The sequence below is a fragment of the Bidens hawaiensis genome, unplaced genomic scaffold (assembly GCF_021521415.1).
Source record: "Bidens hawaiensis isolate Kalapana, Puna unplaced genomic scaffold, B.hawaiensis_p1.1 tig00009196_1, whole genome shotgun sequence".
Lineage (NCBI taxonomy): Eukaryota > Viridiplantae > Streptophyta > Magnoliopsida > Asterales > Asteraceae > Bidens > Bidens hawaiensis.
Genome location: NW_027491680.1, coordinates 830,313 through 901,469, shown reverse-complemented (window position 1 = coordinate 901,469; position 71,157 = coordinate 830,313). Strand labels below are relative to the sequence as shown.

Below are 71,157 nucleotides of genomic sequence, written 5' to 3'. Positions count from 1 at the left end.
AAGTGAGGCTGAATGGGGTTTCTCCCGTACTGGCCTTCTTCAGCGTTCTGTTTGCCCAAAGGACGTGTGGAAGCTCGTCCACCTAGCCGGATCTGTGTTCCAAGAGTCTTTTCTTGATGCCTTCGACGATGCTCTTGTTTGCTCTTTCCACCTCACCATTACCTTGCGGGTGTGCCACTGAGGTAAAGGTGTGGGTGATTTGAAGTTCTTTCAGCCACTGTTGTAGCTTCTTGTCAGCAAAGTTGGTGCCGTTATCGCTCACCAAATTCTGTGGAAGTCCAAAACGACAAATAATAAATTCCCAAATAAATTTTTTGATATGTTTCGCGGTTGTTTGGGCTAAAGGTTTTGCTTCTATCCACTTGGTGAAGTAGTCGATGGCTACCACTAGGAACTGAACATTTCCTGCTGCTGTAGGAAATGGGCCTGTCACATCGATGGCCCACTTCTGAAATGGCCATGAAGAAGTGACTGGAACAAGTTCATTCTTCGGGCGGTGCGTGTTGGGTGCGTAAAGCTTGCAAGACCTGCATTTTCTGATGTATGCCAGCGCATCCGTATGCATCCCCGGCCAAAAGTATCCCGCGTTGTTTAGCTTAGCTACAACAGCGCGGGGACCTGCGTGTACTCCACAGATGCCTTCGTGTACTTCCCTTAGGAGGTAGTCAGCATCTTGGTTGTCCACGCATCTTAAGAGTGGGCCAAGAAAGTTACGTCTGTAAAGGATGTCATCTATCAGTTGATAATTCAATGCTTTACAGCGTAGTTTTCTTGCCTGTGTCTTGGATTCCGGTAGTGTACCTGCCGCAAGGTATTTTATTATTGGTGTCATCCACGTTTCCGTGCTGGTTTGGATGACACAAATTTCCTTATGCGGGACGGATGGTGTCTCGAGGAGTTCAATGCGGATATCCTTTCCTAAGTGGGTGAAGGCTAATGATGCAAGCTTGCTTAACGCATCCGCAGATTTGTTTTCACTTCGCTTGACGTGTATGACTTTGCAGTCATTGAAATCGCGCATAAGGGATTTTGCTTGTGCGAGGTATAGGGCCATTGTGTCGTTCACGGCCGTGTACGTCCCGTTGATTTGATTGGCTACTAACATGGAATCCACGTGGGCTTCCAAGTTTTTCACTCCCATCTTACGCGCAATTCTCAGCCCAGCCAGGAATGCCTCATACTCGGCTTCGTTATTCGTACTTGGAAAATCCAGTCGAATAGCGTAAGTGTATTCTTGGCCCGCTGTGTTGGTTAGCTTTAGCCCTGCGCCTGAACCCTCGTTATTGGCTGCCCCGTCAGTGTAGAGTCGCCAGACATCATTGATGTCTTGTGCTGGAGAGGGTTGAGCCTCTTCCTGGCACTCTTTTTCCCGTGATGCAGGCACTTCTGTAATAAAGTCGGCCAGAACCTGGCCTTTTATGGCTGGTCTTGGCCTATACTTTATCGCGTACTCTCCCAACTCAATTGCCCATTTGGCTAGGCGTCCCGATAACTCGGGTTTGCCTAGAACGTTTGCAAGTTTGAAGTTGGAGAGAATGGTGATTGGGTGACCCTGGAAATATCGTCTTAACCTGCGTGAAGCGTGTATAAGTGCTAAGACTAATTTTTCGAGGGTAGAGTACCGGGTTTCTACGTCTGTTAGGATACGGCTGACATAATAGATTGGCATCTGGATGCCTTTTCGCTCTACTAGCAGGACTGTCCCGGTTGCTCTATCAGTTGCGGAAAGGTATAGGATTAACTCCTCTCCCGCTTCTGGTGCTGTGAGTGTTGGGAGTTCGATCAAGCGTGACCGAATCTCCTGAAAAGCTGCTTCCGCTTCTGGTGTCCAGCGGAAGTGCGTTTTCTTCAAACAGTTTCTCAACGTTGACACGAAGGGAAACGACTTATCCGCGTGGTTTGCCAAAAAGCGATTAAGTGCCACTAGTCGTCCATTCAGTGTCTGAGCCTGTTTGATGGTAGTAGGTGATTCCATTTTGATAATGGCTTCGACCTTTTCAGGGTTCGCTCTGAAGCCATCTTTAGTGACGATGACCCCCAAGAACTTCCCTTCTTCCATTCCAAAGGCACACTTGCTCGGGTTGAGCTTCATGTTTATCTTCCTGAGCGTGTTGAAAGTTCCTTCGATGTCTTTCAACATCGCTTCTGGGTCAGGGCTTTTGATGACCAAGTCATCCATGTAGACCTCCAAGTTCCTCCCAATTTGGGAATGAAACTCTTTGTCCATCAGGCGTTGGTATGTGGACCCGGCATTCTTAAGTCCGAATGGCATCATTTGATAACAAAATGTGCCATCGGGCGTCCGAAAAGCGGTTTTGTCCTGATCATCAACGGCCATGTGGATTTGATGGTACCCCTTATACGCGTCCAGGAAGCATTTAAGGCGGAATGGTGCCAACGAATCCACCTTAAGATCAATTTCAGGTAACGGATAACAATCTTTGGGGCATGCTTTGTTCAAATCTTTGAAATCTATGCACATGCGCCATTGTTTGTCATTCTTCGGTACCATAACGGGATTTGCAACCCAAGTTTGATATCTACTAACGCGTAAGATGCCTGCGTCAAGAAGTTCCTTGACTTGGGTTCTACATGCGTTAGTTTGTTCTGGCCCCATTACTCTGCGCTTTTGTACGACCGGTGTGACAGCCGGATCGCATTTGAGCTTATGCTCTGCCTTACTCCGGGGTACACCAGTCATGTCAGCTGGTGTCCACGCGAAGATGTCGGCGTTCCTTTGTAATAAGCGCTTAAGTAAGGTGCGTGTAGGATCAACAATTGTTGGGCCAATGGTTACGGCCTGGTCAGGGTACTTGCCATTGAAGGCCCATCTTTCTGGTTCGGTGATGGTTGGTTTAGCCATCTTTGGTTTGTGTTTAGATGAGACAGATGCGATGCATACCTGGGGAATGCCGGTGATCATCGCTACACCCTCAGCTGTTGGCCATCCCATCATGCCGTGGACTGAGGATACCACGGCGTTGAATCTTGCCATCCCGTCTCTCCCGAAGAGAATGTCGTACGTGTGGTGTGGCTTCCTCATCACGACAAAGTCCACATCTTCTGTGCGGGAGTGTTTTCCATCTGTAAGAGTGACGGGGAAAGATAGGATACCCAGGGAGGTGCTTGTGCTGCCATCAAACCCTTCCATCGAGGCGCAGATCGTTTCCAGGCGCTCCTTGTCTTCGTCATCTAGCTTGTCGAAGAACTGCCTGTACATCACCGTTGACGAGGCGCCGTTGTCAGCAAGAGTGCGAGAAGTGATGTAGTGCCCCAGCTGGCTTTTTATGACGATAGGGCCTTCTCTGCTGGGTCCTCCTGGCACTCGCGGGAAGCGCACCTCAGCTTCCTTCCACGCGCATGGTTCTGGCGTTCGCCTTTTTCTTCCTCTGATGTTGCCATGAACCATGTTGATGCTGATGTCAACGGGCTTTCGTCCGTTGCCCCGGTACCGGTTGTCGTTCCGTCCTCCCTTCTTGATTGATGCCACCAGGTGTGCCAATCTTCTATCCTTGACGAATGCTTCAACAATATCTTTCAAGGATGTACACTCTTCCGTACCATGACCTTTTGTCCCGTGGAAGTCACAGGATTTGCTCTGATCCGCATTAGGTCGGTGCCGGATCACTGGAGCTTTTGGCCACGGTAGCTTTTCAGTGGCAAATATCTCCGTGACGCTTTTGGTGAGTGGCGTCCACCGGTGCTTTTGGCTTGAAGGGTGTGTGTGATTTCTTCCGCCAACAAGAGGGCGAGAGCTGGATGAGGTGTCAAAGTTTACCCTTGACTGCCAGATACCTAGCTTCCTTTTTTTGTTCTGCCGGGCGATCCGGACATTGTTCTCTCTTGTCCTCTGCGTGTAGAGGTGTGTACTCTGGGGGAGGTCCCTTCCCAGTTGCTTCTCTGTCTCGGCAAAGCGCTTGGCCGCCGTCATGATGGCATCCCATGTTAATGGCATGCCATCCTTACCCGTCAATGTGCGGATAAGCTCCGGGTATTCGGCGCCTTGGATGAAAGCGGCGCGAACAAGATCTTCACTTACGTTGCCGAGACTTAGCTTTTTGGAGTTGAAGCGGGTGATGAAGTCTAATAAAGATTCATCCTCCTCTCTAACGCAGTTGAGGATTGTCCACTGTTCCTCGGTGTATTTCCTCTGTTGGCTGAAGTGCTGGCTGAACTTGTTCTGAAAGTCCGCCCAGTCATATATGTGGTGGACCGGTAAACGATCGAACCATGCCCTGGCCGCTCCAACCAGAGTCATCTGGAACATATAACACCACGTGGGTTCCGTCCAGTTACTGACGGTTGCCCCCGCAATGAATCTGTTCAAGTGGTCGTCTGGGTCGGATAGACCATCATAAGTGCCAATGTTAGACATTTGTTTGGCACTTCTCGGGGCGATTGCTTCCGCAATGTCCCTTGCAAACTTTGACTTTCCTGCATTTGTAGCAGTTGGCCTAAAGGTTTTTGAGAAGTCACGCGGGTTTCTCTCCGCATTTGTTGGTTTAAAAGCTTCCCCAAAATTCCTTTTTGGCTGGAAGTCCGTTTCCTTACGCTTCCCTTTCGCCTTATGGCGAGGGTTTGCGTCGGTGTCAGATTCTTCTCTCTCCTCGTCTGAGTACTCGCACTCGCTGTTCATATTGAGCTGTTGGCGAGTACTGCCGAATTCGTCAGCCTGTTGAACTGAACGTAAGCATTCATCCAATTCAGCTTGGAATTCTCTTTGACGTGCTTCGGCCCACGCCTTCACTTGATCTAGTGTTTGGCGAGGGGCCCTCGTTCGTTTTTCCAACTGGGCATCAATGAACCCCAGTGGAATATTTACTGCACTTGCCCCCGCTTGGGTAGTCGGGGTAGTGTTCGTAAGATTTGTACAACCGCCGGTGTTCCCCCCAGTTGCTGGGGTTGTGGTTACCGGGGTTTCTTGGTCGGTTACTGGCCTTGGGACCGGAGTAACGTTAACCATTTCTTCAGAAATTTTGAAAAAACTAAAATAGTTCTAGCTTTTATGCACGGATGGCGCCAATGAAGAAACACTAAGTGAACCCACCGGCAGATTATAGATAATCTGGGGGTTAAGTAATGTTTCCCACGAATGAGGTCCAGCAGAGAAGGTTGTTCTTCAGGGGACCTGCAAAACAGACACCGTAAGCTCGTCACTGAGAAGGGGGGGTTCCTCCTTGTGACCACCCTCCGGCGTGAGAATCAGACTAGATTGCTCTGAATATAAGTGTATATTAAGAGATTGCTAGATAAGATTGAGATAACAGATGATGTCCTTACCATTCCAAGGTGTTGGAGTATTTATAGCCGAAGGTAGGTTTCCAAGCAGGTACAGCCGGCTGAATAGTATTCCTGTTCTACCAACAGTGGACGTACGCACAGGCCATGCTGGTTGGTGGATAGGTTACGGCCAACAGTAATAAGGTCGGCTGTATACTGTTCCTTTACTGCCGGCTACGCACTGTTCCATCAACTGTAGGCTGCGCACGTCCCCTCGTAAGGGTTGGTGAGTAGGCAGCGGCTAATAGTGACAAACAGTACTAGAGGGTGCTCCTCCTCGTATTGTTGTCGGTGAGCTGTCACCCTGTGATTAGTTCATGGGCTGCTCTGGTCAAATTGTCTGTTCCGCCCATACCTTAGTAGGTATACTACGAAAAGACCTTCCAGAAGCATACGGACTGGCTCATTTAGGCGGGAGTATTCCCGCCTTGCTCATTCCTTCATGTGACTACTGAAGTAACGAATGCCTTGTGCGTGTAGCCTTGCTGTTAGTGCGGGTAGCCTTCCCTGATGGTTTGTATCCGCAACTGCGGGAACAGGCGGGGTACTTCACCATTGGGAGGCTTTCCCTGCGGGTACAGCTGGCGTACTGCGCGTAAGGTTCTTTGAGCATGGTGGGTCCTGCTGGAGCAGTTGGTCATTGCGCAGACGTCCCTGTTCAAGGTGAGTCTTGCGGGTCCAACTGGGCTCTGCTGGGACCTACCTCTTCAGTATCATAGTGGTAAAAGTGGAGGTGATGGAGTGAACACAATTAGAATGGTAAGGTGACGAGAAGGGGAGGGGTGAAGGGGTTACACTGAAAGAAAGATCAAACAAGGTGTATGGTATGGATCTAATTAGAGGTGCACAAATCGGTTTTTTTTAAAAAAACCGGTTCGGTTAATAACCGGACCGGTTTTTCTTGGCCTGAAAAAAAACCGGTTTTTAAATAACCGGACCGGTTTATTAACCGGTTTTTTTGGTGCAAAACTCGGACCGGTCTAACCGGTTAGGACCGGTTTAGAAACCGGTTAGAACCGGTTAATAACCGGTTTTTTTTAATTAACCGGTTTTTTTTTAAAAATAACCGGTTAATAACCGGTTTTTTTCATAATAACCGGTTTTAAAATTAACCGGTTTTTTTCCATAACCGGTTCAGTAACCGGTTTTTTCTCTAGAACTTGTAACCGATATACGAACCGGCGGTTACTAAACCGGTCAAACCGGTTTTTAAATAAACGGTTTTTGTAAAAACCGGTTTTCGGTTTAAACCGTTGAACCAGTTCACCAACCGGTTTTTTTGCCCATCTCTAGATCTAATGCTGAAAAGTTCATAAAACATTGTATGATTGTACTTAGTCCAGTATGTAATTGTTAAAAAGGACATAGTAGTGACTAGTGAGATGCAGTCGAGCCTACTTCATCTTGCCACTCAAATAGGAAGGATCGGCATGATGGTTGGCCGATCCATCCATAACAAACTAGGGACCCACATATAACAAATTAACCAATTGATAACAACCAACAGTTTATGGTCCATATAGGGACCGTTTGCCATGCCACCATAATTTCTACGATATACACATACTACCCATGGTATATAGATACAATCATCTTCTTAATGGTCATTATTACACGAATCCGATCGTACACCTATATTGATTCTTACGCCGGAGTTTGGTCAAACATAGGACTCTATCTATAGAAAGGCTAACCCGTGATATTGTGTGAAGGAACCGATTAGCAATACTAGCTCATTAGTTATTGAAGATCAATTTTAATCAACAATTGGGGATTTCTTGAAGTCCCAAAGAGTGAACATAGAAAAATTGACTAGAAAGGTATATAAAAATTTAGTTAAGGCTATCAATATTAAGATCCTGTAAACAGTGGCGGAGCTATAAATTTTTCTCTACGGGTTTGGAATTTTTCAATGCTCGATTTTTTTTGACATCATAATTTTTTTGGCCTAGACGGGTCGGGTCGGTTAGTCGGTCAGATAAATTATATTCAGTATCACTATCATAATAACAAATATAGTCATATCAAATACAAAGGACATTACTTATTATTATTGTTCCCAACGCGTCTGCATCTTTTGAAAACAGTTTATAACATCTTTAATTGCAACTTTCGAAAAAAAAAATTAATATAACAAATGCAAGCATCATTCATATATTTGATTGTAGGCTTGAAGGTTTGAAACAATCAAAGATAGAGTTGGTCGGCCATTGTTGTTTTCTGACTGAAATCTGAAGGTGATGCGAATGGCGAAGATTCGATAACGAGTAGATGACGTCTGGACTCTAGTCAATAGAAACATAAATTTATCAGTTGTTTTTTATGTATTTTTTATTTAGGTATTATGTTAAATTAAAAATGTTAATTGGGTTGGGCTTAGTCACCCATTCTATGAATACTTTTGGGCTTTTTAAAAAAATATATATGTGTTATTATTGGCATGTTTATCATTCTTGTTAGTAATTTTGATAATTCTTTTGAAGCTTTTTGTTGTTTATAAAAAATATTCATTACTAATAAAAATTAAGTAATTTTTTTCATAATCTATAAGTTCGAATGTTTTCATAATTCATATACGTGTTATCATTTTTGTCATGTTTTTAAACATGACAATAGTGATAACCAACTTGCTGGTGCTATTAGATTTCTTTTTATAAGTGTCTGTTGTTATTTTTTGTTCGTATTACCTGATTTCCGATTATAAGACGTTATAAGTCTTTGTTGATTTACATTTTGTTGTTATTATAAGGTTTTTTCTTTTGTTTTAAGTATATGTTGTTATTTTATTGTTGATTCCGATTATTTTGTTTTTATTATTAGGTTATTTTCTTTGTTATTATGAAACATTAGCTATATATATATATTGGCATTGTTGTTGATATTATTTCCTATGTTCACATTTTTAGTAGATTGGTATTGTTTCATACATTTTCATGTTGAAATTAGTTTGTACTAAACCATCCTCGTTTATGTAGTAGCAAATCTTGTTATTAAGCGAAGATTAAACCGAGTCTAATGCATAGCGTAAACTAACATGGCCCAACAAAAACAGAGTTAGAACTTGTTCTCTTGTCTTTCTTTATATATTTTCCTTTTCAAAGTAAAAAGATATTTATTTAGTCTACAAGTGTGTAATTTATTTTGGGGGAGCATTTATGATGCCAGATTTACACACAGTCATGAGCATGGGTGATTATGGAGTAAAGACCCGGATATGGCAAAGCTGACGGTCCAGTCCAAGGTTCGACCTGCACCTGCACCACTCTTTCTTCAAATACAAACCGAACATGTTTAGTCTAAAGGTTTATTTTTGTTTATATAAATGTATATGTAATTGTAGTTAGATTGAAGAAGGATTCATGTCATATATGGCATATGAGAATTTACACGAATCATTTGTATATGTAAGCATGCGATGATAGTCGCTCTACGACCTGTGACATATAATTGACATTAAAATGTTAAATATGTGATGATCGTTGCTCTACGACCTCACATGACACATCGCTACTTCACGCAAACACACAAATAGGTGACATACGAGGTGCACTAATTAAAAACACTTCAATGCGTATGGGAACAGACCACATACACATCATAGTACGTAATTTTGTAATTAGCCTCGATTTAAATATCATAAATTCAGAATCAACTACCTCGTCCAACATTGTAGCTTTCGTTGTTTGTAGTGCCAACTACCTACTTCACTAAGTGCATATATGTAATAATTTATGCCATTGAATTGATAGGCACATATTATTTACTGCTTCCACACTATATATTAAAAATATAAATAATAATAAGACCAAAGGTGCCTCACTGCCTCGTAGTCACTTTCTTATATTATGTGTGTGCATATGCGTATATCAAATTTCAAAATGAGCAAAATTCTCTAAGAGACTAAGAGTGCACGTTGTGGGCGGTAACACTGACCACATGGCTACCGGCATGGCAAGGCTTATGTAGAGTTTGGGGCGGTAATCATGGGTGCAAATGGTTACCGATGGAATGCTTGCAGGACCCGGGCGGGGGGGGGGGGTGGGGGCAAAGGGTGTTGTCGACATGGAGCTGAGGTGGATGCTATACTACCCTGGGCGGTAACCACAACATGTGGTCTAACCCTTACATGTAACAAGCCGTGAGAATGATCTCATATAAAACCTTGTCCTTGTGACGGTTATGAATACACCAGCAAAGTCTTTTTTTAGTCTATTCTATAACACACGAAAGATCTTAAAATCGTAACAAGTAACAAATTTTAATAATTTATCATAGACGGAATTTGAGTGATATGGAAGGACTATGGCACTATGCATGTACTCACGGCTTGCGCACGTGGTCGGGATCCTAGAGTTGTGGTTTTCCTTTAGGCTATCCGCTATGGGGCGCGGATGGTGGCTTTTTTGGGGCGCGGTGGGCGGCAAACACCACAGAGGGGCGCCGTTGAAGGCTGGGCGGCGAGGGTGGGTTCGTTTGAACGGTCGGCGTGGTTGAAGCCCCACTCTCTCACACACATACATACATATGCATATATATATATATATATAGGGGCGTCTTTGGGCATTGAACCATAGTGGGGCGCTTTTGGTTGGAGCTTCGATGCTCGCGGTGCTTACGTGGCGCTGACGTGTCACGGTAGAGGGGCTTTGAAGCCCCTCACCATAGAGGATAGCCTTATAATGGAAATGGTCACAAAATGTCATATTAGGTTAGGAAAATGTCACTCTTTGTTTTGACTTTAATTTGTTGTTAGTAGGTATATTAAATCTTAACTTTGGAAAACGTCCCAAGAAGGGTTCGTAATCAGTTTTTGTTGTAATTTTTTTAGTCTTATGAAAGCACTGATGTGAATAAGTTTACACTTATTTGATTTTGTTTGGATGAAAACATGCAAATTTGAAGATTCGATCACCAAGAACGGAGCTTCGCCTAGCCTATGGTTATACAACCCCCTGCAACACCAGGGGTCGAAAATACTAGTTAAAACAAAAGCTTAACTTATAAACTGTAACTCTGTAGCTCTGTCAAAAAAGGAAAACAAAAGCTGCCCCTTGCTAATTAAAATTCTCTCTCCCACACTAATATACAAAAACAAAAAGGAATCAAGCAGAACAAACCGAATCATAGATCTTTTATGTATGTAATCAGGGCCGTCTCGTGGGTAAGCTAAATGAGGCAATGACTTTAGGCCTTCAGATTTATAGGGCCTCCATTTTAAATAAGAGTTATATATTATGAGATTTGAAAGTAGAGTTCTTTTAGAATTAGTAAATCAATGATAAGCCACAAGCTAAGTATGATTGCTCTCTAGCGCTATATACATAAAGGAAAGAAAATAAAAGGTCCTAACATTTTAGTTAATTTTAGGCCTCCGAGGACGTTGAGCCGGCCCTGTATGTAATACTACTTACATATTTTATATGGTGAAGTTACTTAACAGTAAAACTAGCATTCATGGCGGTCACATTACGGACAATTTGAAAATGAAGAAATGGTAGAATTTTCAGTAATAGTCAATAGGCGGTGACGGCAAGTGATCGTAGAAATCAGCTTAAACTCAAAAAGCGGTGACGGCAAGTGATCGTAGAAATCAACTTAAACTCCTTTTTGTGGGATAAAAATCGAGAGTAAGTGAGCAAAGTTAAATTAGAAAAAGCAACCATGTGTTATTGGCCGTTCCAAAAAGAAAAAAAAACTACCATATAAATTAAAGTAATATAAATAATAATGACGTGATATGTTATAGAGTGATCCAATGCATGTGTTGTTACGAATAAGTCAAAACATACTGGTCGTTAAATACGAAACCCCACTTGTTACGTTGTTAAGTCACATACAAACACTACCTAACATAACCCTTTTGTGGTTTTTGACATGGGAGATACAAACTTCAAAGAAAAGGAAAATATTAAAAATCGATACTGGTAGATTAACATATCACCTCGTCCACTCTTAAAACTTGGGCAATAAGTAGAAATCGAATCTGATGATCAATCATACCGACCCATCTTACTATCATAACACTTTCGGAACCTTTAACAAACGTACTTTCGTTTAACTATTTTAGAAAACTTAGGTCTTGTTAATCAAAGGGGGTGTTTGGGATTTCTTATTTTACCACCTTATAACTTTTTAATAAGTTTATAAGTTACAAAAGTGTAACTTATTAACTTTACTCTCTCACATCAAAAGCAATTTCAAATACATTATTCTTTCTCAAAAAGTTAATAAGGTGTAGTGGTAAACAATTTGGGTTTTTCATTGGAGACCTAAGTTCAAATCTCACTAACAATACTTTGGAGGGGACATGAGTTGCTTAATGAAGGAATACTGAGATATTTGTGATATCCAGTTCGATCCTCAGGGCACCCGAATTTAACCACCAGTGGCCCTTCGAATGGGTGAATTTCCTCGGAACTGAATATAACTGGGAGGCGCTTAGGGCTCCGTGCGGCTGGGTTGGATCAGCTGGCGGTGACATTTTGCCATTGGGTCACCCCGTATGAAATACTTAATCAATTCTGTTTGTTGGCCGTTAAAAAAAAAATCATTACAATAAATTATATTTAAATTAATATCCATATTAATTTATGTAAGCTACATTGAATGTAAATTTATGCTAGATTATCACGGGTCAACAATTAATAATTTGATTTATTAAAATTAATTCAGCAGAATTTTAAAGGAAAAGAATTGTGAACTCTTATGAACGTTCTTTGACTTGACCAAATATTTAATTAAGTCAATACGGAATGAAATCATTGCTTACATTAAAACAACGTCATTTAGTATTTTTCGTCAAAATTTAGAAAATATGATTTTTTTAATTCAGTCTAAACCTTAAAAATTAAACTTTAAAAACGCATGTCCATGGAACCCAATCCCGGCATGAGAGGGTACTATGATACACCTACATTAGATGCCTTCGTGATTCTTATTAAACATTTTAGTTATTTAATATAGGTTAAACAAATTGAAATGCCACTCTCCTTAAACAAGCTTACGCATCGATTCATGTTGGTCATGGGAACTATAACTTAAATTTCGGTTTTAAAATTTCATAACTTATCAGTTTTTATTATAAATGTTTCAGTTAAAATATTTATTTAAAAATATGATTCGACTAATTCGATTAAGTGACAACTTTATGAAAAATAAAAATTAAACACCTTTTATGTTTTGCAAAATAATTCAGGGGTATAAATGTTTACAAGAATAGAAAAAACATACATTAAACTACTTTAGGGTGCGTTTGGTTCACAAAATATTTTGGAATTAGGATTTGCATAGAAATTTGAATTTGTTGGTCTAATACGATACGATGACTCGGTTGTTTATGCATATCAAAATTGAAAACTAAATCACTTGTGTTTATTTAAAACTTGGTACCGATTTCACATAGAGGACCTCTTATGATGCATACGGTACTGGTACCCACTAAGCTTCAAAATGATGTTAATTGAAAGTTTTACCCCATTGTTCCTTCACAGTTCACATGTGTGTATAACCCTCAGTTTGCTTCTTAAACATAGCCGCCTCCTCCAACCCCACCATTCTTAAGTCTTTGAACCATTTAGACCTTTACCTTTTTTTCGAATAGTGACTTTCACAGTTAAGTTATCTCACTACACGAACACGTTGCGCCCCGCCACCCCACTCAGGCCAACTATGTTGACATGATCGGGATCCACGCTAGCATCCGAGTTTGGCTTGGCGTTCCCGGTAAAACCCAGTTGGCTCACTCCGCCCGAAGACATGACATGTTTTAATGCTCTGGTAAAATCCGGTCGAAATTAGGGATCCCGGGACATCCGAGTCATCCATCATATTCCTAGCCATTGGGGCAAGCCTGCTGGTTAATTCAGACCTTCACCTAATTTAACAACTAAGAATTTATCACTTCATGAATATATTTATTTATATTTGAAAGTAAAGGGTAAAAAGTATAGAATGATAATAATATTATTTTAACAACCATATGTATGCATATGCATATGCATATGCATATGCATCTAGAAAGAATTGTGAATTTAGACAAAACCCAAAACAGCTTTCAACTTTTAACGGCAACATTTTTCAACAACCGCCAACAGTTGATCATTATAGTCAGTCAGAGTTTCCCAAATTTAATTCAATTCAATTCAATCCATTCATCTCCATTCTCCAATCCAATCCACTGGTAATTCAATCACTCAATTCTCTATCTATCTATCGATTCGATGATGATGATGTTTAATTCAACTAATTACGCTTGTTCAATTGAAGCTTTGATTCTCGTTCATGATCATGTACTTTGTTGCGGTAGTTTTAGTTTTATCTCATAAATTAGGGCTTCGTTTGATTAATCAGTTCATGCGTTGACTGCATTTAGTTTTTGTTGGCTGCTGAACTTGTTTCTGGTTATGTAACCTAATCGAAAGCAACAAATTGATCGAAACATTAGGTATATCGAATTCGTGTAGAGCAAGAGAGCTTGACTTTTGATGTTTATGACTAAAAGTTGACTTAAGGTTATGCGTCATTGAATTTTTAAGATAAAATGATATTTAGATTTAGTTTATGATAGGTTAATAAGCATAAGGTGTTTCTGATCAATTTCTATTGAATTCTTATCTGTTTTTAATGCTGGATTGACTATTCATGCTTAATACTAAGTTGACTTATATTATGCTTGTTGAAATTTTAAGTTAAAATGATATCTAGATTGAGCTGCAGGATAGATTAATATACTTAAAAGTAGTGTGTGATCAGTTTGTTATATTGAACCCTTGTCATTTGTTAATCTGGAATGATCAATGCTGTTTAAGACTAAGTTGACTTACATTACGCGTTCTTGAAGATTTAAGATAAAATGATATCTGAACTGAGTTTTATGATGGATTAATAAACTTAAAGTTGACTGTGATCAGTTTGTTGTGTTGAATTCTTGTCATTTGTTAATCTGGAATGATCAATGCTGTTTAAGACTAAGTTGACTTACATTACGCGTCCTTGAAGATTTAAGATAAAATGATATTTAGGTTGAATTTCATGATCGGTGTTTGTGATCCACTTGTAGTAAATCCATATCGTTTTTTAATCTGGAATGACTATTGATGTTTAAGACTAAGTTGACTTACATTTGCGTGCTTGAAATTTTAAGATAAAATGATATCAGGATTGAGTTTTATGATAGATTAATAAACTTAAAGTTGTTTGTGATCAATTTGTATTAAATCCTTATCATTTGTGAATGGATGTTTAAGACTAAGTTAACTTACATTATGCATTCTTTATTTATTTTTAAGATGAAATCATATCTAGATTGTATATTATGATATATTAATAAACATAAATTAGGCTTTTGAGAATTGGGACATGGTATGATGAATATGATCATATAATCCATTTGTTTGCAGGGTTTGCTAGCTGAAAATTTGGGATGATATAAAGATTAGGGTTTGCAAGACTACAATCATTTACAAAGTGTTTATGTTATAATGTACTTTAGGGGTTGGACCACACTAATAGGTGATATGGGATACGCTTTAAGTAGATTAGAAATCGACCCCGATTATTCTGATAGTGAATCTTCACCCGTTGGAGATGATAATGGCAGTCACCAATCTTCATCACAGGCTGATGTGGACCCTGAAGTTGCTCAATTAACAAAGCTGAGGTCAGCACCGCATGATAGATTGAAACGGGTTCTTCCACGAAGGGAGGAGCTTAACGTTTCCCCTGTGAAAATGTTAGCGCGTCGAGAAGCGAATTATTCGGGTCGAGGGAGGTTTTCTTCAGCTGATCAATGCCATATGCTTAATAAGTATTTGCCTGTTAAAGGTCCTTCTATTGTTGACCAGTTGACCACCCGAGCTTATGTCTCACAGTTTTCAAATGACGGTTCCCTTTTCGTTGCTGCATTTCAGGTATTCTTGTTAACCTCATTAAAGTTTATTGTATGCTTGTAAACGAACCGAACTAACACAAAATGAGCATATTCATGTTTGTTCGTTTAAAAGCGAACAAATGATCTGACACGAACAGCTAACGGACGGGGTTTTCTTGTTTGTGATCGTTCATTTAAGAAAATGGATGTGTTCATGTTCATTTATGTTTGTTGATTAATAGTATAAATGACCAAGAGAAGCTCCTAATTGTTTCAGAGCAACACCCTTCACGGACTTAAATGAACATAAAGAACGAAAATAACTGAACACAGATGGACAGATATAAACGAATGTACCTGAGCAAACACCAATTAAAATAAACGTGAATATCAATCTGTTGGGCCTTAAAAATGAATAAAACTTGACTAAATTGTAATGGGTGGTGATTTTAGTTTAATAAACATTATGAATAAAACTAGACTAAATTGTAATTGGTGATATTTTAGTTTAGGTAATAAACAAAATGAATAAAACTAGACTAGATTGTAATTGGTGGTATTTTTGTTTAATAAACAAAATGAATAAAACTAGATTACATTGTAATGGGTGATATTTTAGTTTAATAAAAATAGACAAAATTTTAATGGGCCTAAAAGTTTAAATGTGTACATAAACAATCAAACTTAAATAAGCGAACGTAAATACGGAAACGAACATGTATAAACGAGCGAACACAAACAAACATTTACGAACATAAATGAACTAACGGAACATGTGTTCATGTTCATGCATTCAACTAAATGAACAAAAACTTATGTTTATGTTCGTTCGTTTATTTTTATGTGTATATAAAATTTATATAAGTAACCAGTCAAACGATTACAATAAAGTGGCAGGTAAATGGGCAACAAGCTGCACCGCAATCCTTTTGAATAGCAAACCCGATTCTACTAACAAAATTTTGGGTTCATTGGACGTGTAGTTCGTGTACAGGCATATGTTCTAAACTGGTAAAATTTGTACTTTTTAACAGGGAAGCCACATTAAAGTATATAATACTGAAATGGGGTGGAAACTTCACAAGAATATTGTTGCTGAAAGCTTGAGATGGACAGTTACGGACACATCTCTTTCTCCAGATAAACGTTTCTTGGTGAGTTTCTTTTCCTTTTTTTTCTTTTTTAATTTTGTTCTTAAAAGTGATTCACATCCAATTCAAGCAGTAAAGTGAAGTGTTTTATCATATTGTCTCTTGCAGATTTATTCAACTATGTCTCCTATTGTCAACATTGTTAATATTGGATCTGCTGGAACAGATTCTCATGCAAATGTCACGGTATGAATGAATGTTGTTTCTATTTAGGAGCGTGTTCGTTTGTTTCACTTTAACAATGGGCCTAACAAATTTGAGTGAATATACTAACGAACATAAATGAACGAACTTAAGCAACCCATAGAAATGAGCACAAACGAACGAGCATACATGACATAAATGAATGAGCGAGATATGTGTTCATGCTCGTTCGTTTAACTAAATGAACAAAAAGTTTTGTTATGTTCGTCTGTTTATTAAATAAACAAACATAAACTGATGAAAGAACTTCCCGCCAAACGGTTCATTGAACATTCAGTTTGTTTACAGAATCCTGTTCTAAAACAGACTTCTCTTCTCTTCAGTATGCTATCAAGTATCAATAATAGTTTGTTAAGTTTTAGTATGCTGCACTTTATAATTTTATAACTTGTCTGATTCAGTTTTTTCTGTGTAAAAATAGTGTTTGATTATATACAATAATTGTGATTTGCAACTTCACAGGAGGTACATGAAGGGCTAGAATTTTCTGCTGATGATGAAGCAGGATATTCATTTGGAATTTTTTCTGTAAAATTTTCTAATGATGGTAAAGAACTTGTAGCTGGAAGTAGTGATGATTCAATTTATGTTTATGATATTGAAGCAAACAAACTTTCCCTTCGAATTCAAGCGCATACGGTAATGATTCAAATGTTACAAATGTTATTTTGATTAAAATAACTTATTGCAGTATGTTGTTACTTTATGCAGTCAGATGTAAACAGTGTGTGCTTTGCTGATGAAGCCAGCAATTTAATATATTCTGGGAGTGATGATAATCTCTGTAAGGTAAATCTTTATATTGTTTTTATCCAAATTTAACATATCTATATTTAATAACAAAGCACTTTTGCGTTTAGACTTCTTTTTTTAAAGAGTATAATCTGTGTTTTTGTTCATTTAATCTTTAACGACACCAGACTCTTTAATATTTTAATCCTTCAACTATATTTATGTTTCCATTTTAAAAAAATACAGGTAAAGCTTCTTTTTTTTTTTCGTAATCATATTTGTTAGATTTTTAATCACATAAATGTGATATTAGTTAATTAAATTTTTATATATGTATTCTTTTGTTTTACCATGCAATAACTAAAACTAGTGTATAAACATTTAATTGTAAAATAATAATAGTATGAAATATTGATAAAAAAAATTTAGTTGTAATTACACAAAAAATATGTGGTTAAAAGTATGAAATATTAATAAAGAAACCAATTTATCAATACAATAATATTTTAGTTAAAATATTATTAGCATTAAAAAACATTTTGACATCTGTTGTTTACAGATGTAATTCAATTATATGTATATTAAAGATTTTAAACTACATACAGATATGTGGCTAAATGGCTAATAGTATGAAATATTAATAAAGAAACCAATTGGTTAATTGTTTCTCGAAGTTTTAATTAAAATATTATTGGCACTAAAAACATTTTGACATCTGTAGATTTAATTTAATATATATGTATATCAAAGATATAAAGCTACATATAGATATGTTGTTAATAGTATGAAATATTAATAAAGAAACCAATTGGTTAATTGTCTCGAAGTTTTAATTAAAAATTTAAAATATTATTGGCATAAATAACATTTTGACATCTGTGGATTTAATTTAATTTTTATGTATATCAAAGACATAAAATTACATATAGATATTTCGTTAGTAGTATGAAATATTAACAAAGAAACCAGTTGATTACTCGATTAATATTGTTTCTCACAGTTTAATATACCATATTATTGGCATTAAAAAAACATTTTTAACATCTGCTTACAGATTTAATTTAATTTATATGAATATTAAAGATATAAGACTTAATAATATGCGTGTGTTAGAGATATTAAACTACATATAAATATGTGGTTAATGGTATGCAATATCAATAAAGAGACCAATTGATTAATTGTTTCTCACAGTTTTAATTAAAAAAAATATTGGCATTATATTTTCTTTTAACATTCATTCGCAGATTTAATTAAGTTTGTGTGTATGCTAAAGCATACCAAACAATAATATTAATTTTTTTCAGGTTTGGGACAGACGTTGCTTCAGATCAAAAGGAAAGCCAGTTGGAATACTCACGGGGCATTTAGAAGGAATTACATTTCTTGATAGTCGTAATGATGGTCGTTATTTCATTTCAAATGGAAAAGATCAGACTATTAAGCTTTGGGATATCAGAAAAATGTCATCTAATAGGCCTCGGTATGTTAGTACGATATTGTCATTTTATTTCGGATGCATTATCTTTATAAAGTTCTATATATTTTTAGAAGCAACAAAAAAATGTATACAGGCAGTAGTTCATTTGAAAAATGATAAATGATTGTTAGGTAAAATATCTTTGATATGAGTCCAAATGTTGAATACTTGAAAGTATCATGGATAAGGGTTTCTAAAATGCTTAGGAACAATATTAGAATATAATATGAGATTTTGCAATCAGGTCGGTTTGGTTTGATTATGGACTGTTGGGGATTTGCTTTTCTATTTCAAACCAAACTGAAATGGAATTTGCCGACTCTTTGACCTTTTTCTTTAAATTACATGCGCACGCACATACACAGTGTGTGTGAGGGTTTTGACGAAAGTCACCTTTAACTTGAAAACCATGAAGTTATATATATATGCATCTCGTATATATATGTAGATTACATGCTACATATATGCACTTCCGAAAGCTACATATATATTTTTATCTTTTTTTGCTTTTGGCAAATACCAAAAACATGTAAAAGGAATGACAGAATAATTTTTTTTAAAAAAAATCTATTGTTAAAGGTGGTTTGCGCAAAGTTTTCAAGTATCATTGGGGAACCACAAAAAAGTGGAGAACCATAGAATCATGTGTTTTACATGTTAAAAATACATACAAAAATTAATACATTTTGACATGTAAAAAAACTCATTTATACATAATATTTTTCAGACCTTTTGCATATAAACACATGTGGAAACAGAGTTAATAAAAAAAATTAAAAAAAAAAAATCAAAGTAACTTTTTTTACGAATATGAGTTTTTTTTATATATATTAGAACGCCTTTTACATGTGTTTATATGCAACGTTCGGTTCTCTTCAAAACTCCAACAATTTTAGACCTTCATGAACTTCTAAAAACCAATCATTTTATCTGTTTGTTTTATATATTTAATATTATTTGAGGGTAGTAATGTCATACATTATAAGTACTTCTATGATTACATATATGTCACAAGTTACTGTGAAGTAACCAGGTTGCATATATGTCTAAAATAACCAAACAAAGGTTATTTCAAAGTCGGGCTCATCTAGATATTCAAGTCTGATCATATAGTTACATTATGAATGCTTATAATTATAATACATATACACACATTTTTTTCTTTTTCAGCACTCCTGGATTCAGGAATTATGAATGGGACTATAGATGGATGGACTACCCACTTAGGGCACGAAATATAAAACATCCATCTGACCAATCGGTTGCCACATATAAAGGTCATTCAGTATTGCGTACACTCATACGCTGCTATTTTTCACCAGAATTTAGGTAACTACAACATTATAACTAGTCAGATTATTTTAGTTATAATAATGCTCACATCTTTATAATATGAACTTAACTGATTATATGTTTATAATGTTGCAGTACTGGCCAAAGGTATATTTATACTGGATCTCATGATTCCTGTGTTTATGTTTATGATTTGGTAAGTATCACACTCCTTAAACTTCATTTTTTTCATCATATTACATTAATCCGCGTTTAAAATTGTTACCCTGATTCTCAAAAAGAGAGAGCACATACTAGAGGGGTCAATACCAGCACTTTTTTGTTGGGTTGCATTGAAACACTTTCTGTCCAAATTATTTTCTAATGATAAATTTATTTAGGAGTTTTTATGGATGTAAATGAGCAGAGCCTGAGCCCATTAAGGCTTGAGCTCGGCTTGTTTAGAGCTCGATCGCTAAAGCTCAAGCTCAGCTCTTGAGTAGTTTTTCAAGCTCGAGCTCGGATCGTTTAATTGTCTAATTTACATGTTCTTATAATTATTTGCATAAGTGAAGAAAACATTTGTTGTTAAATAATAAGATAGTTTGCATATATATGTGCAAATATAATTTTTTTATATAATATATATATATATATATTATTTAATTATTTTAATAATAATTTTTTATATAATAATAGTTATTTTATAAACATATTAAATTAAAAGTAGATAAATAAAAATCTCGTTTAGGCTTGCGAACTGGCTTGAGCTTGATATGTGAAGCTCGACTCACACTTGTTTGTTGAATCAACCTCAATAAAAGCTCGAGCTTGGGCTTGAGCTCATTTAACTATTTAAGCTCGGCACGATTCAAGTTTTTAACGAGCCAATTCCTAGTAGCTCACGAGTGGCTCGGCTCATTTACACCCCTATGTTTTATGCAATAAAAATGTACTTTGTGTGACCTTCGACATGCAGCCCGTTCTCTTTTGACCTACATTTTTTTTATTTTACTCGTTCGACCCCTTAGAGATAAAACATAGCTCAAATCCGCCCATTTATAAGTAAATAGTAATCAAACCGATGACCAATTTTGTAAATAGTTAATGTATGAATTATATGATTAAAGAAAACATTTGTTGCTACATAATAAGATATTGTAATTTGTAAGCTAATAAAATACAACCTGAATTGACCTGTTTCCATTGTAACCGATACGCTTTAATCATTTTCAGGTGAGTGGGGCCTGGGTTGCAAGACTTGTGCACCATAAGTCAACCGTACGGGACTGCAGCTGGCACCCTTATTATCCGATGCTCGTTAGTTCTTCGTTTGATGGGGATATCGCAAAGTGGGAATTCCCTGGTAACGGGGAGAACGCAGTTCCCGCGAATAACAGTCGGTCTCGAAGACAATATTTTGATTTATAATCTACAAAATAAATATGTAAGTCTTTTGTTTTCATAATATATAATAAGATAATAAGGAAAAGATGGAACAAATGAATCAAAGGAAATGACTTTTTGTTGTTGTGCAGTAATACAGTATACACCACCAATCTTTTGTGATTTGTCTAATTGTCTCATTCTGTTTCCATAGAAAAGATTGTATATAGAGACAAGTTTTTTTTTCTATCACAGGAATAACTAAATCTTTAATATCTATATGTATAATTATGTGCCTAAAGATATATACTATAGTATGTGCTTCAAATCTTCACGTCCTGTAATGATATGGTTAGACATTGCTCTTACTCATGGCAAAAATAAATATATTTTTGATGATAATAAAAGAAAATTTAAAAACTTTGATTGAGGATATGTTGAATTAAACTAGGTAAACTATAATATCCTAGAGCATGATCCATGTACATATATCGATCCTACCATTGACCTTACACACCAATCTTTAATTAAACTATTTAGGGTGTATGGGCATGATCGGGTAGCGTACCATAAATTGTTTTGTCGAGTCAACACAGAATCAATCACGTCAAAATGAATAAAAATCACAGGCTTTTGAATACCAGTTTAAATGATTAACATAACGATCACTCAACCAAGTTAGAATGCAACCTGTTAACTTGATGCTTGATATAAATATTTGAATGGTTACATAAACATAACCTAATTGACTAAAGTCACAAACCACATTAATCGATACAATAGAAACCGATTTGTAACCGATATTGACCGTATTTATGGACCAATTAAAGAATTTCACATAGGAACAATTAATTTATTTAGAATCTCTATTTTTTTTAACGTTGTTTTGACTACCAGTCGCCAATGTCCAAGTTCGAGCCCATAAACTAAACTTCAACCGTCCATTATTAGCTAAACGGTCCATATATTCGAACTCGTGATCACCCTATCAAGAAACCCATGAGGGAAAACCCCTTACCACCAAACCAAAGGCCTGATTGATGAATCTCCCATTAAAGCCACACATTTCAACAATGATTTAGAATGTTCAGATCTTACGATCATTGTTTTAGACGAATTTTGTTTGGGAATTTCTGTAAACGAGTATCTTTGGATATCTGAGAGTAGCGTAAACACTATTTGGATCAAAATTATTTATGGTTCCCAAATATTTAGACCGGGCTCAGATTAATTTGAGCAAGACTTGCGTATGATATTTGTGAGAGTATGGTGAACTAGAGATTGTATCGTATGATCAAAACAAAATATATTAGGGTTTGAGACATGGACAATGATAACTAATTTGCAGTTATCACAACGATTATCAAATGATAACACGCTCATGTCGGGTTTGTTAAACTTGTAACGAAAATTAATTAAAATTAATTTTCTGGCAGCTCGACCAGAGTATTGATATATTTATTAAAACAACATATGTTCGAAATAGACCCCAACCAAGGACGCTGCCCCCGACCCCCGCCAAGGGGCCGTTGGAACTATTTAAACAGTAATCTCTAGATTTTCTAGAATGAATAAACCGATGAAAATATCAGATTATGAAATATGGGTTGAGTTATTTTACAAATGCCAACAAAATTGAGAATTGTGAGAAACCATAATTAATTGACTTTTATTAAGTGGGAACCAAAGAGAAAAGAGTATAAAAGTAATTGTAAGTATTTTAATTCTCTACATATAAGTCACATGTCAATTCTCTATTATTTTAAAACGTTTATAACTTTTTCATTCAATAATCTTTTTTAGAAAAAAATCACCATAATAACAAGTGTTTTTGATAAGTTATAACAAGATGATATGTATTTAAAAAGGGTATGATTTTCTTTTGAAAAACCCCACTTTTAAGTTTTAACGATCAAATTGAACCAAAAAAAAAAGAAAAAAAAAACAGTCATATTGGCCAAAAGTTGCTCGAGTTGTTGTCCATTATTTGAGTTACCCTAAACGCCATATAGGTTGACGGTAGCGGCGTTACCTATCGGGTACCAAACCCAATTTAGGTATACCGCTTGCGTCCCTCTCCCCTTAAGGGTCATTTTCATTTTTTAATATGTTTTTTATGTAACTTTGGTTTAAATTAAAAGCCCAATCCAAATGAGAGCCTAAATCCCCATCTTTAATTTACTCCTTTAGAGTAGGCCTAGCCTATAGTTATTTTATATATAAGGTATTATTCGAATATAGAAGTTGTATTATTATTTTATATAGTGTTGATGTGAAACAAACTCCCCCACCCCCACACCACCACCACCAATTTTTTATTTAGTTATGTAAACTTTTATGAATAAAGCAACAATAGCCGCATCGATCCCTCCACAACCCGGAGGAAGTGACCCACCGAACAACAAACTACATTATCTTAAAATTATATTAATTTGCCCACTGTATGCTTTTACATTTAAATCGGTTTATTAATCAAAGAAAACCTAAAAATTTAGTATTTCCTTTGATCTTTTCGATCTTCAATTTCTTAACCACCGTGCATTGTATCATATCTCGATTTCCATAATCTCTGGCATGTTATAATAATTATTCCTTGCTCCGGTGCATTTGCTCTAATCCTCTTAATGCAGGCAGCATTTTACACGTATATATATATTATTTTCAACCAACTTTTATTTGGAAAACAAAGCGAAAACCAGAAGTTAGCAGGGAAGGCGACAAAGACACGATTTCATATGAATCAATTAAAACACGTGATATATGTTATCATTTTTTTATTTTTTTTTACGTTTTAATTTTATTTATATATATGTTTCCTTTAAATTATCAGTGAATGTGTTTCACAGCAGTGGGCAAAGTTGGAAAAGCCCCTGACCATATATGAATTTATCATTTTCTATTGTTTCATAAAGTAACAACAAATGTCGCATTCAACAGGTTGTTGTATTACATTACAACACACTCAAAAAAATAAAAATAAATCTTTTTAATAAACATCTCATAATATGGAGTAGCAAAAATAACAGCATATTCCAAACAACTTACTTTATTTCAAGCAACATATTGTTGTATTACATCCTTTTAATAAATGACCGAAACATCTCCTTACACGAAATAAATAAACAAATAATTAAATCATTAAAATGAAAGCTTAGTAATAAATGAAATTGCTACAAACATTTCCCTTAATCAAGTCATAAATAAAATCGGTTTAAAGAATCAATTAAATTGTTTATAAACAATGAAAAACATCAAAGAATATAATACTTAAATACATTATAATACAAAAATTCTCTGATTTACCCTTTCAACTCTTTCCATTGCACGCATTGTGACGTGGGTCGGGTCTTCTGTGTCCCCGATTCAATTGGGCATGGTGTCTGAACGGGCAGCACCATGCAGTTATACTGTAAACACACCGAACTACTAACCGGGATCACCTCGGTCGGTTTAATCGGCACCTCGGTCAAAAAATTATGTTGCAAATACAACAATTGCACATTTCCCGCCTTCAGCCGGTCCATCAACGTTGTGGGGACCGAACCCGTAAACCGGTTATTATTAAGGTAAAGATTATGTACAGTAGAAAAAAGCGGAGACACCTCTCCAAATAACATGTTATGACTAAGATCGACGGTCTGGATCGCCACTTCCTTCCCAGGCTGAACCGGGCCGGTAAACAAGTTCCTTTCGAGTTGGAGATTAGTTATTGGGAAATCAAACACGCAACTCGGGATCGGACCCGTGAACCGATTCAAGCTTAAATCCAAATAGCTCAACCGGTTTAAATTAGGTAGCAAGTAATCAACCCGGCCCGAAAACCGGTTCCATGAGAGAGAAAGATATTCTAAAGAGGATGGTAAAAACCCGGGAGGTATTGAACCGGATAAATTATTATGTTTGAGATCCAACCGAGTTAGGGTTTTGGAAACGAAATACGGTACTGACCCTGTTAACTTATTATGACATAACACGAAGTTCGTTAACGCCGGTAAGCTTCCGACAGCCCAAGGAATACTTCCGGTGAGCTGATTATAACTCAGATCAAGCGTCCGTAGCTCAGTAAGCCCAGCCAAACTCGCCGGAATCTCGCCGGAGATGAAATTCCGACTGATACCCAAAACCCTTAGACTCTTGAGGTCCGACAAGGTGGACGGAATTGTTCCGGTGATTCTTCCGGGAACGATTGTGAGTTCCACGAGGCTTGTTAGCTTTCCGATGGCGGGGTGAAGGTGGCCGGAGAGGCCAGGTGCGGCGGCGCGTGGGTCACCGAGGTTTAAGGTGACGACTCGGTCGGCGGAGCAGAAGACTCCGGCGAAGTTGCAGGGGTCGGCGGTGAAGTCCCATGAAGAGAAGTAATTAGAACCGGGTATGTCGTCTAGTGATTTACGGATGGTTTGTAGTGCTAGGAAATCAGCTGGGTCTAAAATGGCTAATGAGAATTGAAAGTGGTGGATGATAATAATAATAATAATAATAATAAACAGTAGCAGATATTGGTTCATCTTCATCGGAATGGATTTGACACCTAAAAGCACAAAAATTAAATAAATTAAAGAATGAATATATAAAGAATATACAATTGGAAAAATGTAAGTGAGAATTGAAGAGGAAGCTTGTTAATGGTGATTGCTAGAGAGAGAAGAAGATGATGATGATGATAGTGATGAAGAAGTGAAGTAGTTCTGGTGATGTTTATGTTTTATGTATTATTATTAGTTTTTTGTTTGATTCGAGAATACTCAACGGTTGTCCGAGCCTACGTGGGAGGTTCGGGTGTCAGGTTCATGTGCACCAGATGTTTTTCTATTTCCACCTCATTTTGTTTAATGTATAGTTAGTTCTACTCTTTTTAGTATTGAAAAGTGTATATGTGAAAACATAGATACTTGATAAACATTTCACATATAATAAGGTAAAAGTGTCTAAAGGCTCCTTTCTTATACTCGAAAATTAAGTAGATTCGTGAAAAGGTTTATCGCATTTTTGTAGTATACTTTAGATTTTTATATGAGTTTAAGAAAAATGAATATGTTATTTTAAACATCAGAAATAATAATAATAATAATCAAAAGTTATGTATTGTTGAAAACAAACTTTTAACGAAGCTAAAGTAATGAATCTTGAGTATGTAGATGCATTGACTGAATAAAAGCTTAAAAGTAGATGGTATTAATGATATCTTTTAACTATCGAAGCTTAAAACTAAAGTAATTATACTTAACCACGGACACACTAACCTTTTTGGCTATTACTTTTTTGACCAACCGGTTAGCAAACTATATATATTATAATTAACCATGGTTTCCACTTTCCATTTCATATTTCCAAATAGGTTGTTAGCTGGATCAGCCCATTTGAGTTTCGTGTTAACAGGGTCGGACTAGTCGGGCAAAGCGGTCATCAAGGATGGTGATTTCTCGGGAGTCTCACGAGGTACACTTTAGACGAATCACACATCCTGAATTAGATAGTGGGGCAAACCTCATCCGAAAATAGTCTTAGGTCATACCATACGAATAAACAGACAAAACTTTTTACAAAATAATAACTGAATATACCTACATTTTTGTAAAGTTGAATATAACTATGTCAATGAGAAAAAGAAAAAAGAAAAAAGAAAAACAAAAGTGATTAAAATTGCACTTAAAAATATGAAACACACCTTCACAATGGGATGTCGGTAGCTCACTTGACTTGGTATGATATGAAGTCGACTAATTATCCATTGACCCTATTTTATTTAGATAACAGTATGAACAAGACTATGTGGGTTGAGAAACGGAGGTAAATCAAGTGTTTTATAATGAAATTAACCCTTTGATGTCTGTGTTTTATTTTGAACATCTAACAATTATTGGTTTTGTTCATCTACCTAAAACAAAATCAAATTAAAACGTATTGTGACACTCGACTAATGAGAATTCAATAGAAATCATGATAAAAATAAGGAATAATTCAAAATATCATAATTGTTATAACTGAATCATGGTTAACTATTATATGATTCATCTATAAATCAATGTAAATATTGAAATTAATGACGACACAGTCTTGAATGTGATGTTACGAGTATAACCTGATTATCGTTGGATTTAGACAACGCAGATTTGGAGCATAATTGAATTAGGTAAACCCTCTTTTGATGGAGATTGAATCAACATTGCATCATTTGCTAACCAAAATCTGCATATCTGATTCAATGATAATATTTGTTTGATCTAAATGTAGGAAGACAAGATAACAAAAAAATCTTAATTTAATTAAACATAAACAAATTATAAAATTTAATAAAAGATGATCTAAGAGTTGATATACGAATCAACACAAAAGAATGATATTTTTTTAAATTAATTAACACATAAAAAAATTAACAAAAAATAAAAATAAACTTTTAAAACTTTAATAGTTACCAACTCTAATAATTTAAATATTATCATTATATCCTTGGATTTAATATAGAGGAAGAGCAAAAGAAAATTATAATTGGTTATAATGACTTCTCACGTTAAGATCTACTTTATTGTGAATTTAATCCTACATATATATTTAAAAAAAATAGAGACTTATTTAAGTTCATGAGTCAACTTGAGCTTGCTAGGTAAAGATTAAGTATCCCTTTGTGAGTTAGTGTTAGGAGGCTTAAGTTTATAGTAAAGACTCAAGTTCGATTCTCATTTGTGTCATTTTGTGCGAATATTGACAATGAATGATTTGAGCTAAGCATTATGCAAATGTTGACGGTTTGAACCCCGAGCCCACCCGAGTTTTTGTCTCACCGTATGTTACGCCATAGAGTATGCTCTTGTGGTGGCATAAAGACTGTCAAGTGGCAACCGGCAATATAACTTTCGGGGAACGCCCAAGTGAAAGCCAATATGAGTCTGGTTAAGACAACATAATCTGACAAGAGTAGGGCAACAGAACTCTCTAAATTTAAAGAGTGCGGTAGCCTAAATACAAAAAAAATCATTGTTTTAATAAAAAAAAGGTAGAGATTAAGCTTTGACTTGTTAGCTCATTTATATACTCGTTAATACCCGTTTATCCTCCTCCACACGCACAAGTTCAATTAGTAGACCTCGTGCGAATAATTAATTCCATCTTTTATAAATAATTTCAAAAGAAAGCAAAGGACAAAAAGGATAATTGCACATGAGGTGGCCATAACAAAAAAAGTCCACGTGTCATGCAACCTGTCGTCAGATATAATCCATCATTGTATGGCTGCTTAAAACAAGTCAAAACTCAAACACATCCCTTGTCACCGGAATCTTTACAGTCCACTTACCCCATGCTTCACCACTGGTACATCTCGCATCACCACTTGTACATCCCACCATCCATGACCATCCACCACCACCACCACCTACTCCTACTCCTTATCCTCTTTCTACTCACACCACCTCTGTCCACCAGCCAAAACGACACCGTTTCATGTCCTCTAAACTTCGACTTACTCCGCCGTCTCGTCGGCTCCAACCGCCCTTCCATCGACTCATCCACCGTCTGCCGATACGCTCAGCAAGCTCTCCGCTTAGTAGAATCAGACCACCTCCGTCGCACATCCTCCTTCGTCCCACCACCAAACACCGCCGAGTCATGCTGGACGGCCTACCAAGCCGTCTCCGATTACTTCTACCCTAACTTTGACCTCCGCCGGAACTGCGGCTTCCAAACCAACTGGATCACCGTACCTGGCTGTATGAACATAACTAACCGTCAACAATTCGAAAATAAAATATCTAATTCGTCGTTAAACGCCGTCGTTTCAGCGTGTAACCAGTCTCTCACCGGCTCATCATGTTCGTCGTGCACCGTCGCGCTTTCGAACCTCCAGGCGTCGTATTTGAACGGAGAATCAGTCGGAAACCTAACGGACTGCCGCGCGTATCCGTTCATCTACGCCGCCGCGTTTATCAATCAACTCGGTCCTACCGATAGAGGTACGGCAGTTTGCTTATTCTCTCTCAGTATTAATTTCTCAAAATCAAACAATAAACACAAAACTGTTATCATCGTTATCGTTATTACCGTCGTAATCGTTATCGTTCTATTCGGATCCGCAATCGGATTCTGGTACAGCAAAAGACTTAAAAAATTGAACCGTAAAAGACGTAAAAAAGCTGAAATCAATACAGTCTCTGCTTTGGATTCATACACCGGAAGCACGACTTTAATAAGATACACGATTGAAGATATCAAAGAAGCTACCAGAAACTTCTCCAGAGATAATATTATTGGTAGAGGCGGTTACGGAAATGTGTATAGAGGAGTTTTACCTGACGATACTGAAGTCGCGTTGAAGCGCTTTAAAAACTGTTCTGCTGCCGGTGATGGCAGCTTTGCGCACGAGGTTGAAGTGATTGCGAGTGTCCGACACGTGAATCTGGTGGCGTTGAGAGGATATTGTACCGCCACCACGCCTTTTGAAGGTTACCAACGGATTATTGTTACGGATTTGGTTAAGAATGGGAGCCTCCATGATCATCTTTTTGGTAGCGAGTCGTTACGGGCCAATTTAAGTTGGCCTGTTCGTAGGAAGATTGCGTTAGGTATGGCTCGTGGTTTGGCTTATTTGCATTATGGCGTCCAGCCTGGGATTATTCATAGAGATATTAAAGCTAGTAATATTTTAATAGATGAGAATTTCGAGGCGAAAGTGGCGGATTTTGGGCTGGCTAAGTTTGCACCCGAGGGTGCGACGCATGTGAGCACTCGGGTTGCCGGTACAATGGGTTATGTTGCCCCGGAGTACGCGTTATACGGTCAGTTAACAGAAAGGAGTGATGTTTATAGTTTCGGGGTTGTACTTTTAGAGCTTTTGAGTGGAAAAAAGGCTCTTTTGTCATTAGGTGATGGTCAACCGGTTCTTTTGGCCGACTGGGCTTGGTCAATGGTGAGAAACAATACGCCATTGGAAGTTATTGATGGTGGTATGGCGGAATGTGGTCCACCCGAGATTATGGAGAAGTATGTATTGGTTGCGGTTCTTTCTTCTCACCCACAGTTATATGCTCGACCTACAATGGATCAAGTTTTGAAAATGTTAGATATGGATTTTCCGGTTCCTACAATCCCTGAAAGGCCGATGCCACTTGTAGCTGGAATTGAGGATATCGAGAGATCTGTTAGTAGTACCGGTTCGGCTCAATTGTCTACTCCTAGAGGATATCAAGCATATACATTTGAGATGGATGTACGGCTTGCCTCTAAAGAGGAGGAAGAGGGAAAATGTTGACTTTGAAAGGTTTGTCTTTCAAGTGAAATGGAGTTTGAGAGAGTTTAATCTATGAAGAGTTTTATTTTGACACGGCAAAAATAGAAGATCTTGTGAATAATTTTTTATATTTGTAAAATTAAGCAAGAGATTATTTATATAAGTTGTAAACACCTATTTAACCTTTATATTTGTAATGTAAATAATTGCATAGTTTTATACTTTCAGGTTCAAATAAAACATACCTGGAGAAAGCAGGAGCCTTAAAAATAAGTATAAAAAAAATATTGAGCTTTTTATATGATGTTTTGGCTCAACTTGCACCAATACCTTTCACTTGTGTTTGAAGTTTGGAAACTTCAATTTTTTTTTTAATGACTAAGATGTTACACTATAAAAGAGTTTGAACCATCGATATATTATTTCACACTTTAACCATCATCTCATGCTATCAAAATGAGATGACTGAAAACTTTATTTGCTACATGATTTATAATTAGAAGAAGATACTAGGAAAATTGTTAAAGAAAATAAATATTCATAATTTTTTAAAATGTTTACAGGTGAAGAAGAGGAAAAATGTAATAATATAATTATAAAGATATTATTTAATTAAAAATAATTAGAAAATTTTCCGATTATCTTAGCCAACGTTCAATTGTTCATACCCTATTGTCTTAGGGCACATGAAGTGGGTTCCCTAGTTCCCAAAATAGTGAACACATGGATGAGATGGAGGTGAAAGGTGATAAGGTGAAAGATGACGAGGTGAAAATCAAATAGGGGTAATGGCCAATGAGGTTGAAATGAGAAACATTCACTGATTTCGGAGTGAAAGTGAGAACAAATTTTGGCAATCGTAGAGGAGAAATAGGTGAATTTGATTTGAGGAAATTAGGAACACTTTAGTCAGTTTAGGTTTACTTTAACCAGAACGATTAGCCTGCCAATTGCCGTGATATGTGCCTCATAGGGTTTTACTGATTAGCTTGAGCGTGATAAAGCATACATTTGTCCTTATTTGAGTCACAATAGCAAGTAACATTTGGTTACTAGTGTTGTGTGTTTACATTTGTTGATGCCTAAGATTTAACTAGTCTGTTAACCAGATTCGTTTGTTAATAATTAATTTGTTAAATGTAATGAGATTGATGTTAGTTACATGTTTGAACACAGGTTGGATTTGTTTCTTGTTAATTGTTTACAACTTGCTTAAGTTACTTCAATCAATATTCATAGATAATCAATAATTACAAACAGTTGAGTTCTAAACATGAGAAATGCTGAAGAAATGGCGGCGTTGTTACCGTTACCGTCTAACCGTTTGTCTCTCTCATCGTAAGTATGAAAATTTAAATCGAATAGACGTAACCGTAAGAAAGTAAAAACATCTTTTAATAAAATGCGGAGAGAAGATAACAAACAAATATTTTTAATTAATAAAAAGGGAAAAACCCTGGGCCTTGAGTCTTGACTCCGATGATGGAGAAAGGAGGATCTGCAAACAAGTCGCCGGAGACTCCGAAGGCAGCACCAGCCTCTGCCTCTGCCTCTTCCTCTTCTTCTACGCTGGTAACTTAACCTAACAATCTCTTCTTCACTTCCTCTATATTATATCTCCTATTTTCCCAATATTGTTATTCTACAAATTTCGACCAATAACTTTGGCTCGCAAGTGATTAGGGCTTTAAACCACCTCAATTCCTAGTTGGAACTTATTATGATGTAAATATGCTTGTGTGATCTATAATAATATTGAATCTCAAACTATAATCATGTTGAAATAAGGTCGCAAGTTACCAACGAGGAGGGTCGATTGTTAATTTACGGACTGAAACCATTGTAAGGTATGAGACTAGGTTGTATCGGCAATTGATGTGAGGTTTATAGGCTAAGTGGGGTTCCATTATCGATAGACTAGTCTTTTGGGTTGAGTTTTTCACGCAAAAGCAATTAACTCAAAAAATAAAAAAATTGAAAAAATCTATATGTGTTTTTGTTTTCTTTCGGTTTCTGTTACATTCAAAATAAAAAACGAGCCGTAAGTTTGGTTTTTACTAAAACATAAAACCAAACCAACAATATTTGTTTTGATTCGGTTTTTTTGAATTTTTCGATTTTGAATTGGTTTTTCAACATCGGTTACCGCAAAGTTATAGGTTACAAGAACAAGTAATTTGGGGAAAATTGTTTGAATCTGAAGTGTGAACATGTATAGGTAAAATTGTCGTGTTATTTAAACTGAAGGGTATTTTCGTAATTCGGCGTGTTTTGTGCGAAATTGGTATAAATTAAAGTAGTTTTAATGTACTGTTGTTCTTAATGAAAACAATTGGAATACATGGATGGCTTCTGTATTCATACATCATCCCTATTAAATTGTATAATTACACGTCTGCTCTTGTTGAAACCCGGTTAATCGTTAATGCAGAAAACATCAACAAGTGAGATTGTTGCCTTTGCTGTGCAATGCAACACCTGCTACCAATGGGAGGAAACTAGCAACCGAAGAACACTTTGAAGAGTTCCGATGTACCCAAACCGCTGACCCCTTTGTTTGCAACAAACTCCCGGGAACTACATGCGAGAAACCTGCTGACATCAGCGTTGACTCGTCTCATGTCTGGGTCATGGACAAACCAAACATGCCTAAAACACCAAAGGGTTTCAAGAGAATATGTACTCTTAGAAGTGATTACTCTAAAATGGATGTGCAGTATATGACACCTCAAGGGAATAAGATAAGAGCGACCCCGAATATGGTGGATTACCTTAAAGATCACCCCGAGTGCAGCCATTTATCACCGTCTGACTTTTGTTTTACAGCCCCAAAAATAATGCGCGATACAGTCCCGAAACATGTGGTAAAGAATCCAGTTAGTAGCACCAAGAAGAAGCAAAAGGTGAGGTAAGGAGTGTGGTTGACACACAAGAAATTTATTAAATTGCCACTATATTTTTAGGTGATATTAAGTATGAGCAGGTATTGTATGATGTTGATGATGTTAATATATTGTTGAACTATAACAATAGATTTGAATATGGTATGAAACTATTAATATGAGTGCAGGTTGAATACTAGCTCGGAAACCTTGTTTTGTTATGTGTGCATGATAGTAAAACTCTTCTTACTTTCTATCAAAAAACTAATAATTTCAATTTCAAAGTTTTAGGGTGTGTTTGAGATTACTTATTTAAGGTAAATTGGTCTTTTTATGATAAGGTAAAAAGGTCTTACGGCTTTTTAATAAGGAGTTTCTAAAAAAGTGTTTGGATTAACATAAGACAATAAGTTGTGTTTTAAAAAGTATTTTGTTTAACTTATTGATGTAAAACCAATTACATGAGAATCAAACATACTTAAAATCGAATTGTACAAACCTGGCGACCAGTGTTTTTTTCGAATTGGACACCATCGTGTATTTTTTGATAGAAGGAGTTGAGCATATTATAAGAAGATTATATGAGAAAATTCAATGTTAGCAGGAGTAGTTGACAGTGACATTTACTCGAATTGATGAGTTGGGTGTGAATTCAATGATCGAAGCAGGGTTAGGGTTGAGAATAATGATTGATGGCAGGGGGTAGGTGATCGGTAATTATTGGCAGGGGTAGGTGGAGTTTTAAAGAGCTGGGTGGAATGAGGGTGTAATGGGAATTCTGATCTTGATAAAGAGATAAGTTAGGAAACTCTAACTTATTGAAAACCCATATTTTGGCCTTATGGATAAGGAGATATGGAAAAGAACTTATGTATTCCCAAACACTTTTTTAATACAAAAATGACTTATTCAATCACCATATGTTATAAGGAGAAGAAAATAAGGAATCCCAAACACACCCTTGATAACTCAAGTTTTAACATATAGCAAGTATCATATACATACCATCATCACATATTTACCACAAAATCTATTTTAGTGTAAACAAAAAAACACAATTTATATCAAAATAAGTCGTTATATTTGTAAATGTTATCTCTATCTTATATGATATGGATGTTTCATTTCAATATATTTGGTTTTGGTAAGGATGAAGGAGTCTTATTGACAATTTAATTAAAGGAGGCTGAGGTCGAATGTGTATTCGTGTAGAGAGGTCTATATTAATTTTACTTTTTATAATTGCATTGTATATTGTAATAAAATAATAAATTAATTAACATTTATATAACTTTCTAATTTTATATTTTGCAAAACACTTGCCACTAAGGTAAAGATTTGACAAATGTGATTCCTAGTTTTCCAATTTTATATTGCTTCTGCATAATTTTTAGATTTTTAATTTTATATTTTGCAAAAACAATCGTCACTGAGGCAAAATACTTTAGCGAGTATTATATAGAAGCGAGTATTAATTCATACTTTCAATTTGACAAATGTCATTCCTAGTTTTCGTAATTGTTGTCAAAACTATGCCTCGTATAATCATAGTAGATTTACATTTGTTTACATGCCGATTTTTAACATGAAAATATAAAAGTTAAAAACGTTACTAGTTAAATTATGTTAAAATAGACTTGTAACAACTTAACGTAAGATAAGTTGGTTATGTATGTATGTATGTATCAACTTTTGGTTGGTGACTAAATGCAGGGACGCAGGCAGATGACATTACAAGGGCGTGTTGAATGTCTAATCAAAATCAAAATCAAAATCAAAATCAACGCATCCATCCAGTGATTGAAGAAACAATACAATACAATACAATACAATAATAATAATATAATCAAGTGATGACATGATATCCACCCATAATGCGGGGTGGTTTATTTCTCTTATCATTACTACTTTTTACAGGTAACGTTTCCTAATCGAGTATGAATTAATTAATTAATTAGGGCCAAAATGTTATTAATAATGCAAATGCCTAATTATGTTTATCGTTAATACTGTGAAATTAAACAAGGAGTATGCCCTAATTACTAATTGATGATTTTCTAGAATTAGGTGGTTACAAATTACGTTACGTTACAATGAAATCATGTTCAGTCAATTGAAACTATTTAGGTTCAAATAGCTGTGTGTGTGAATATTGTTCAATATTAATTAATGTGTTTGATGATTTCATTATTGCAGCTGCTGTACTGAAGTGCAGTTTGATCTCCCTTGGGAACTTGCTAGCTTCTCTACTTGTTTTGTTTGTTTTTCTCGAAACAGGTAAACTAAATTCTTCTTGCTAGTTTATATTCGGTTTCCATATAATCAAGTATACTGCTGAACTTTTCTATTCATGTTGTAGTCCATTTTAGCCTATATATTTAACAAATTAATAATAATAATATCCTGACTTAACATTTTCTGTATATTCAGCAATTGAAATTGCATCAAGCTTACTTGTATCGTTTTGCTTTGCTTTTGTAGGATGTCACTCAAGCGGCAGAGCGCTACTATGGTCTATTGTTACTTTCTCACTACTCGTAATCCTTTCGCAACTGACTTTTCTATTTGCATGGGCCATTTGGTGCGGAAGATGTAGCTTACACGAACCTTTGTGGGCTGAGTTTATAGGATTCATGATGTGCGATTGACTTTCATTTTCAATCTCTTAAGTGTTATCGGCTTCAACTACTATTGCTATATAAATGGTTTTTTTTTTTTTTTTTTTGCAGAGTTGAAACATGGAGATCACCAACAGTAATTTATGTTTTGATCTTGCAACTGTTAGCAGCATTCACTGCTTTTACTGAACTCCATGAGATCAGATTAGGTCTGTTTACATGGGCAGCTTCATTTTTGAGGAGTTTTGCTGCGGCCATAGAGCTAATAGGTTGGTACAGATTAACTATTTCCTGCATTTACTTAACACGCCATTATCTCCTTCAAATTTGACACATAAGAACTGAATCTTGTAGTTCATATTGCATTATTTTATGACATTGATTAAGCATATCTTTATGACTTTTAGAACATAAGTTTCCCATTTACTGTGGCATACCTTGTTGCAATTTTATTACTAATTTCCAAAATTTTGTCATAATTCAAACAGTTTGGAGTTGAGCAAAATACATTCTTGATAACCTTTAGAATAATATTTATGATTTATTATTACAGTAGTATTAAAGTTATATTTTATTTATTATTTCAATTCCAAAACCATATTCATAATTTTAATCACTACTGGTGAACCAAAAGGCCCCTTAATAACATTAACTGACTGAAAATTTTCTTCTTGATTTGTTGATATGGAAGGTTCACATTTGAAGGTTGTTTTGTTCTTGCTGTTGCCAGCTGTTCAGTTGGTTGTGGGTATCAGCAACACTTCTTGGATATCTTTACCATTTTTTATTTCTAGCTGTGTGGGTCTTGTGGATTGGTCATTAACAAGCAAGTTCCATGGCCTTTTCAGGTGATTGTATATCACAATATTATCCTAGTATAATAATGTTGATTCTTGCTGCATAAAGTATCATTATTCATTGATGATTTTTCTTGCATTTGTTTACATTGTCATGAAGGTGGTGGAGACCTCTTTGGTTTTATGCGGGCTTCAATATCTTCTTTCTCTATGCATATCAGCTTCCCACAGGATTACCTAAGTTATTTAGTGAATTCGGCGATTTCATTGGCTTATACAAAATTTCTTCAGCATGTGGTTGGAAACACATTTGTTCTGGTGTTTCACTGATCATATTTTTCTTTGGGGTACACCTTTTTCCAAGAATTTGTTGAACATTTTCTTTAGTTTTCAATTAGGCAGGTTGGGTAATAGGTCAAATTAAGTCTGTAAATGAATTGAATGAACACGGACCGAGCATGTTCGTGTTCGTTTTATGTTTGTTAACAGTATAAACAAACGGTTCACGCATGTAAACGACAAGCGTAATTGAACATAGATGAAGGAACATAACTAAGCTAAAACAAATCAAGTAAATGTGCAAAATAATGTTGTGGACCTACAAAGTTCTTGAAACAAAATTCAATTGCGATGAGTACAAAACTTTAAATGAATATATTAACGAACATAACTGGACAAACTTAAACAAACTTAAACTAACAAACATAAATGAATGAACGTAAACGAACGATCACGAACATAAATGATTTTACATGAAATTTGTTCATGTGCGTTCGTTTAACTGAATGAGCAGCATGTTTTGTTCATGTTTGTTTGTTTATTAAATAATTGAAGTTCCCGCAGAACGGTTAACTGAATATTCGGTTCGTTTACAGGCCTAGGTCAAATGGTAGTTCTATGGAGCGAATCATAATTGGTTGGGTTGATCCAAAACATTTTTTGCCCAAAGCTTTATGAACAGTTATCGTGTCAAACATGATAACACGATATGTATTATTTCAATGATAACAAAGTTTTAAAGTAAAATGACTTACGAGGTATAATGAATTAAAAATACACTAAAAAAATCCACTTTGGGTGACTTTTATTTTCGGCCCGCTTGACTCGGTTCCTTATAGGCTATTTCATTATTTGACCCATAAGAGATAAAACATAACCCCAATGGCCCAATCATTAGCAAATGGGTTAAAATTCCCACCTCTTCTTTTTTCCAGCGTACTGGTCTTTATCTTATGTTGTATTTCTACACAATCTTCCGTATAGATGACTGAAAGTTATAATGCTTTGTTGTAAGTTGTAACTAACTTTGCTACAGTTAATTATTAGTTTAGTGTTTATGCAGTTATCTTTTGTCAAGCCTGATTTAGAGGAAATGAATTTCATAGTGTCCACGAGAGAAGACGACTTGACTGAACATCTTCTGCCATCAACGAATTCTTCCCTCATTCGTGAATCAAGGTAATTTATTTTATGCTGATATTTGATTACTTGACTGATTAAACTTTTTATTCTTTTATTTTCTTGTACATTTTTATTATCACTGCCTTACAGGACTAGAGAAGGCTGGCATAGATTACTAACCAAATGATGGGATCAGTTTCAGTATATCTGCATTGTTAGTTTATTACGTTTAAATGCGCCAAGTAAAATGTTAGTCATATAATGAGGCATTTATGTATATAAAAATACGTGCAATCACTATGCAAAGTTCATGAACAAGCATAATTTGTCAGTTTTCATGACGCTGTTCATTTCACTAATTTACTTATCCGTCCAATTTCAGCTGCTATTTAAAATGGAATGTAAACATGCCAATTAATTTGCTCACACATATTTGGTTATCTGTAGATCTGGTGAAAGGGACACCAACGTTTTGTTAAGAGGTTCAGTTTTCCAAACATTCAGCATCAACTTCTTCACCTATGGTGCCCCGGTACTTCTTATATATATTTATTAAAGACAAGTGTTAGAATATGTTTATATCGAAATATTTAATATATGCTGCCACTAGTTTTTGGCATGGCCATTTCAATTTTTCAACAAATTTTTAAAATTTTCATGAAACGGAACCAAGTCCTTATGGGGAGTATTCTAAGTAAATCATTCTTAAGCATTTTTTCATAACAGAATTTTTGGCAAACCAGGAACATAATTTGACCTAGTTAATCTGATTAGTACCCAGCAAGTCTTGAAACATTAAAATTTCCCCCAAGTTTTATATCGTCAAGGCTCTTTTCATTATTACCATACAAATACCTACACAACCTCTTCACATAAGAAATCTTTATGGGACTTTTCTTAATGAATATAGTCATACACGACCTCATTAATAAGTGATTTACCAATAAAATCTACATGGGATGTTTGATAAGCAGTTAACTTTTTTAGAAGATAATAGCAGGATATTGAGGCAATTTTTTGCGGTGGTATGTGTGTGTTAATATCTTAGATGAATGCTTATAAGTTGTAGTTGTAACATATTTCAAATGATTGTTGCTTCCCTGAGCTAGATACCATATTTAAATTCCAGGTTTAATTGAGCATGCCAATTATCTAGGCCTGTAAATGAGTGAACCGTTCGGCAGGGAGTTCGTTTTTGTTCGTTTATTTAGAAACATGAACAATTTTTTTTGTTCAATTAGTTAAACGAACGTTCAGTTATGTTCGTTCATCTATGTTCAGTTATGTTCGTTTATACTGTTAATGAACGACATAAACAGACACATCCATTTTCTTAAAGGACAAGCATGAACAAGAAAACCACCTTCGTTTAGTTGTCATGTTTGATTTTTTGTTTGGCTAAAGTTAAATGAACAAACACGAGCATGCTCCATCCGTGTTTGTTCGTTTCGTTTAAGGCCTACCGGATTATCTTTATATTTATTTTCAACTTTCAAGTGATGAAATTGACAGGTGTCCTTATTTGCTCTTTCTTTTTGGAGCTTCTATTTTGCAAGTGTGTGCGCGTTTGGATTTCTTGGATACGTTGGCTACATTATATTTGCATTCCCATCTTTGTTTCATTTGCACCGGTTAAATGGGATGCTCCTAGTCTTTATTCTCTTGTGGGCTGTCAGTACATATACTTTCAATATAGCCTTTCCATATTTGAACGGGAAGCTTGGAAAGGTAATTTTAATTCATTCAACTAGTTTACATATAAAGGGGCAATTTAGGATGCATTTTATTGATAATGGGTCCATTTCCATTTTTTCGGGCCATTTTAGTTCTGCCAAAACTTTCATGACCAAATCTAGTTCATGGTTAACTGACCTATAACCGGATCGAACCAACATATAAAAACTGATTTACATAACCGACTTAATCAAATTTGATTGGTTATCATTCTCCAGTTAACCGAAAGTTCATTGTGGTTATGGTTTTGTGTCAAAACCGACCCAAACTTATCCATGCACACCCTTAGTTCCACCCATTTTTCTACTAAGGTTTTCTGTTTCACTCCCTATTTTAGTTACCTTCTTTGAGAAATCATACTCATTTTTGTTATATATTTGATCTAAATTGCATAAGCAGGACACTGAGGTTTGGGAAATGGTGGGGTTGTGGCATTACTCGTTTCCTGGTTTCTTTATCCTTGCCCAGTTTGGTCTTGGAGTTTTGGTTGCACTTGTTAATCTTGTCAACAACTCTGTTTTCCTCTACATCTCTGACGAGGCCTCCAATGCATCCAATGTAGAGCCTACACCTAAAGGTGAGTAGATGCTTATTGATAGCGAAGTTTACAAAATAGACAAAATAGTGTTTATGGTCAACCTAACATGTCCTATCTAGGGTGTAAAGGAGCAGAGCCCGAGCTCGACTAGGTTCAAGCTCGGCTCGTTTCGAGCTCTATATATAAAGCTTGAGCTTGGTTCGGGATTGGATCGTTTATTATTATTAACCAGTTTATATATGTTTTTAGTTATTTTTATATATATTTTAGTTATAATGATTATATATTGCATAATATATGTTATTTAGTTATCTTTATTAGAATTATAGTATTATAATAATTAGTATATGGCCCGTGAGCCAACTTGAGCTCGATAAGTGAAGCTTGGGCTCAGGCTCGTTTACTAAACGTGCTTAGTTTAGGCTTGAGCTCATTTAAGCTGGGCTTGATTCGAGCTTTTAGGGAGCCGATATCGAGTAGTTACAAGCGACTTGGCCAGTTTCCCAGCCCCCTCCCAGTTTGACCTGCCACTCTACTAATATTGACCCGGTACCCATCCTACCCGACCCGCCACTCTACTGATAACCTTTACACCATTTTGTTGTTAAAAGAGGCGAGAGCGTATCCTTGGAGTATGTTTACACAAAATTTATTTGAATTCCAATTGATGCACCAAATATTTACTTCAATTTTCACTAGATAGTTTAGATTTACACACTAATGTAAATATATTATGTACTTAATAATTTCAAAGAGTAACAAATATATTATTTATTGTAATCTTTACTTTTTTATGTTATATATCTAATATATATGTGGACTATGGGAAGCTGGTATGATTATAGTATTACACTCGTCTTACAGTTCGTTTTAATTACAGCTAAAGAAGAAACAAAAGTGCTGATTGTGGCGACAATCGCTTGGGTACTGCGAAAACTTAATCGCGCTTTAATGCTGGTACAAATATTTCTCCTTGCAATGAAGCCTGGTTTCATCCATGCTGTATATAGTAAGTTTTTTTATAATCATATCATTTAGTTTGTATCTAATCTAATTATGGAACTAGCTTTGTAAGTGCTAATCTTTATCTTATCTTCAGTGATATTCTTTTTTCTGTATTTGTTGAGCCACCGCATCAGCACGAGAGTGCAAGGGGCCTTGCTTCTTCTGTGTGAGATTCATTTCGCAATCTTGTACACTCTTCGGATTAGTTTGGTCTCGGAAGCCTTGAAGAATAGGGAGACTATAAGTTCTGAAATTTTATCTCAATTAGGTATCGTCTACTTCTAATTATTAGATGATATTATTTTAGTATTGCTATTATTATACTAATATTCCTTTAATTATTTTAACTTTGAGCCCACGTACAACAATAATTCTTCCAATCTACCTGTTGAGGTTTGATATGCATTGTTCACTGTGAAATAACTCAGTAAAATTTCAAACTATCATATCCAGTAATTTTCAAATCAATTTAAATTATCCTATTAATAGCACATAACTATAGACTTATGGGGTGTGTGTATTTGTTTTAAAATGATTGTTATGATATCAAGTCATCAGATCTGGTTTTGAGTGCTTCTCGTACAGTGATTATGGATAATCTTTTAAATAATAACGCTACAATAATCAAATTTAGAGAAGCAGGAAGCTATGATAAAGTTGATTACTGAGATATTGTAGAATTAATTATCTTTAACTTTAATCAAAACAAACTATGGGGTTTCAAGTTGTAATAATCAATTCGGAGACGAACGTTTAAGCACCTCAATCTAATTAATAACTGTTAAGGTTATAATAATAGTTAAAGTATAATCTATAACATATCTGAAACAAAAAAACACAAATCCATAACATACTTAAGACAAAAAACCATAGAAGTAAATCATAACATCCATTAAAAAATAAAATATCGGCTTCTGATGTTCATGAGTGAAATGCCGTATATAAGTAAGACTTTAGGTTTAGGACTTTAAGAGTGTTTAAATATTAAATTAAAAATCAACACAGGTTAACAGGTTTCATATTAAGACACGAATTTAAACATGTCTTAAACAGGTCAACCTGTTTAAGACACAAAACGTGTTAAGCTTAAACCCAAACCTGTTAAAACCTGTGTCGTGTCATGTCATGTTAAAAGGTCCGTGTCATAAATTGACAGCCCTAGTTATCTAGGGTATTTTTAGTCTTTGCACTATGTATGTTTGTTAGTTTACTAGCGCATATATATATATATATAGATTATTGTTTCCTATTCAAACTACTGAATACAATTTCATATCACCTCAATAATTCTATTAATAACCAATATGGGACATGTTTTCAGTCTCTGGCACTTAATTTTAGACTTAAAAGAAATCTAGAATTGATAAGCGCATTGTCACTCTTTTTTCTTGTCCATCCGAATTCATGCAGGTTTTGTTGAATGTGTTAGCACCCGGGATTTTGTGGAAATAGCTTTGCTTGCATGTTTTTGTGCCATTCAGAAACATGGCCACAAACTTTTGTTTTCATTCTCAGCAATCGTGCAGCATGCACCTCGTCCTCCAGTTGGATTTAGCATTTTGAAAGCTGGTTTAAACAAATCAGTTTTATTATCTGTTTATGCCAATGAGAACACTGCAGACAACAATGGCAATCCTTCTCAAGGTATACATAGATGGAAATTCTATTTTATATTGCAATATATTCACCTGATCTTATAGTTTTAATTACTTATTATAGTAATATACATAAATGGTCCCTGTGGTATTCTTAGATTTTACTTTTGGTCCCTAAGTATGGAAAGTACACAAGTCTAAACTTATACATAAACGTAACACAAATGGCTCCTAACATGGATGGAAAGCTGTGTGTGCATGTATATAATATACTAGACGGGTGCCCGCGCGATGCAGCGGGAACAAGACCGTTGATAATGGTTTGGTTTCAATTTTTCACGGTTCTGTTTCGGTTTATGATGATCAAAAACCGCTACTAATTGTTTATTTAAAAACTATCAAAACCGGATCGCAAACACCGCTACGTGAATGTTAATTTTTTTAACTAAAAAAACTAAGGCAATATCATAGTCAAATTAAAGAGAATAAAATTCTCGTTTTTATGGTGCCGGTTTTTTAAAAAAATATTAGCGTATGAAAAAATTATGACCGTTTTAAAGTCGTTGGTGGAAGTTGGGTTAAATGTGAAATTAAAAAGAATATATGGTTAAAAGTTAAAGGGCTATGGTTGTAACTATTACTTACATTTACAAAAGTTAATTAAAGTTGAGGGGGCAATATTGTAACTATGTTAAAAGAAATTGAAGTGTACGTGATTCATATTTCTAATATACTATTTTGCCCCTCTTCAACATGCTATGTAAGTTGCACCATTTGTTAATTAAGTTGTAATTTACTTAAAATCTAAGTGTCATAATTTGCCCATGAGTTATGTATTATATATAGTACTAGACGGGTGCCCGCGCGATGCAGCTGGTGTTTGACCCTGTTAATCACGTAACAAATATAAGTGTTTATGGTTTGGTTAAAACCTTGAAATCGTTTCAACCGGCCATTGGTTTGACTTCTTTTTTCTTTTTTTACTTTCGGTTTGTTGGTCGGTTTCAAAATTTTCAAAATGTAGTGAACGGTTGGTCCGCGGTTTATACTGGAAACCGGCCATATGAAACCAGACCAGACGGTAAAGTTGAATGCATTTTAATCTTTTTTATTATTAATTATTAGATATGTTTTGTTATATATATTAGATATAGTTAAAATGTAATTGAACATAATCTTTTTATTATATATAACTTGGCTATACAACTTTAAATTAACCTAATTGCAGTATGATTCCTTTTGTGATCTTTGTTGTTATTATTTCATGTTCTAGATCTTCCATTAACATTTACCATTTATGTGGCTAAAATTATCATTTTTTATTTATGATCCTCTCAACTCTCAAGTATCATATTATGTTGGTGTTTAGTTAAAATTGGTGGTACATTTAAATTAATAATTATTTTAAACTAAAATTATTATTAAAGTTTAAACTGTGAAACCAAACTGGAACCAGGCCGTTAGTAACGATTCAGTTTCAACTTTCAATGGCTGAGTTTGGTTTTGGACAACAAAAAATCAGTATTAACGGTTGGACTCACAAGTTTAACTTAAAACCATCAAAACCGACACTGAACACCCCTACGTAACATATTAATTTATTTAAAATGAAAAAAATTATAACAATATCATATTCAAATTAAAGAGAACAAAATGCTCGTTTTTTTGGCGTAATTTTTTTATAAAAATATTAATGTATGAAAAGGCTTAGTCGTTTAAAAATCATGGGTGGGAAGTTAGTTTAACATTTAAATTAAAAACATAATATGGTTAAAGATGAGGGACCAAACTTGTAAGTTGAATAGATTGTGTTTAAAAGACAAGTTTACCATTACTAACACATGTACCTTATGCATTAACATTTGTAAAACTCTTAAAATCAAATGTCGTAATTTACCCTCGTCTCATGTATTATATATAGTATAGATATAGATATAGATATGTTTTTCTAAAATACAATATACATGTACACACACACACACATATATATATATATGTATATATATATATTATTTAAAATATAATATTTTTTTATTGGATTTTACAAATTGCATACTTTGGTAAGAAATAGTAAGTTTATTGCATTGAGGGTTTCAAGTGACTAGTACATTCCATTTTCTATTATATAACTTTCACATAATTGTGTTTCTTTTTGTTACAGAGAGAAAAGTGGCATCATATCTCAGTGCAATAGGGCAGAAATTTCTATCACTCTACAGATCATTTGGCACTTACATAGCGTTTATAACCATACTTGTGACAATCTACATGAGTAGACCAAATTACGTGTCATTTGGGTACCTTTTTCTTCTTCTTTTCTGGATTACAGGTAGACAACTCATTGAACAATCAAGCAAACGTCTATGGTTCCCACTAAAAACATATTCAATCACAATGTTCATTCTCATCTACATGTTATGCATATTCCAAACTTTTGAGGAATGGATATCTACAAAAGTTGATATTCACACATACTTAGGCTACAATCCAGAATCAACCGTGTTCGAAAACGTTTCAGAATCGTTAGCAATAACAGTTGCAATGCAACTTTACAGCTATGAAAGGAGACAAAACAGGTTCCCTAATTTAGAAGACACAAACCGTCTGCAATTTGGAGTTATTGGATTTATCAGACGCCTTTTAATATGGCATAGTCAAAAAATCTTGTTTTTTGCTATGTTTTACGCATCAATATCTCCAATAAGTTTTTTTGGTCTATTATATCTTCTGGGCACCGTTTTCTGCTCGATTTTACCAAAAGCTTCACGGTTCCCGTCAAAATCGTTTCTGACTTACACTGGATTTGTTGCTACATCAGAATATCTGTTCCAGTTATGCGGGAGACAATTTGAAATGTTTCCTGGTCAGAAGCATTCTAGTTGGTCTAATTTTCTGGGGTTAAAGGTGTATGAATACGGGGCTTGGGGTTTAGAAGCAGGGTTAAGGGCTAAAGTACTAGTGATTGCAGCATGTACACTTCAATATAATGTGTTTCATTGGTTAGAAAAGATGCCTAGTTGGCTCTCGGGTGTTGGTCAATGGGAAGAACCATGCGCATTGTTTTTCTCTCAAGAAGATGTGTTACCGGTTGTAACGTCAAATGAAGATAATATTGGTTCACCTGCTAAGAAATTTCGATTGAAAAGCAGCAGTTCATGGCCAGCAAACAACCAAGAATTGGAAGGTCAACGGGGTATGAAATTAGTGCTTTCAACACTAACAAATCAATTTTTTTTAGTGTATAGAGTTAGCAATATATTTTGGGGTAACTTTACACAATAGTAATCAAGTTTTTCAAATGTTCCACTAAAGTCACTTAAAGTTTTTGTTCCTGTAAAGTCACTCAACTTTCAATAGATGTTCTAATCATATGTAACTCTTGTATAAATGTTAAAAAAAACTTCAAATGTAAGTGAGGCAAATTAAACATATACGAATATTGGTTAATATTTAGTTGTTTTTTTTTTCAATTTGACTTAATCTTAATTCTTAACAGTTATGAAACTTAGTTATTATTTGGTGATTTTTTTCTTTCACTTTTACCAAAAAGGATAAAAAAAATATTTTAATTACCATAATAGATCATCAGCTAGAGCAAATTGCTATTTATGAAAATTGCCCAAGTTATAAACATGATTTTCTTCACATGTAATAATATGGAGACACGGTTAAAAGTGCGGATGAATAACCTAAACCTTTGCACTTCTAGGTTTAGATAAATTGTCTTATGAAATATCTACTCTTTTTAAGTGTAGCCTCAATTTTTTCTAGTCCATATAAACCTGAAATATTTTTACACACTTATAAGCATAATATATTTATTTATATGTGTTTGCATTGACCTTGGATATTTTATAAATATGTGTTGTAGTGGAGGTAGCCAAGAATAGCAGCAGAAGATACATGCTTGGATATTTCTGGGGACAGGCTAATGAGAATCATAAATGGAAGAAGAAGCAAGTTCAAACATTAAGAAAAGAGAGGTTTGATATGCAAAAGACTTCTTTAAAAATATATTTAAAGTTTTGGATGGAGAATATGTTCATACTTTTTGGTCTCGAGATTAACATGATTGCATTGCTACTTGCAAGCTTTGCTCTGCTCAATGCAATATCATTGCTGTATATTGCATCACTTGCTGCTTGTGTTCTTCTAAACCGACAGCTAGTAGAAAGATCATGGTCATTATTTGTTGTATTGTTTGCCAGCGTTCTTTTACTAGAATACTTTTCTATATGGAAGACTGAAGGGAGTTTAAATGGACTTACTCCAAGTGATACTTCTTTGCATTGCCATGATTGCTGGCGGATTTCAGAATTTCATTTCAATTACTGCCGAAGCTGTTGGTTAGGTACTGTCTTTTTGATACCTTTAAGTAGTGTTTGGTCTTGGTTTTAAAAATCACGTGGCGCTCTGATGTCTTTCGATCCAAAAAGCCGACGCGCAATGTGCGAAGCACGTGCATCGCGCTTGTTATAAAAAATACTAGAAAGTTGTACATAGATAATATTTCAAGTTTTAAACACTAAAATATAATTCTATTGTATTATGCTCTATCAATAAGCAATAGTTTAATGAAAAAACAAAGTAAAGTTTTAAACACTAAAATATAATTCTATTGTATTTACAAACTTTCCTATTTTGTGTAGGACTTACTGTCGATGATCCGAGAGTTCTGATCAGTTACTTTATAGTCTTCATGTTTTCATGTTTCAAGTTTCGAGCCGATCAGTTTTGCAGTTTCTCAGGATCACACACATACCGCCAAATGATATCTAGACGTAAAAACTCGTTCGTTTGGCGAGACCTTTCCCTTGAAACCAAAAACATTTGGACTCTTCTTGACTACTTAAGACTATATTGTTATTGTCATCTCTTGGATCTCGTGCTTGCTCTAATATTAATCACGGGAACTCTCGAATACGACATTTTACACCTCGGATATCTTGCTTTTGCCCTAAGTCTTTTCAGATTGAGACTCACAATACTAAAGAAAAAGAACAAAATCTTTAAGTGGTTGCGGATTTACAACTTTGCGGTTATTGTTCTCTCTCTTGCATATCAATCACCATTTGTGGGTGTGTTTAACGATGGGAAATGTGAAACGATTGATTATGTTTATGAGGTTATTGGCTTTTATAAATATGATTACGGGTTTCGGATCACCTCAAGGTCTGCTTTGGTTGAGATTGTCATCTTTATTCTTGTGTCGTTACAATCATACATGTTTTCTTCCCCCGAGCTTAATTATGTGTTCCAATATCTTGAAGCTGAACAAATCGGTGCTATTGTTCATGAACAAGAGAAAAAAGCAGCTTGGAAAACCGAACAGTTACAACATATCTGTGAAGACAAAGAGAAAAAACGCCAACGGAATATGCAAGTTGAGAAAATAAAGTCTGAAATGCTTAATTTACAAATTCAGCTTCACACGTGTTCTGTTCATGATCATGCACATGTATATGGTCCTGATGTTTCGCCTCATGGTGAAGGCTTAAGAAGAAGGCGCGCTATTTCTCTAAATACTGATACTGCCCCTCAAAAAGAAGATTTGGTTCAGAAACAGCATTCGGATAATAATATGGATTTGGTATTACCTTATAAGTTTCATGGAACTGAAAGCTTACGCGCGTTTGATTCTCCCCGAGAAAACTTGAATCTTGTTGAAGTAACCGAATTTGAAGAAAAAAGCCATATGAAAGAAAGTACTTTAATTTCTGCTGTACAGTTGATAGGTGATGGTGTCTCTCAAGTACAATCAATCGGAAACCGGGCAGTTTCCAACCTAGCAAATTACCTAAATATCCCTCAAGAGTTAGATTTAGACTCAGATATAGACGAAAACGAGCCTACTTCATTTGCAGCAAATTATAGACATCGTGAGATGGGAAGTCAAAGCGGAAGTCAACTTCACATGGCGTCGAATCGTTCATCTTCTCTGCAATCTGAAAGTAGAATTGGTGCTGACTCAGCAAGTTGTGGGATAATCGTCCAACATATATGGAACCAGATGCAATCAAACAACGATGTTGTCTGCTACTGTTGTTTTCTTCTTGTCTTTCTGTGGAACTTTAGCCTGCTTTCTATGGTGTATCTTGCAGCTCTCTACTTATATGCTCTTTGTGTCAACACAGGCCCAAGTTATATCTTTTGGGTTCTGATGCTGATTTATACAGAGTTCTATATTTTAATCCAGTATGTATATCAAATCATTATTCAACATTGTGGTATCACTATTGAATCGGTTTCTCTTCCAGAATGGGGATTTCCTACAAAAAGAATAACCTCTTCGTTTGTAGTTAGTTTATTACCACTTTTTCTAGTTTACCTATTTACCCTCATTCAGAGCTCCATAACTGCTAAAGACAGCGAATGGATTTTCTCAACCGAATTCTCCACTATCAGGGGCAAAGTCGTCAATACGACAGAGATTCTTATGAGTTCAAGTTGGCGTGAAACTACACAAAAAATGCTTCACCTTGCAAAAAATATTTGTAAATCGATAATCGGAAACTGTGTTAGATACTGGAACTCGCTAACACAAGCAGCAGAAGCCCCCCCTTATTTTATTCAGTTATCATTAGATGTTCATTCATGGCCCGAATACGGGATTCAACCAGTAAGAATTGAATCTGGAGTAAATGAACTGCTTAGATTTGTTCATAATTCAAGATGTAAAGAATCAGATCCTGCAACGTGTCCTTGTGCGAGTAGTGTTCAAGTTCGCAGCATTGAAAAGAGTAAAGATAGTCCAAATGTGGCATTAGCGGTCGTTGAAGTTACATATGCATCCTTAAAGGATGAATGTATTTTAGCAGAAAGGTACAAGTCTTTGACTCCTGCCGCTGATGTGGCAAAAGAGATAACAGAAGCTCAAGAGTTGGGTCTTCCTGATCAAATAAATTTTCCTTACTCTATTATCTCGGTAATCGGGGGAGGGAAACGAGAAATTGATTTATACGCGTATATATTTGGTGCTGATTTGGCGGTTTTCTTTTTGGTCGCCATGTTCTATCAGTCTGTTATAAAGAACAAAAATGATTTTCTAGATGTTTATCAGCTGGAAGATCAGTTTCCAAAGGAGTTTGTGTTCATCTTGATGGTAAGTTTCGTTTCACATTCCATTATTAACTTTCTGAGGTACCAATTTCAACCTTTTTATATGTAAATGGCTCAGAAGCCAAGTGTTAGACCAAGTCCACATAATGACCCTAACGGGGGCAAAAAAAATTACCCGAATGCTAAAAGAAGTGCAATGACTAAAATATGAGATGTAAAGTGTATTGGTATGTTATGCAGAAAACTCTAATTTTAATAGCACCCAGTTTTCAATCACCTTTTGTTCGAATTTAACATGCATAGGATATCCAAATTATTTTAATAAACAACTAGGAAACAACCGGATACATCGGTTTCAAGTTGTTTAAATTCTAACATGCATAGGGACTTTAATGTGCAAAAAAATGTTGGAAGTACTTTTCGGAGATAAAAAGGAAAGAAAGCACATTGTTTTTTTGGGTATTTACCCTTAGTTATTTACAAACTTCAATAACAAACAACAAATGTGACGGTGGCGGGCCCCACCCGTTTTGGACCATTATTCAGCCATCCCTACCTGCCCATTTTGTGACCTCTACTAAGTATAATCTTTTGTCGCAGGCTATCTTCTTCTTGATTGTGCTTGATCGTGTTCTATACTTGTGTTCATTTGCCACCGGGAAAGTAATATTTTTCATTTTTAATTTAGTAATTTTCACATACTTTGTCACCCAATATGCTTGGAGTATGGACCCTTCACAGCACAATGCAGCAGGTTTAGCACTCCGTGCTATATATGTTACTAAAGCAATGTCTCTGGCTCTTCAAGCGATACAAATAAGATCAGGGATCCCACATAAAAGCAGTCTGTATAGGCAGTTTCTTACTAGCAGTATTACTAGAGTAAATTATTTGGGTTACCGACTATATCGCGCACTACCGTTTCTATACGAGTTAAGATGTGTTCTTGATTGGTCATGCACCACCACGTCTTTAACCATGTATGACTGGCTAAAGGTTAGTATTCCCACATCTCTGCACGCTCATATATCATAAAATAGTAATATACTTTTGATGGACATCCATTGTATATAGGCGTGTCAACAAATAGAGCGTTCAGTGAACAGCTCATGAACAGTTGGGCAGTACTTGTGTATTTAATAAACGAACAAACATGAACAAAAGTTTTGTTAATTTAGTTGAAAGAAATAACCTTAACACATGTCTCGTTTGTTAATTTATGTTCATGAACGTTCGTTTACATTTTTGGGCCATTACAACTTAGTCTAGTCTTCATAACCTTTTAGGCCCAAATCATTGTTCTTCATGAACCGTTTATACCTTTTAGTGAACGAACATGAACATGCTCATTTTCTTAATGAACGAATACGAATAAGAAACCCTGTTCGTTTAGTTGACCATCTTTGACTGTTTGTTCGGTTAAGGTTAAGCGGTTCGTTCAGTTCGTTTACAAGCCAAATTTTATAGCCTTTTTCTATCCATTTTGGTGATCAAGTTTTTTGGTAGGCCTACTTTGGTAATTGAAATACTTTTTGTCCATGTAAGTTCTTTCTTGCCCGGATTGAGTTATTATGTAAGTTTTTATGTTCATATATGGGTTTTTTTTACATTGCAGTTACCAAAGTGGACTCACTAAGAAACTTATAATTAACGAAACAGGTCGAAAAAGTTATAATTACCAAACAGACCACCAGTTCAAGTATATTTCTATTTTATGACATTTATCCTTTTGGAAATAAACTTAACCATGTTTAGTGGATTTCAAAGTTTAAAGCTTATAATCACACATTTATCTACTATTATCCAAAGAAACTCTAACCATTTCAAAAGATTTTAGTTTCTCTATTACATCTTGAATGATGTTCTTATGTTGCATGTTGTGTATATAAACTGATATCTATAATTTTGGTCTTATAGTTGGAAGACATAAATGCAAGCTTGTACCTTGTGAAATCTGATGCCCTCTTAAATAGGGCTGGTCATAGACAAGGTCAGAAGCAGAAGAAAGTTATCAAATTTTGCAATGGATTATGCTTATTCTTTATATTAATCTGTGTCATCTGGGCCCCAATGCTTGTAAGATATTTCTTTATTTCTCCCCCTTGAGTCTTTACACCTCCGTCAAATTAAAAAATTAGTTAAAAGAAGTATGAATCGAATGAGTTGAAAGTCACCCTAAATCTGTTATAATGCTTACAACCAACCTCCCAATCTGTTTTGTGTAAAGATTTGGATTATTATTTTATATTGTTTTTGTAATCGTAGTTTGCACATAAAATTACATTAAAAACCGATGTAAAAGAATTTGCACAATTAGTCTAGTATATTGTTTTGTTTTGTTTTTTATGTTTTAACTTAGAGGGCATTTTTGACATTTTACCCAAATCTAACAGAAAACTTAACAGAAGTTAGTCTTAGACCCCAAACTCGTTACAAAACTGAAACCACGAATCCCAAACTTGTTACTTATAAACCTATTACTCAAAGGTGTTACTTGGGCAAAACCAAATGGACCAATACCAATTGTGTAGTTAACTCTTTATTATATTATAAACTTGTAATGTAATATTAATAGAGGTTTTCTAATTGGTGCAAACTCGTGGTTTTTTCTTTGCAGATGTATAGTAGTGGTAACCCAACTAACATAGCAAACCCTATAAACGATGTCAGTGTTCAGTTTCACATAAAGACAACCGGTGGACGGTTAATGTTATACGAGACAACACTGTGTGCAATCAAACCATGGAACGTGCTAAAGTCTTACACTAATCTTGACCCTCATAATTATCTTGATTCCTATAATGTTGATGATATTCAAATGATATGCTGTCACGCTGATGCGATTACTAGGTGGATTGTCCCGGATGCCATTCAGACTAGATTCGTTGAGTCTCTTGATATGCAAATGGATATGAAGTTTTCTTGGGTACTCACACGTGACAGACCTAAGAATAAAGAACTTGTGAAATATGAACAAAATATTCAACGGTCGGATCTTCCTGATCCATCTGAACTTGAGAAAGTATTTAATGGTTCCAGTAACAGCTTTAGGACAAATAACACTTATCCTAGATATTTTCGGGTCACTGGTTCTGGGGATGTCAGACTCTTTGACCTAAAGGTATATGATTCTTCTGTATTGACTCGCTCTCTTACACACACACACGCACACGAACATGTTTGTGTTTGCTCGTGAAAATCTAAATAAACAGTTCACAGACGTAAACGAACAGTTCACAAACGTAAACAAGCACAAACAAACATAAAATTATATATTTGAAAATTTCTATTAATATTTTATGAATATAAACGAACAGGCATAAACGAATGTAAATAAGCGAACATAATAAACAAAATCTGTGTTCGTTCTTGTTCGTTTTTTAAATGAACAAATTTTTTCATTCATGTTCATTCGTTTTTTTTATTTAATAAACGAACTTCCCGCCGAATGGTTCACTAGTTTACAGGCCTACGAGTAACGAGTTAGTCATAACGGCGTTGGGTCAAAGAGGGTAAATTTTGGTTTGATGTGAATGAAGTCGGATTGAGTTGACCTGTTTTTTCTCCAAATTTTATATAAGTGAACAGTGTGTCAAATATGATTACAAAAGATTTTAATATTTTAATAGTAGTTTGGTTTTTGAAAAAAAAATGATTTTGGGGGTTTATACCTTAAAGTGGCAACGTAGGTGGTGTAATGTATAAAATCGAGTTTGGCTCAAAGTGAGTATAAATTAATTAAGGTGTCAATGTTATTACAAAATATATAATTATATTCGTAAACTAATGTTTTTGACTTTTGAATAAATGATTTATGAATGTTACTATTTTACAGGAAGGTGGTGTGGACGCAAAGCTTCTTTTAAACCATGATGATAATTCAACATGGTGGTCCTTTTATGACATTAGTTGGTTGGATTCAATAGTATGTGGAGATTTGATGGGCCCACGGGCCATCGTTGTTTCTGAGGAAACGCCACGTAAGAATTATTTCATCATATAAATCCTTCTAAATTTTATAATCCATTCAGAATAGTAAAATTATCATATCTATACATTGTAGGGTGGGGGTGTGCATGAGTGTGTTTTGGGCTCAAACCAAATCTGAAAATTCAGTTTTTGAAAACCGTCTCGCATCAGTGTTTTCATATTTTCGGTATTTTTTTGGTTTTACTATTTGGGCTTAAAACTTTGGGCTAAATCTTTTTGTTAGTTAATAATTAATTGATCATTACACATTTGGGCTAAAATATTTTACTGTTGTAAATTATTTAAATTCAAAATAAAAAATTATAATCCATAATTTTAGTTCGGTTTTGGTTTTTTCGGTTTTAGTTACCTGAAAAAACCGAACCGAAAATTTGGTTTTACAAAACATAAAACCAAACCGTCGGTTTTTATTTGGGTATGATTTTTTTGGTTACAGGTCGGGTTTTGGTTTCATTTGCACCGCTAACACGTTGTATATAAAAAAAAGTTTATATAAAGACTGAATATATGAAGAGAACATTATACATTAAGGGGATTCACTGTACTAATGTTATTTTCCTATTTGCTTATTTAATAAATCCAACTCATGTAACTATGTAAGTATATGATTGTATTTTATTTCATACAAAAAATGAGTAAATATGATACGTTTTGTGTTTTGAAAGGGCAAATGATTGATGATGTTTTATTTTATTTTTTTTCAAATTAAGAGGGTCTTCTTGGTGAGACACTTAGCAAATCAAGTATATGGGGTCTCTACATTACCTTTGTGTTAGCAGTCGGGCGGTTCATAAGGCTTCAATGCTCTGACTTGAGGATGAGAATTCCATATGAAAACCTTCCGGCTTGTGACAGGTACCATATGTTACCAACTTATTAATAAATGAGTTCATAATAAGTTAATGTACTGCATTTGTTTTTCTTATTTATATGGTCTTAAAACTTGTGTTTTGTGCCTAGGTTAATTGCCATTTGTGAGGATATATATGCTGCTAGAGCCGAAGGGGAGCTGGTAGTTGAGGAGGTTTTGTATTGGACATTGGTGAAAATATATAGGTCACCACACATGCTGCTCGAGTACACCAATGCCGACTAGCCTTGTAACAATCCATAAGGCAAGATATTTTTTAGTAAGGGTGTATGAGTTGAGCCATTGAGCTCAGCTTGTTTAGTACAAGAAAGCTCGGGTTGGGCTCGTTTATTTTTTTTAGTTATTGTATTTATATATATAGGGGAAGGTTAACGTACAAATGAAATTAACGTGCTAAACGTGAAAATAAAGTAGAGTTTTTATATATAAAAGTAGAGTAATTATGTAATTACATCATAGAGTAATTACATAATTACTCTACTTGATTCTCACGTTTAGCACGTTAATTTCATTTGTTTTGATCCAAACCCTTATTTTTTTATATGTTTTCTTTTGGCAAAGATTAATTAGATATAAAAAGAAGGTAAATTTAAAAAAAGTTCTTGTTTAAAAGTGGTTTCCTTGAAGTTTTCTCATGATCCCTTCTCTATAGATATAACACTTGTTATGAAATTATACATTTGTTATATTAAATTGTTCTTTTTATATTTATATAAATAATAGGCTCGTGAAGCTACTTAAACTCAGTATGTCTCGAGCTCATTTATCAGATGAGCTCCCAATTTAGGGTTTAAGCTCTAATCGGTTCGAGCAGTTAGCGAATGTCGTGCTCGAGTAGCTCACAAGTGGATTCAGCTCGTTTACACCACTAGTATTTAGTTCCGTCTTTTTCTTTCCTATTCTTTATTTGAAATGACCTATCTACCCTTTCTTAATAGCTTTTGTAACTTGAGAAATGGCGATAAGAGACCGGAGTGCCATAGGGCAAAGTGGACTCGCATTTCAACGAGTACAAGGTGGTCTTACAAACCCTAAACATGACTTGGGCTATGATGAAACACAAGTGATTTTATTGTCTGTAAATTAGTAATTTGATCCTTGTGTGCAATCTCGAAGATCAATAGGGATACAAATGAGTCAAGTTGTTAACAATCAAGTTAGATCCGAGTCAAAATGTATCGGTTATGAGTACCAAAATATGAATTTGGAAGCCTATAAAGAGTTGGTCCCAGTTTTTAACTCGACTTGAATTTGTCGAGCTTTTTTGGTCCTTTGTATGACTTGATATGTATGTGCTGGCCTGGTTTTTGTTTAGAATCGTTGAAACTTGAAAGAGACTTGGACATCAATTTAATTATGGTTAGAATTGATAAACAACTTGTAATTTATTGGATTTTATTTTTTTAAATACATCTCAATATAAAAAAATAATTTCCTGCATTTCATTTAGGAAAAAATAACACTAGGTTGGTGGCAGTCCCAACTAAAGGGGTATTTGTTTCTAACGGTTCATGACTAACGTATGACTGACTCCGTTAGTTTGTTGCTGAGTTGGCACGCCTTAATTGTTAAATTATATTGCTTATGTGGCAATCAAAGTAATATATAATATGTATGCATACACCACTTGTCCCACGGTGGACGCCAAACTATTTTGGTCAAAAATTACAAAAGCAATTTTTTAATATAATATGAAATTGAAGTAGTGTGTTTTTCAATAAGGAGTGAAATAAAGCAAAGTAACTGATAAAGTGACACTGGATATAGCGTGGAAAAACCCTTGATCCCTGTGAGGATCTTTGGCGCAAACCCTCAAGAGGGAAAATTATCTCCCGGCATCATCAAAAGTGAATAGAGATTAAGAACAATTACAATGGCATCTAGGTTGAAATGAGTGCTATGAGTGTGAGATATCATGTGTCTCTATGCCATGTAATAGCCTCTATTTATAATAAAATAAAAATAAACTGGTACCCTGAAAATCCTGTTTATTTACTACGACTTCAACTTGGGCAACACTTACATAACTGTTATAAACTATTCTTCATGTGTCTTTACTCAAACAACTACAAAGTATTTAGTATAAATAACTAAATAAGTCTTCTGACGGTCACATTTATAAAAGTAATTGATATCTTATAAAAAGAGGTAACTGGATCCCGCATATTTAAGGTCATTTGTAGTGGAGGGGCTACAATTGGGGGCGAATTGTGACACGTGGCGCCCAGTCAGCAAGAAGTGAAAATTTGTTTTTGGGGTGTAATGGTGTAGGGGCTACAAGTTGGGCCCATAGTGTCTTTTTTATTATTTTCTTTTTATAATTAAACTAATTAAATAACAACCAATTTATTTAAATAATTAAATTAAAATGCATTAAAATTAAAAAGAAATACAAAAAAAATACATAACTAAAAAAAACTAATATCCATAATATTCGCGCATTTTTTCGACTCGTCGTCGTTGCAACAATGCGGCCTCTTCGTGTGGCCCGGCCGCTTTGAGGGATTCGTATTCTTTGCTCATTTCCCGCAACTCCATCATAGCGGCAATCTTTTCGTGTTGTTTGTTGGTTTCTCTCATGGTATCGTTGAGTTCCTCATTAAACTTTTCGTGTTTTTTTATCATTTCTGTGATGATATCGGTGAGTTCCACGGGTTTCAGTTGGTTCGGGTTGTTTGTAGGATTCATTTTGCTAGATTTTTTGAAAATTTTGGATATGGATTGTGTAAGAATTGGATATGAAATGGAGAAGAAGGTGTATGTTTATATAGATATTTATATATTGTTTTAATTAATTAATTTTTTTTTATATATTTGACTGTTGCAACGGTCAAATTTAATATAATAATATTAATCTTCAAACAATCCGGCGACAAAAGAACCCCGCCCCATTTCGCCCACATATCACCGGGGGGGGGGGGGGTGTTCGTGCCCCTTCTAGCCCAATTTCGACCAAACTCCCGCCCCAATACGTTTGGCCTAATAGGTCTTTGACTTGGTCATCGCTTGTAGTCGTTATGGACCCTATCTACACGTTTTCTTTTAGCTATTAGTGAGTGTTTAGGGTAGTGAGATAAATGGTTAATTATCGTTAATAGTCAGGGTGCAAGAATAAAGGTAGGATCGCAACCATCTCAGTATATTTTTGTTAATAGAATATTTGTTTTATTCATTTTATTATAATTATTATGAATTATAAAAAGGGAAAATCTTCCTTCCTTCCTTCCTTTGTTCCTTATCCTTTTATTTTCCGTTGAAGCAAGCAAAGAGTGCAGTGCTATTGTGGTTTGATTCAACTATAATAATAATAACTAGAGTCATCAAACAACACGCCTGCCATCGACAAAGACCTAAAAAAGGTACAACACCCAAACACGCCTACCACATCTCTTCTTAGTACCTACTTTGTGTAACAGGTTGTTCAGAAAACTGCTGCTACATTTGCTCCTAGGGCTTCAACATTGTACCTGGATCAACCTTATACACTGTCTTTGAGGTTCAAGCATATGCTTCAATGCTCTTGGGTGGAGCCCTGTCTTATAACCTTATATTCCCATCAAATGAACCTGATATTTGGAGACTCATGGTCCATCTGGATGTTTAGTAAGCTACATTTTCTTTCAATTACTTATTCATTTGTTAAAGTTTAGGCTCCCAACTTTTATTATACCCGCATCAGTTTTGGTTCACCCCATTTTTGTATCTGTACTAGAAGAATTGACACTTGAACATGTATAGTGATATTAAAAGTTGAACTTGTTTACAGCAATTCCTTCCCTTCGTGCACGAGACTGTTCAAAAAATGAAAAGGAAGCTCTCAACTATCTGTTTCTTCTTGTCCCGCTGCTGAATGTTATAATCCCATTTTTCTTGAAATCTTTTGCGGTTGTCTGGTCCGCAGACACAGTAGCTTTTTTTGCTATGTATGCTTGGAAGGTAAAATCTTTTACTTGGAACCCAACTAGACCCCCATCCGATCCGTATACATTTTGTCTCTTGATTAACTTTTTATGATTGTTTTGATGTTTTTTTGCAGCTAGGGTGGCCACAGAAAAGGGAGTAGTAGTTCATTCTAAATGGTGTTGGATTGGAGCTTAATAGTTTTACATAAGGTTGTTTACAACAGGGTAGGAAAATGTATATGGATCTTCATACCCTGTGTATTCATGTATACTTTTATTAATTTATAAAGAAAATGAATTCTCAAATGTCATTGCTGAGGCTGCTAAGATAGGTTTGAGCTAGCAGTTTGAAACTTTGAATCAATTCGGGTCCTGGATCGGACCTAACAACCCAAGCGGGCCAGATTCTGGTTTTTAAAAAGCGCACCAGAGCACGCCTTGGTGAGGTGCAAGGTGTACTTCGAGGCTCATGTAAAATGAGCCTGCCGAAGACTTTTGGGCATGGGAAGGTTTTGTGCAGTACATGTAGTTTTTTTAACCGGAAAAGTGCATTGTCCAGGCAAACTTTATTAACAGCTTTAAAACAGAAACCAAGACCTAATCTGATTCAGCTCTCTTTGTGTTATTCAAAGATAAGTGGTATTAATGTTATTTGGGGTAACCTCTAATTTGAAAAAGTTTCAATATAATATTTGTTACTCGTTTTACAATAACTCAAATAAATTATAGCATTAACAAACTTACAAATATAACAAATAAAATGTATTAAATATATTTTCTTAAAGAACATGCACTACAAAACAATTCACAATCTAACAGGGTTTTAATCAGTCCTTCCTATTCAAAATGCTGCACCACTTAATGACCTGCAGGGTTGACTAGGACTTGTAGGATCTGGATCTAGATAGCCATAATAACTCATCTCATCACTTTCAACAAAACCAACATCATCTCGTCATGACGTAAACCAGCCGGGCCACTCTTGACCTACTCAAAATCAGATCTTAGAACAGAGTCGAGCTTAAACAAGCCTAAACCTACATTGGAGCTCACTTAACAAAGAGGCTCGAGCCTGAGCTTCGCATATCGAGCCAGACATAGGCTCGCGAAGCTAAATAATTATTATATTTATATGAATAATAGGCTCGATATCATATATATAAAAATGATAATATAACTAAATAATATATATTTGATTATTAATGAAAAAAAATAAATGTAAATATATATAAATAAAATAACTAAATCATTAATAAATAATAAACAAGGTGAGCCAGAGCCAAGCTCGAGCTTGAATAATTACTCACGAGCTGAGCTCGAGCTCAAAAGAAGCCGAGCTCAGGCACTCTTAAAGACGAGCTTAAGCTTAGATAAGCCCGAGCTCGGCTAGGCTCACGAGCTGTTGGTTTTCATGATTACTGCTTACACGCAACGTCACTTCATCCTTAAACAACACCTAAATACTCACTCATTCCATCACAAACTATAAAAAACCAATTCATTACAAACGAAAGTTAACAAACATAATTTAGAACCAAAACATATTACATACCGCATAATATTTTGCTCTTCCAGACTGCTACATTAAACCTGCCTACAGATACTCCTCGTCACTATCTTCATCATACTCAGAATCTGACTCATTATTCCTAGGCCGCATCAAACTATTCATGTCAAATGAAGACTCGGTTTCCATCTCATCAACATCTATCGTGTCATATCTCATCCTTTCCTCAAATTTACTATCCGAACAATTAAGAAGCCACGCAAGTGAACATTTAAGTCCCTTTCTAGCAACCATTTGATGCCTCGGTCTTATAGTCGACTCCAAACCGTAAGTAAAAAAAGCCGGGAAATCAACCAACTCGTCCAATTCCCGACCCATCTTATGAAAATAATCAAAATTCAATTTCATAATATCCATATTCAAAGCAAGAATTTGTGGACACAAAATAACCATTTTTTTCACGTGTGTTTCAGAAAACCCGCACGTTTTCAAAAAATCGACATGCTTCACGACAGCTGCGTTACTTAAACTCACAATTTGTGGCATCTTTTCAATAACTTTCCCAAAATCTTCACGGGTTAGATTAATGAGTGATGCAAGGAAAGTTAGCTGTTTAGATAGCTTTTGGCCAAGATCGAGCCCGATAATTTCAGGATATTGTGCGATTATTGAACAAATAAACGATTCCCGGACACCAAACTCGGTTAAAAACTTGACATTCAGTTTGATACGATCGTTTAACCCGAACCCAAGTATGTGAGGTCGTTTTTCAATCAAACGGGCCACAGCTAATGTCGGGATTCCTACGCTTTCAAGATACTCAACGAACGGTTTGATCACTCTCCCGACTCGCATTCCTAAAATCTCAGGATATCTTGTTAAAATTCCACCAATTTCCCGTCTTGAAACCCCAATTCCAACTAAATACGCTACCGACGTGCTCATTGTACCCTCGAGTTTATACCCTAAAACTTCCGGGTACTTTTCAAGAACACGTGGAATGTCATTCGGTTTAATATCCAGCCCTTCTAGATACTTAACAACGGGTGCAAGATCGACTACGACACTGGCGTGAAGAACTTGCGGGTACCGTCTTAAAAACTCGGTTAAGTTTGACCGTTTGACACCTAGTTTACCTAAATAATCAAGAACCGGGATCATGTTTTTCTTGACACTACAGCCTAGAACAAGAGGGTAGTTGTTTATATCTTCAACTGTTAACCCTAATGTGTGAAGAAAATCAACCCGTTCTTTCATAACATCCACGGTTACGGGAAGTTCTAATCCGTCAAGCTCGTCTGGTTCAATATTAATACTTTTTAAAAACTCGTAAACGCGAGCCCGGTTGGCGATTCGTTCGTTTTTCATTTCTAATAAGCTTGCACGACCGTATAACGATGAGGGTTTTGGTTGTTTTTTATTATTGGAACGGGTCGGGTCAGAACTCGAGGCGTATGGTCTACTAGCAACAGAACATTGCAGTTTTGTAATAAAACTGTTTCTTTTTTGGTGATAACTTGGACTTAGTAATTTTGGCTTGAGAAACATAAGGGAAGATATCTCATGGTGCACGATTAACATACTTGATTTGGGTATGCAGTTATAGCTGCCTATGATCTTCATGCTTGTTGTACATCCAAATAAATCTGCAGCCTGTAATATTACAAGATTTAGAAGTGTCGTTAAGAGGTTTACTATTTACAAGAAACATGTAAATGTGGCAGCTGAAATAACAAATAACAGTTATGGTCAAGCTTGTAATTATGTTATTGTTCTATACCAAACCGTTAATAAAGTATGATATTACATTCATCATGGTTCGCTTGGCTTACAACCAGAAACAGCATATCTCTCATTTGTTTTACATATAAACTTATTTATCAAGTAAACATTTTGGGCGTGTTCGTTTCACAGAATTCGTGGGAATTCAAAGGAATTGGAATTGAAATCCCATGGCATGGCATCTTAATTCCATTTTGGTGTGTTCGGTTCAAAGATTTGGAATTGGAATTGGAATTGGAATTGGATTTCAATTCCTTCAAATTCCTTTAAATAAAAGGAATTCCAAATCCCTCCAAAGAGTGGGGGAATTCATTAGAATCTTTTCTGGAGTTTTTTTGAACGAGGACAACGAATAAAACATTTTAGTTTTTAGGTACACTTTTTAAAGCAGAATAGTTCGGTTTGGGCAGATTTCCAGCATTGTGTTCATTCATGTTTGTTAGTTAAAATTTGATTTGTAACAGCAACCTAGCAATTAAACTTTATAATTTTTGTTGGGTTTGTTTGGTTATCAAAATAAAACCGCGGGCGGATTGGGGGGAATGTAAAAGGTGCAAGTGCACTATAGATTTTATAAATTACAAACAATTAAACTAAATGAAGATATTAATTATGTAAGAAAAACACAAAAACCCTAGGGATAATCACAAACAAAAACAGATATAATAACGCATTGGTCTATTCTATTCTATTGGGTTTACTTGAATATCAATATGATAGTAGAAGGAAAGAACTACCGGTTGCTGCTGTGACTGACTGAACCTGTACTGTAATGTTTGTTATTGTTAACCGGAGGATATCGGATGGACGGATATTTCTATTTCTATTTCTATTTTATAATAATAATAATAATAATAATAATAATAATAATAATAATAATAATAATAATAATTGCCCCCTTCTCTATCGTTAAGTTCTAATTCCACCTCCTCCTAATCATAAACATCCATATTCACTCCTCCCACACTTAATTTTGTCCAAATTTTAATTAACTTTGCATCATGTTGTGCAGTTTTGGGATAAAACCAACCGAAGTTTCGGTTTTTTGGTTTTTCAGTTTTTCGCTTTTGGATTTTCGGGTTCAATTCGGTTGTTTTCGGTCTTGCTAACCGGGCTAGTAATTTTCGAACCAAAGAAGTTTGACTCATGATACTTTCAAATTGAGGCTATTATTTTTTTAAAAAATTAATAATTAATAGATTGTGTACATTTTGGCTTATATCGGGTTTTACTTAAAATCACAAGACCAAACCAAAGCCGATATATCGGTTCTTACTAAAAAACCGAACCGTCGGTTTCCAATTCGTTTTGTTTTTTCGATTCGGTTTCATGCACACCCCTATGTTTCACGAGGAGGCGAGTGTGCACTTTAGTTAACTACATTGGTGTTAAATGATAAAAGATACAGACATCTATATTGCATTAATGATTTCTAAAAACATGAGCCACATTTAAGATGGTAAGGTCTTCATAGTTGAGGCGAGAGGCAAACACGCACACAATCACCTACACTGATGCAAAGTATTTGTATAACGTTTATATGCTTCTGATAGGTTTTCGTTTTCACATAATCAAATCCGAATAACATCCATACACAGATAATCTTTATGTGCAACCCAGAACCTCCTTTGAGACATGTTAAATTGGTATGTATATACCCTCCAATAACAAAATATATAATCCAAAAACTTTAATTGTAATACAAATAAAAAGAAACAAGCAAAGCCGTTAAAAGCAAATCATGAAAGCATTTATAATCCAAGCTAGTCAACAAGTTAACAAACCCATCACATGTAATCCAGATTACTTTCCATCGAAGACTATATAAACTATTTTAAACACTTCTCTAAAAACAACCATAAAATGGCATGTCCCAAAATTACCGATTCCTTCGTGCCAACAAGCTTCTTCTTTCAGCTTCTTTTTCAGCAACCAAAACACAAAACTCAGCTCCAAGCATATCATGTACATCAACACCCTTTTTAACGCTCATATCAACAATTTCAGTAATCACTTCAACTGTGATAGTAAATCCCAATGTAGACAAAACCCTGATAGCATTTGCAATCCTACATATGCTTTCTCGGGTTTTCAATGGAGTGTAAGCTTCTTCTTGATCTTCAAGGCTTATTGATTTTTGGGATTTGTTGTTTTCTGAGTCGGGTTTAGTGGGTGTCGGTTCATCTTCAATCATTTTATCTTTGACTTCAACATGTTCACCGACCCATATGAACCCGTTACATCCAAGTATTAAGTCGACCCCGTATTCTTCTAAGTGGGAGAAATGGTGCTTGCGCTTTTTTACTAGATATGGAGATACTGTGAGCATCTGACCCTTTTCTAGCTGTGTAACAGAATATTAGTTTCTTAAATGATTATGGTAACAATCATGGCATCAAACATATTCGTGATCAGCTCACTAAAAGCTCGAACCGAGCCAAGCTTAAACAAGCTCGAGCTTTAAAATAAGCTCACATGATAAACAAGCCCGAGCCCGAGCCCGAGCTTCATATACAGAGCTCGATTAGGCTTGTGAAATCAAACGAGGCTATTATTAATATAATAAGTCTATATACATACTTAAAAATAATTATACATGTATATATGCATATATTGGGATAAGATAACTAAACAATATATATTATGTTATTGTGTATATAAAGTCAAACCTTTCCATATTTCTCGCTCCTTGCATGCAGTTGGAAACCCCCATCTCGCATTTTTTCACGAACCTCAGCCTAAAACAATAAAATTAATCATATTATTTTAAGTTACAAGAATTTAGATAAACTTCAGGACACTATCAACACGATCAACCTGTTTCATTTCAAAACACTCTTAGCTCTAATTAATATGTCATTATTGCTACTAGTCTATAACTTGGTGATTTCCAAACCGAAGCCAATAAACATTCTTGGCATTTTAGTGAGAACAACAATCTGAAAAACTATTAATGGAGTATGCTATAAATATGGTACTGACAATTTGATTTGTAATATAAACTTATAAATTAAAAGGAAAGGATATATATATGATATTTTGATTTTAGTTTGGATATATACATGATACGTTAGAATGTTTGTAGTGATATATGTAAAACTTTCCCTAAAAAATAACACAAATCAACTCATCTCAAAGTAATGGGTCAAAACTGCCCCTAGCGTTTTAGATGCTATTACCATTTTAGGACTCTTTTACAAATCAAAAGTCAAAATCAATAGAAAATCTGATTTATTTTTCAACTTTATTTTGCATAGAAAAATTCTCAGAGAAAATAATTTATAAAAAAACAATAAACTAGTTTCAAGAAAGGAGGTCAGGAACTTACACAGACGACATCATTTTCTTGAAAAATGCTACGCATATTGAGCTCATCATCTGCAGTTCTCCGTCTCTAGTAATTAAAAGAATAAATTGAGATGTTAAATATACACAAATATAAACAATCTTGAAAAAAACACAGTAACACAGCTGAAAATATTTATGATTCACAGAATATACAAATCACATACGTTATAACATTATTATTCAATATATATATATATATATTTAGAGCAGCATATAACAGTATAAATCATTTGGGTTAAACAGAAATACAGAATTACAAAATTAAAAGTTTTTAAAGTTGGATATTTCTGATCCGACTTCACTAATTTGCACATTAACGGTGTCATAAGATGTTTGTGAGAAGTTGTAGTTCACACGCTATCTCAACTTTGTGTCAATAGTTGTGTTTTACGTAATTGATTGTTTAGACAGAAACTTCAATTAAACATTGTGACATGGCAGAAGTTGCATCTTCATAAGACAGAAAAGCAATACACTGGTATTCTATTTTATTACTATAAAATATTGTCAATAGTGGTGCGTTACGTAATTGATTGCTTAGTTCTCTAAGTTGCAAATATATTTCTAGATATAAGAAACAGACGCACGAAAGCATTCATATTATTGACAATAGTGCACATATCAGCATAGAAATCATATTTTAACACCGAGCAATGCATACAACACAACATAGTTGAAGATATAATAATACCTGTATCCCGTCTGGAAAATTCATAGAAGAAAGCATCAATACTGCATGTTGGCTAAAATTAACCTCCAACTTCCACCTCTTTTGAGCCACCTTCACATATATAACCATAATACATCTTAAATTAATAATAAATATAATCATTAAAATCAACTAATAGTTAAAACTTACCTCGATAACACGGCCGACAAGAATATCACCGACGTCAGGCTTATACCTACACCAATATGAAACCAAACCAAACAATTAATTAGGTTTCATATATATATATATATATATAGTTTAATGAAGCATATAAAAAAACCTGGCTCTCAAAGTGCGAACAGAGACGAGTTTATCAACGCGCTCGATGACTCCACATACAGTTGCAACAACCTCACCATCAACCACTGTAGTCCCATGGCCCCTAAAAGTTGTTACAATAATAATAATAATAATTAGTTGTGTCTGTAAGAAGAAGAAAATATAAAGCTAAAACAAGACATATAGGAATACTTGAGAATGTTGTCTTCTTGGTTGACGGGAATGGTGTCTGCGACGGTGACGGAATTAGCAGCGGCAGAGAGAGATTCGAGTGCTGTTTGCAGCCTTACTTTCTGCGTCTGATTCAATGGTAGATCCATGCCTCCCATCTCAATCTCAATCTCAATCTCAATCTCTCTTGTATTGATGCTTTAAACCCTAATTAAACCCCTCCCTCAATATAAAAGCAAACAAATAAAAGCCCATCATGGATGGAGCTTGTTTGATTAAGCCTGCCCGGACCAGAATTGGAATTGTTATTCTTAATTATTTTATATCGTTAATACCCGGGTGGGGGTCGGGTACGGGTATTGTCTTTATAAACCATACCATATGTATCGGGTTCCGGTCGGTTATAGAACCGAGTATTTTAATGCCCTATTTCCGGGTATTGAAAAAACTCTGTTTTTGGGGTTGTCAAGCTTTTTTCGGGTATATATTGTATTTTTTAAGAGGTTGGACTTTTTAGGATTATTTTTTTCCGGTAATATCATGTATAGATCGGGTATTTGAAAAACTCGGTTCCGGGTATGGAACCGGTTTGGGTTTTCGGGTATTACCGGGCACAAATCGGTTCTAGTCCAGGCATGGTTTTTGGTACTGAAATGCATACCTTATCCGTACCCTACAGGTAGGATCGGGTATTAAAAACCCGTGTATAAAAAAAAACCTATTCCGGAGTTTTTTTCGGGTCCGATTCCGGGTTCAGGTTTTTGTGCACCTCTACTCAGGTTCAAGCCTAAGCCTGAGCAAATATGTAGTTTAGTATTACTGGTGTAAAATAAAAGTAGGTGAAAATTATGTTGTTTAAAAAATTAACTTCAATTCACACATGTACAAAGTAAGTAAGTATTGTGGAGGATTATGTGAAGGTCATCCCTCATTTAAGATCCTTTATCATGGATTGTGGTTAGTGGGCCCATTTCTTTTTCTTTTTTTTAAATCTTTTTCTTAAACTTGAATTTATAACGGCTAGCTTTTACAAAAAGAAGTTTTATAATAATTTCATTATTTCCTAATCTTCATATGTTCCTATGGATCCATCAATTCTTTTTTCGTTCACAGGGCTTTTAAACAACGATAACAGTGAAGAAAATCCAACTCCATTACTAGGGCCGTCTCCGAGAGTTTAAATACCTCGGCCGAGCAAAAAAAAAGGCCTGTATGCCTTAACAAAAAAAAATTTATTCGCTAGCGTACATGGATACAACTTTTATCGACCAGTTTATTTTAAGTAGAAACCATTCTAAGCATGCACTTATCTCATAAATCATTGCAAATAACCTTATTTTTAACACCAAAAAACATATATATGTAATATGTATAAAAAAGTTTGTGCCCCCAAAACTTATGTGACTCGGCCGATGGTGCGGCTCGCACACCCCCCGAGCCTCCCCTGTCCACCACAAGCATCCTTTCAATTTCAACAGCCTAATTTTACACAATTTCAACAACCCGGTTTCACCTCATTTCAACCACCATGTTTCGTTGAATAGCCATTAGTTATATTTTCGTTGACTTCAAATTTTTTTTCATATTTTATTGTATTCTTGGTTTTTATTTAATTTTAATTCAATTTTATTTGTATTTATTTTAATTTTATAAAATTATTTGTTAAATAAATTTCATATAAAGAATTAAATAAAAATATAAAGTTTAGTCATGTGGAAATTATGAGATTGTTTGTGGGAAGAATGCATATGCTATTGTTGTAGGTAAAAAATATTTGTGAAAAAAATGAATGAAAAGCTGATGTGGCATGCTAACTAGGCTGTTTGTGGAAAGAATTGCCCTGTACTGTTGCTGACAGTCTTAGGGCGGAGAGGGGCACCCTTGGTTACTTGAAATTGGGTATGGTACCATATTTTGTTACACGTTATACTTGGCATTGGGTGTCCCATTTCAAGTACTACGACATGATAAAATTAGGAGGAGAGAGAGAGCATGTGTGTTTTGTTGGTAATTTTTGCGACCACACGTAATATTCATATAATTCAATAATGACAATTAAACATTATTATCAAATATAAACACCTTAAAATGTATGTATGTTTAAACATCCAAAGTCTAACAAACATCATTCATTTCATACCATAAACGTTAGATGATTTTATGAATTACCGCGTCACATACACAATAACCCAACACTCATGAACGTTGCCATGTTGGTGGTACTATATTTTGAATAGTAACAAAATACTTTTATATTTTATTGGAAAAAATGACAATATATATTTATATATAAGTATATAAATAACGACTTTAAACCGTGTCCGATGTTTAACGATACTTTTATTCGGTGAACAACACGCATGTAAACGAACATACACAAAACTAAGTGAGTATTAAACGTTAGCATAAGCATAAGTTTAGGACTACATAAATAATTAAATATACTAAATGTAATTATACAAATACAAGAAATATACGCTCAGGTTCAAGCACCTATATGAGTAACCTAAACCAACTAAATAATCACCGAGTTTAGATGTGATGTGGTCTAAAATATACATAATATTATATAAATATTTCTTATACTTTCAAGCATTTTTGAGCCAAGTTTTATTGAATATTATTATTAATTGGTTCATATGTGGGTTTATTGGTTTCAAGCGACAACGAGCTAAAACTAGTAATCAACTCGGTATATCGATACTGAACGATTTATTTTATTAAGTCATATTTAATCAGTGTGTATACATAATCATTTGATTTACAATATTATTATATTTTATTGATTATCATAATAGTGAGTTTTAAATAAACTAAATATGAATGTATCACGTTTAATAATAAAAAAATATTTAAATAAATGATGTAAACATAATGCATCATATATAATTATGTTTTACATATACATGCATGTGATCGAATAAAGCATTCACAATTATTTGGTTTGGGCTGAATCTGTAGTTGTTGGGCCGACAATCAACGAAGGTTTAGCGGTGGAGTTAACTTATTTTGGTTTAGGGGATTATAAAAAGAAGAATGAAAAAAAAACCTACGGAAGGGGGACATAAGTCAAGGCAGGGGACAACAATTATTAGAAGTGGGGCTGCCCCCTATTGGGGCTACTGTTGTTCGAAGAAAGACAAGACAATCAAGCAGGCAGTCAAGCACCTCTCACAAAAGTCTCGACCAAAAAGAAACAAGCAAGCAAGCTAACACGTGAATTAATTTAAGCTACCAGGCACACAACTCAAATAATTTAAGCTCACAGACTAGTAGCTCAGTTAATTTTATTTCTTTTTTCGATGAACTGCAATAATTATTATATCTTTGTTTCGTCGAATATTGTTATGGTTGGCTAATATTGTTAAACTGCCTGGGTTTGGATGAATACTTTTTAGACTCGTTTTATTTTTAGTTTTGGATTATATATTAATTGGTTCATGTTTTGGTAAAGTTTTTATTTTATTTGGTTGTGATGCATATGCGTATTTGGTATTAATTTATTATTAGTTTATTGTTCTATATGCGTCTTTGTGAATGTCTTTCATGTATGGATGCATATTAGTTGTTTACTGTGTGTTTGTAACTAGTTTATGGTTTATTATTAACGTATTCCATAGGAACGATAATTGAGAGTTTAGAGATACCTTATATTCTGTCACTTGAGAGACCGGGAGGTAATTAAGTGTCGTCTGTTTTGGTTTTTTGCGGGTTTGGGTAGTGATTGCACGGGAGTGAGTTACCCTAGATTCCTTTAGATTCTTACAGATCCGAGTTATAACCGAATTTAATAAAAATACCCCTTTACGCCTTAGGGTATATTGTGATTAGAGAGACCGGGAGGTGATTTAATCTTTGGGTACCTTAGCATAGTTAGGTAAGGTGAGACCGGGAGGTGATCCGAACCATTAAACCGTTGAGCATACATGATATTTAGGGTTCTTATGTACTGTTGGTGAGACCGGGAGGTGATCTAGCTTACTATAGTTATTCCTTAAATTTCATATTTTTATAATACGGTACCATTCATTAATCCATTACCGAGAATTTACGAGTTGACTAGTAGGATTCCTTGCCTAGGTAGTTGTTCCCCCTGTTTGAGTATCAGTCTGATTTGTCCATGTCTAGTTTTAGAGTAAGTATTATTTAGTTTATATTCAATAATTAAAAAAAGACAAAAATCAATAAAAATCAATTTATTTAAGTTATTGGTCAGAGTCTAGTTTAGGTGTCGCTAGTGTCCTGTGGGTTCGATATCCGGACTTCGTTAGGCTTTACTACAGTCGATAGGTACACTTGTCTGTCTAGTGGTCTAGTATTAGGAGAGTCTAGATTTATAAATTTAAAACTAGAGTGTCTAAGTTAGGTTAGGT

At 35.1% G+C, this 71,157-nt stretch overlaps 6 protein-coding genes and 3 pseudogenes across 9 annotated transcripts; 6 read left to right on the top strand and 3 right to left on the bottom strand.

Moving 5' to 3' along the window:
- The first annotated feature begins 13,290 nt into the window (after nucleotides 1–13,290).
- LOC143531684 (LEC14B protein-like) lies at nucleotides 13,291–21,613 on the top strand. The gene is made up of 10 exons (XM_077026927.1): nucleotides 13,291–13,459; nucleotides 14,679–15,188; nucleotides 16,183–16,302; nucleotides 16,408–16,485; nucleotides 16,966–17,142; nucleotides 17,215–17,292; nucleotides 18,543–18,718; nucleotides 19,886–20,044; nucleotides 20,144–20,204; nucleotides 21,224–21,613. Exons 2-10 carry the CDS (start codon nucleotides 14,760–14,762, stop codon nucleotides 21,416–21,418), a joined length of 1,473 nt encoding a protein of 490 aa, XP_076883042.1. The 5' UTR covers nucleotides 13,291–13,459; nucleotides 14,679–14,759; the 3' UTR covers nucleotides 21,419–21,613.
- A 3,041-nt stretch (nucleotides 21,614–24,654) lies between these two features.
- Nucleotides 24,655–25,884, bottom strand: LOC143531648 (uncharacterized). Its single transcript, XM_077026900.1, has one exon. The coding sequence runs from the start codon at nucleotides 25,882–25,884 to the stop codon at nucleotides 24,673–24,675; it is 1,212 nt and encodes a 403-aa protein (XP_076883015.1). The 3' UTR covers nucleotides 24,655–24,672.
- Nucleotides 25,885–28,629: 2,745 nt separating this feature from the next.
- On the top strand, nucleotides 28,630–30,820 carry LOC143531683 (putative LRR receptor-like serine/threonine-protein kinase RKF3). Its single transcript, XM_077026926.1, has one exon. The coding sequence runs from the start codon at nucleotides 28,668–28,670 to the stop codon at nucleotides 30,612–30,614; it is 1,947 nt and encodes a 648-aa protein (XP_076883041.1). The 5' UTR covers nucleotides 28,630–28,667; the 3' UTR covers nucleotides 30,615–30,820.
- A 1,945-nt stretch (nucleotides 30,821–32,765) lies between these two features.
- LOC143531620 (methyl-CpG-binding domain-containing protein 4 pseudogene) lies at nucleotides 32,766–33,559 on the top strand (annotated as a pseudogene).
- A 1,765-nt stretch (nucleotides 33,560–35,324) lies between these two features.
- LOC143531680 (piezo-type mechanosensitive ion channel homolog) lies at nucleotides 35,325–36,463 on the top strand. The gene is made up of 4 exons (XM_077026924.1): nucleotides 35,325–35,392; nucleotides 35,672–35,752; nucleotides 35,957–36,113; nucleotides 36,205–36,463. The coding sequence occupies exons 1-4, from the start codon at nucleotides 35,350–35,352 to the stop codon at nucleotides 36,422–36,424; spliced, it is 501 nt and encodes a 166-aa protein (XP_076883039.1). The 5' UTR covers nucleotides 35,325–35,349; the 3' UTR covers nucleotides 36,425–36,463.
- Nucleotides 36,464–36,591: 128 nt separating this feature from the next.
- On the top strand, nucleotides 36,592–55,347 carry LOC143531682 (piezo-type mechanosensitive ion channel homolog). Its single transcript, XM_077026925.1, has 18 exons — nucleotides 36,592–36,941; nucleotides 37,051–37,237; nucleotides 38,233–38,348; nucleotides 38,739–38,823; nucleotides 39,804–40,019; nucleotides 40,494–40,602; nucleotides 41,444–41,572; nucleotides 41,663–41,836; nucleotides 42,979–43,212; nucleotides 45,325–46,400; nucleotides 47,049–47,514; nucleotides 47,813–50,265; nucleotides 50,823–51,218; nucleotides 52,140–52,298; nucleotides 52,840–53,343; nucleotides 54,058–54,202; nucleotides 54,923–55,067; nucleotides 55,173–55,347. The coding sequence occupies exons 1-18, from the start codon at nucleotides 36,778–36,780 to the stop codon at nucleotides 55,306–55,308; spliced, it is 6,894 nt and encodes a 2,297-aa protein (XP_076883040.1). The 5' UTR covers nucleotides 36,592–36,777; the 3' UTR covers nucleotides 55,309–55,347.
- Nucleotides 55,348–58,394: 3,047 nt separating this feature from the next.
- On the top strand, nucleotides 58,395–59,296 carry LOC143531647 (protein RESISTANCE TO PHYTOPHTHORA 1, chloroplastic-like; annotated as a pseudogene). Its single transcript, XR_013135054.1, has 4 exons — nucleotides 58,395–58,442; nucleotides 58,500–58,686; nucleotides 58,850–59,019; nucleotides 59,120–59,296. The product of XR_013135054.1 is annotated as a protein RESISTANCE TO PHYTOPHTHORA 1, chloroplastic-like (transcript).
- A 399-nt stretch (nucleotides 59,297–59,695) lies between these two features.
- LOC143531679 (transcription termination factor MTERF4, chloroplastic pseudogene) lies at nucleotides 59,696–63,079 on the bottom strand (annotated as a pseudogene). Of its 2 annotated transcripts, XR_013135063.1 has the most exons (3): nucleotides 63,012–63,079; nucleotides 60,538–62,145; nucleotides 59,696–59,972 (listed from the first exon to the last, which is right to left on the bottom strand). The product of XR_013135063.1 is annotated as a transcription termination factor MTERF4, chloroplastic pseudogene, transcript variant X1 (transcript). The 2 variants fall into 2 exon arrangements; XR_013135064.1 differs by lacking the exon at nucleotides 59,696–59,972 and having other exon boundaries at nucleotides 60,367–62,138; nucleotides 63,012–63,072.
- A 914-nt stretch (nucleotides 63,080–63,993) lies between these two features.
- LOC143531619 (exosome complex component RRP4 homolog) lies at nucleotides 63,994–67,001 on the bottom strand. The gene is made up of 7 exons (XM_077026878.1): nucleotides 66,806–67,001; nucleotides 66,615–66,716; nucleotides 66,482–66,527; nucleotides 66,314–66,403; nucleotides 65,603–65,668; nucleotides 64,944–65,012; nucleotides 63,994–64,618 (listed from the first exon to the last, which is right to left on the bottom strand). Exons 1-7 carry the CDS (start codon nucleotides 66,940–66,942, stop codon nucleotides 64,154–64,156), a joined length of 975 nt encoding a protein of 324 aa, XP_076882993.1. The 5' UTR covers nucleotides 66,943–67,001; the 3' UTR covers nucleotides 63,994–64,153.
- Between the last annotated feature and the right edge of the window lie 4,156 nt (nucleotides 67,002–71,157).

What these genes read in the sequence shown, in the direction of transcription:
- LOC143531684 (XM_077026927.1), top strand. Translation starts at nt 14,760, where the DNA reads ATGTACTTTAGGGGTTGGACCACACTAATAGGTGATATGGGATACGCT. An exon ending in CTCCAGATAAACGTTTCTTG is followed by an intron (nt 16,303 to 16,407) that starts GTGAGTTTCTTT and finishes TGTCTCTTGCAG; the next exon opens with ATTTATTCAACTATGTCTCC. An exon ending in GTGATGATAATCTCTGTAAG is followed by an intron (nt 17,293 to 18,542) that starts GTAAATCTTTAT and finishes AATTTTTTTCAG; the next exon opens with GTTTGGGACAGACGTTGCTT.
- LOC143531648 (XM_077026900.1), bottom strand. Translation starts at nt 25,884, where the DNA reads ATGAAGATGAACCAATATCTGCTACTGTTTATTATTATTATTATTATT.
- LOC143531683 (XM_077026926.1), top strand. Translation starts at nt 28,668, where the DNA reads ATGCTTCACCACTGGTACATCTCGCATCACCACTTGTACATCCCACCA.
- LOC143531680 (XM_077026924.1), top strand. Translation starts at nt 35,350, where the DNA reads ATGCGGGGTGGTTTATTTCTCTTATCATTACTACTTTTTACAG. An exon ending in GTTTGTTTTTCTCGAAACAG is followed by an intron (nt 35,753 to 35,956) that starts GTAAACTAAATT and finishes TTGCTTTTGTAG; the next exon opens with GATGTCACTCAAGCGGCAGA. An exon ending in GAGTTTATAGGATTCATGAT is followed by an intron (nt 36,114 to 36,204) that starts GTGCGATTGACT and finishes TTTTTTTTGCAG; the next exon opens with AGTTGAAACATGGAGATCAC.
- LOC143531682 (XM_077026925.1), top strand. Translation starts at nt 36,778, where the DNA reads ATGGAAGGTTCACATTTGAAGGTTGTTTTGTTCTTGCTGTTGCCAGCT. An exon ending in TAACAAATCAATTTTTTTTA is followed by an intron (nt 46,401 to 47,048) that starts GTGTATAGAGTT and finishes GAGGTAGCCAAG; the next exon opens with AATAGCAGCAGAAGATACAT. An exon ending in AACCTTCCGGCTTGTGACAG is followed by an intron (nt 55,068 to 55,172) that starts GTACCATATGTT and finishes TTTTGTGCCTAG; the next exon opens with GTTAATTGCCATTTGTGAGG.
- LOC143531619 (XM_077026878.1), bottom strand. Translation starts at nt 66,942, where the DNA reads ATGGGAGGCATGGATCTACCATTGAATCAGACGCAGAAAGTAAGGCTG. An exon ending in AAGAAAATGATGTCGTCTGT is followed by an intron (nt 65,013 to 65,602) that starts GTAAGTTCCTGA and finishes TTATTGTTTTAG; the next exon opens with GCTGAGGTTCGTGAAAAAAT. An exon ending in GGAGCGAGAAATATGGAAAG is followed by an intron (nt 64,619 to 64,943) that starts GTTTGACTTTAT and finishes TCTGTTACACAG; the next exon opens with CTAGAAAAGGGTCAGATGCT.